Raw genomic sequence first — 72,089 nt, 5'->3', positions numbered from 1 at the left:
GTTTGGACAGTTGTCACTAAAACCATGCTAATAAAAATGCTTACAAACTGACTTTGGGCAAGGAACTGTTAATACAGTAGTGACCCTCCTGATTGTGACCCCAGAGAAATAACAAAATAACTCATTGTCACAACAAGGTCCCTATTTCCTATGGCTCCAATCATCAGGACCTTACAGATCAGCTCATCCAGGCAGGATCTGGCAATGTGAAAGCACATGTGGGCATGATAAAAGATGGATTCAGCTCTCGCTCCAGACAGGCCCAGTCCCCTGCTGCTGCTGCTGCTGCTGCTGCTGCTGCTGCTGCTGCTGCTGCTGCTGCTGCTCCTGCCTTTGCAACTGTTGCTGCTGTTATGGAGATGGCAGACTGGAACTTTCCAGCCTCTCTTCGCACATCTGATCTCCACTTTACCTCAAAAGACAAATGTAGTCCAATCCATCAGACCTGTCTGAATAGGTATCCCACTACAAGAACCAGGAAAATTAATTTACAGTATCAATAATAGCACTGTGTATCAGTCTTCTTAAATTTTAAATGGTATATGTTTGTTTCACTGTTTTGGACTGTTCAAAGTTAATGTTACCTAAAATAATTCTTCTTTCTTTTTAAGTCATAAAAATAATTTATAATAGTTAAATACCTCTTACATATACATGATATCTTTTGAAGCTAAAAGTAATATGCACTCAACCAGTTTTTAAAACATTTGGAATATTAAACATAAAAGTAGAAAAAAATCTCTTATGAAGTCCTGTATGAAAGGAAATTGTGAAAAGTTCCTGATGAGACAGAAAATGTTTCATCTCCAAGGGAGAATATGCAGCATAACTGTGGCTTTATAGGATGAATTGGGTAGTGTTCCTTCTGTTTCTATTTTGTGGAATAGTTTGAAGAGTATTGGTATTAGGTCTTCTTTGAAGGTCTGATAGAATTCTGCACAAAACCCATCTAGTCCTAGGCTTTTGTTGGTTGAGAGACTATTAATGATTGCTTCTATTTCTTTAGGGGTTATGTGACTGTTTGATGGTTTGTCTGATCCTGATTTAATTTTGGTATTTGTTATCTGTCTACAACATTGTCCATTTCATCCAGATTTTTCAGTTTCAATGAGTATAGATAGGCTTTTGTAGTAGGATCTGATGATTTTTTTGAATTTTCTCAGTTCCTGTTAGTATATGTTCTTTTTCATTTCTGATTTTGTTAATTTGGATACTGTCTCTGTACCCTCTGGTTAGTCTGGCTAAGGATTTATCTACCTTATTGATTGTTTCAAAGAACCAGCTCCTGGTTTTGTTGATTCTTTGAATAGTTTTTTTTTTTTTTGTTTCTACTTGGTTGATTTCAACCCTGAGTTTGATTATTTCCTGCCATCTACTCCTCTTGGGTGTATTTGCTTATTTTTGTTATAGAGCCTTCAGCTGTGCTGTTAAGTTGTTAGCGTATGCTCTCTTTAGTTTCTATTTGGAGGCATTCAGAGCTATGAGTTTTCCTCTCAGCACTGCTTTCATTGTGTCCCATAAGTTTGGGTATGTTGTGCCTTCATTTTCATTAAATTTTAAAAAGTCTTTCATTTCTTCCTTTCTTTCTTCCTTGACCAAGTTATCACTGAGTAGGGGATTGTTCAGCTTCCATGTGTATGTGAGTTTTCTGTTTCTTTTTCTTTTTCTTTTTTTGCTATTGAAGACCAACCAGCCTTAGTCCATGTTGGTCTGATAGGATGCATGGGATTATTTCAAGTTTCTTGTATCTGTTGAGGCTTGTTTTGTGACCAATTATATGGTCAGTTTTGGAGAAGGTACCATGATGTGCTGAGAAGAAGGTATATTCTTTTAGGATAAAATATTCTATAGATAAATCCATTTGGTCCATAACTTGTTATTTCAATGTATCTCTGTTTAGTTTGTGTTTCCATGATCTGTCCATTGATGAGAATGAGGTATTGAAGACTCCCACTATTATTGTGTAAAATGCAATGTGTTCTTTGAGCTTTAATAAAGCTTCTTTTATGAATGTGGGTGCCCTTGCATTTGGAGCATAGATGTTCAGAATTGAGAGTTTTTCTTGGTAGATTTTTTTCCTTTGATGAGTATGAAGTGTCCTTCCTTATTCTATTTGATAACTTTTGGTTGAAAGTTGATTTTATTCGATTTTAGAATGGCTAAGCCAGCTTGGTTCCTGCAACTATTTGCTTGGAAAATTGTTTTCCAGCCCTTTACTCTGAGATAGTGTCTGTCATTAAGGCTGAGGTACATTTCCTGTTTGCAGCAAAATGCTGGGGGCTGCTTACATATCCAGTCTGTTAGTCTATCTTTTTATTGGGGGAACTGAGTCCACTGATGTTAACAGATATTAAGGAATAGTGGTTGTTTTTCCTGTTATTTTTTATTTTATTTTTATGTTTGTGTGGCTATCTTCTTTTGGGTTTGTTGAAAAAAAGATTACTTTCTTGCTTTTGCTAGTGTGTAGTTTCCCTCCTTATGTTGCTGTTTTCCATCTATTATCCTTTGTAGGGCTGGATTTGTGGAAAGATATATAAATTTGTTTTTGTCATGGAATATCTTGGTTTCTCCCTCTATAGTAATTGAGAGTTTTGCAGTGTATAGTAGCCTTGGTTGGCATTTTTGTTCTCTTAGGGTCTGTATGACATCTTCCCAGGTACTTCTGCCTTTCATAGTCTCTGTTGAAAAGTCTGGTATGATTCTGATAGGTCTGCCTTTATATGTTACTTGACCTTTTTCCATTCTGCTTTTCATTTTTCTCTTTGATTAGTGCATTTGGTGTTTTGATATTATTTGATGGGAAGAATTTCTTTTCTGGCTTAATCTATTCAGAGTTCTGTAGGCTTCTTGTATGTTTATGGGTATCTCTTTCTAGGTGAGGGAAGTTTTCTTCTATAATTTTGTTGAAGATATTTACTGGCACTGTAAGTTGGGAATCTTTACCCTCTTCTATACCTATTATCCTTAGGTTTGGTCTTCTTATTGTGTCCTGGATTTCCTGGATGTTTTGGGTTAGAAGCTTTTTGCATTTTTGCATTTTCTTTGACTGCTGTGTCAATGTTTTCCATGGTACCTTCTGCTCCTGAGATTCTGTCTTTTATCTCTTGTATTCTGTTGGTGATGTTTATATCTATGAATCCTCATCTCTTTCCTAGGTTTTCTATTTCCAGGGTTGTCTCCTTTTGTGATTTCTTAATTGTTTCTATTTCTATTTTTAGATTCTGGATGGTTTTCTTCAATTCCTTCACCTGTTTGGTTGTGTTTTCCTATAATATTTTAAAGGATTTTTGTGTTTCCTCTTTAAGGGTTTCTAGCTGTTTACCTGTGTTCTCCTGTATTTCTTTAAGAGTTATTTATGTCCTTTTTAAAGTCCTCTACCATCATCATGAGATGAGCCTTTAAATCAGAATCTTGCCTTTCCTGTGTGTTGGGGTATCCAGGGCTCACTGTGGTGGGAGAACTTGGTTCTGATCATGGCAAGTAGCCTTGGTTTCTGTTGTTTATGTTCCTGTCCTTTCCTCTCTTCATCTGGTTATTTCTGGTGATATCTGGCCTTGCTGTCTCTGAATGTGGATTGTCCCTTCTGCAAGCTTGGGTGTCAGTACTCCTTTGTAACCAGTTCTCTCTAGGAGGAATTTGGGTATGGAAAGCTGTGGTATAGTGTCCTTGGTGCAGAGGGAAACTAGAAGGATCCTGTCCCTGACTATTCCTTGGTTCCTATGTTTTGATGGCTCTGGGCAGGTCCCTCTTGGGCTAGGAATTTGAGCATAAATGGGTGTCTTACCTGTGCTCACAGGAGTGTTGGCACTCCTGGGAGACCAGCTTTTTCCTGATGGTATTTGCCTATGCAGTTCTGTGGCACAGGATCTGCTCCTGGTGCAGACAGAAACTGGGGGGATCCTGTCCCAGGCTTCTCCATGGTTCCTGTGTCCTGAGGGCTCTGAGAGGATCCATTTGAGCAGAAGTGGTGGTCTTTTCTGTGCTCATAGGCTTTTCAGTACGCCTGGGTGACCTACTTTCTCCCAATGGTATTAGGGTCTGGAGTACTGTTTTACAGGAACAGCTATGGGCACAGACAGAAACCAGAACATGTTTTATTCTTTCTTTCTTTCTTTCTTTCTTTCTTTCTTTCTTTCTTTCTTTCTTTCTTTCTTTCTTTCTTTCTTTCTTTCCATTTATTCATTTATTTATTAATTTTCCATACTGATCACTTACTCCCTCCTCCAAGTCCCTCCTCACATTGTTCCTCTCCTCCCCTGCATATTTTACCATTCTTGTGAATTAAGTCTATGCAGGGCTAAGTGCACCCACCCTCCCTGATGCCTGACAAGGCTGTTTAGTTAGGGGAATGGGATCCACAGTCAGTCAACAGCTTTAGGGATAAACCCCAACTCCAGCTGTTGGAGGAGCCACATGAAGACTAAGATGCATGTCTGCTACATATGTCTTGAGGCCTAGGTCCAGGCCATGCATGCTCTTTGGTTCATGGCTCAGTATATGAGAGCCCCCAAGGGTTCATGTTAGTTGATGCTGTTGGTCTTTCTGTGGAGTTCAAATCCCCTCTGGGTCGCTCAATCCTTTCCCCACCTCTTCCATAAGACTCCCCAATCTCATGTTTTCCTGTGAGTCTCTGCATCTGTTTCAAGTCAGATACTGGGTGGAACATCTCATAGGACAGTTATTCTAGGCTCCTGTCTACAACCATGCCTGAGTATCATTAATACTGTCAAGGACTGGTGCTTGCCTATGCTCTCATGTTGGGCCAGTTATTGGCTGGTGGTTCTCTCAGTCTCTGCTCCATATTTGTCCCTGCATTTCTTAAGACAGGACAATATTTAAGTCGAAAGATTTATGGGTGAGTTGGTATCTTTATCCATCCATGGGGGTGAGGGTACTGCCTGGAAAAAGGAACTGGCCCCTTTAGGTTCAATAACCCCACTGCTAAGAGACTCAGCTAAAGCCACCCCCATAGACTTCTGGGAGTTTCCCTTCTCCCAGGTCTCTGGCACTTCCCAGAGATGCCTTCCTAGCCCCACCCTTTCCAGTTATCAGTTTCCATTTGTTCTCCTGACCCTCTGACCCTCTGACCCTCTGGCCCTCTGGCCCTCTCTCCTGGCACTCCTGACACCTGATCATGACCCTCACACCATTGCCTTCCCCATTCTTTCTATCATGAAGTTTCCTCCCTTCTTCTGCCTCCTATGATTATTTTATTCCCCCTTATAAGTGAGATTCAAGCATCCTTGCTTTGACCATCCTTCTTGTTTAGCTTCATTGGGCCTGAGGAGTGTTGTATGGTTATCCTGTACTTTATGGCTAATATCTACTTATAAGTAAGTATACAGCATACATGTCATTTGTGCCTTGTTTACATCCCTTGGGATGATATTTTCTAGTTCAATACATTTGCCTTCAAAATTCATGATACCCTTGCTTTTAATATCTGAATAGTATTCCATTGTGTAAATGAAGCATATTTTCTATATATGAGTAGCATCTAGTTAAGGTGCATCTGGGTAGTTTCCAGTTGTTTTTTTTTTTTTTGGTTATTAAAAATATAACTGCTATGACCATAGTTGAGCAAATGACCTTGGGATATAGTAAAAGAACTTTTGGGTATATGCCGAGGATTGGTATAACTGGGTCTTGAGATAGAGCTATTCCTAGTTTTTCTTAGAAATCACCGGATTGATTTCCAGAGCAGTTGTACGAGTTTGCAATCCCACCAGCAACAGAGCAGTGTTCCCCTGGTCCACAACCTTGCCAAAATGAGCTATCCCTTGAGTTTTTGATCATAGCCATTCTGATAGACATAAGTTGGGCTCAGGGTCGTTTTGACTTGCATTTTCCTGATGACTAAGAATGTTGAACATTTCTTTTTTGTTTTGTTTTGTTTTATTTTGGTTTTTTTGTTTGTTTTTTGTTTTTTTCAAGACAGGGTTTCTCTGTATAGCCCTGGCTGTCCTGGAATTCACTCTGTAGACCAGGCTGGCCTCGAACTCAGAAATCTGCCTGCCTTTGCCTCCCAAGTTCTGGGATTAATGGTGTGCACCACCACTGCCAGGTGAACATTTCTTTAAGTTCTTCACCATTCGATATTCTTCTGTTGAGAATTATGTTTAGCTCTGTACCCAATTTTTAATGGGGTTATTTGTTTTGTTGGTGTCCTGAGTTCTTTATATATTTTGGATAAAAGTCTTCTATCAGATGTAGGATTGGTAGAAATCATTTCCTAATCTGTACATTGCAATTTTTCCTATTTACAATGTCTTCTGCCTTACAGAAACTTTTGAGTTTCATGAAATCCCATTTATCAGTTGTTTTTCTTCCTGCCCGAGCCATTTATGTTGTGCTTAGGAAGTTGTCTCCTGTACCAATGAGTTCAAGGCTATTCCCAACTTTCTCTTCTATTACGTTTAGTGTATCTGGTTTATGTTGAATTCTTTAATCCACTAGGACTTGACTTTTATTCAGGGTGATAAATATTAGTCTATTGACATTCTTTTGCTTGCAGACATCCAGTTAATCCAGCACCATTTGTTGAAGATGCTTTCTTTTTTCCATTGTATGGTTTTGGTTTCTTTCTCAAAAATCAAATGAGTGAGTTTACTCCTGGGTATTTGATTCTGGTTCATTAATTAACCCTCTGTTTCTATACCAATACCATATAATTTTTATTACTATTGATGTGTAGTGAAGCTTGAGGTCAAAGATGATGATGCCTCCAGAAGTTCTTTCATTGTACAGCATTGTTTTAGCTATCCTGGGTTTTTTGGTTTTCCATATGAAGTTGAGAATTGTGCTTTCAAGGTCTGTAAAGAATTGTGTTGGAATTTTAATGGGAATTGTATTGCATCTGTAGATTACTTTTGGTAAGATGGGCATTTTTATTATGTTAGTCCTACCAATCCATGAGCATAGCATATCTTTCCATCTTCTGATATCTTCTTTAATTTCTTTCTTCAGAGACTTTAATTTTTGTCATACAGATCTTTCAGTTGCTTGGTTAGATTACACCAAGGTATTTTATTTTATATTTTATTATTTGTATATATTGTGAACCATTTGTTTCCCTGATTTCTTTCTCAGCCCATTTATTGTTTGTATAAAGGAGGACTATTGGATTATTTTAGTTTTAGAGTTAATATTGTTTCCAGACACTCAAGGTATTTATCAGCTGTAGGAGTTCTTTGGTACAGTAGAGTTTCTTGGGTCACTTATATGTACCATAATGTCGTCTGCAAATAGTGATACTTTTGACTTCTTTTTTTCAAATTTGTATCCTCTCATTTCCTTTAGTTGACTTATTGCTCTGGCTAGAATTTCAGGTATTATATTGAACAGACACACAGCATATAAGGCCTTGTTTTCTCTGGGATTTTAGTAGAATTGTTTAAGTTGTTTTTCTCCATTTGATTTAATGTTGTTTAATTACTTGCTGTATATTGCCTTTGTTATGTATGTTTAGGTATATGTCCTGTATCCCTAATCTTTCCAAGACTTTTAACATAGATGTTGGATTTTATCAAAGGGACTTTCAGAATCTAATAAGATGAAGTGTTTTTTCATTAAGTTGGTTTTTATGGTGAATTACATTGATGGATTTTTATATATTGAACCATCCCTGTATCCCTGGGATGAAGCCTACTTGGGTGAATGATTTTTTGATATGTTTGGAAGTATTTTTATTTTTTGCATCAATATTCACAAGAGAAATTGGTCTGACATTCTTTTTCTTCAATCTTTGTGTAGTTTAGGTATCAGGCTGACTGTGACCTTATTCTATATCACAATAGTCCTTCTGTTTCTATTTTCTGGAATAAAGTTTAAGAAGTATTGGTATTATCTCTTCTTCTAAAGTCTGGTAGATCTGGCCATGAGCTTTTTTGATTAGCAGCCTTTAATGACTGCTTCTATTTCCTTAGGGGTTATAGAAACATAATTTTTTGATATCATTTTTGTATCTATCTAGAAAATGATTCATTTTATTTAGATTTTCAATTTTTTTACAGTATGAGTTCTTGAAGTAAGACTTCATGAATTTCTTCAGTTCTGTTGTTATGTCTTGATTTTCATTTCTGATATTATTGATTTGGATACTGACTGTCTTTTAGCTAACTTGGCTAAGTGTTTATCTATCTCATTGACTTTCTCAAAGAACCAGCTCTTGATTTTGCTGATTCTTTGTATTGTTCTCTTTGTTTGTAATTGACTTCTGCCGAGTTTGATCATTTCCTGCCATGCACTCCTTATGGATAGGTCTGCTTCTTTTTTTCCCAAGAGCATTCTGGTGTGCTTTTAAATCATTAGTAGAATTCTCAAATTTCTTTATGAATGTACTTAGTGCTATGAATTATCCTCTTAACACTGCTTTCATTATGCCCCATAAGTTTGGTTATGTTGTTGACTTCATTTTCATTGAACAGTAGAAAGCCTTTCAGGTTTTCATATTTACTTTTTTTAACATAGTGGTCATTGAGTAGAGATTTGTTCAGTTCCCAATGAGTGTGTAGGCTTTCTATTGTTTCTGTTGCTGGAGTCTGTTAATGATCTGATAAGATGTAAAGAGTTATTTGAATTGTCTTGTTTCTGTTGCAGCTTGATTTGTGAGCAAGAACATGGTCAATTTTGTAAAAGGTTCCAAGAGGTGCTGAGAAGAAAGTATATTTTGTGTTTGGACAAAATATTCTATAGATATGTTAGGACCATTTAATTCATAACCTTTATTTGTTTCATCATTTTCTGTTTAGTTTCTGTTGCAATGATTTGTCAATTGATGATATTGGGCCATTAAAGTCTCCCACTATTAATGTGTGAGGTTTGATGTGTGATTTAAGTTTTAGTAATGCCTCTGTAATGAATATGGGTACCCTTGCATTTGGGGCATAGATGTTCAGAATTTAGACATCATCATTTTGGATTTTTTCTTTGATGTGTATGAAAGTATCCTTTTTCATCTCTTTTGATTACCTTTGGTTGAAAGTCTATTTTATTAGATATTAAAATGGTTACTCCAGCTTGTTTCTTGGGTCTGTTTGCTTGGAAAACTTTTCTCAAGCCCTATATTCTGAGTCTGTGCCTATCTTTGTTGCTGACATGTGTTTCTTGTATGCAGCAAAATGATGGGTCCTGTTTATATGTCAACTATGATAGATTATATTTTTATTTTTGTTGGTTAATTGAGCCTATTGATGTTGAGAGATATTAATGAACAATAATTGTTAGTTCCTGTTATTCTGATGTTGGTGGTGCTAGTGTGTATATCTGTGTGTCTCCCTGTGTGTGTCTCTGTGTGTGACATTCTCTTCTTTTGATTTTGTTGTGAAATTATATTTTTTTGTATTTTCTTGAGTATAATTACCCTCCTTGTGTTGGAGTTTTATTTCTAGCATATGCTGTAGGGCTGGAGTAATAGAAAGATATTGTTTAAATTTGGTTTTGTCCTGGAATATCTTTTTTTCTTCATTTGTGGTAATTGAGAGCTTTGCTAGGTATACTAGTCTGGGCTGGGGTCTGTGGTCTCTTAGGGTCTGCAAATTATCTGTTCTTCATCTTCTGGCTTTTAGAATCTCTGTTGAGACCAATTCAAAAAATCTGATAGGTCAGTCCTTTTATGGTACTTGTCCATTTTCCCTATCAGGTTTAATATTCTTTTTCTCTGTGTACATTTAGTGTACATAGTATTCTATGACAGGAGAATTTTCTTTTCTGGTCCAAGCTATTTGGTATTCTTAAGTTTCTTATACATTTATAACCATGTCTTTATTTAGGTTAGGGAAATTTTCTTCTATGATTCTGTTGAAGATATTTTTTGGGCCTTTGACTTGGGAATTTTCTCCTACTAATCCTATTATTCATAGGTTTTGTCTTTTTTATTAGATATATTCATTATTTACATTTCAAATGTTGTCCTCTTTTCTAGTTCCCCCACTGCCAAAATATCCCCTATCCCACCCCCTTCCCCCTGCTCACCAATCCACCCACTTCCTCTTCCATGTCATGGTATTCCCCTATACTGGGGCAGCTAGCCTTCTCAGAACCAAGGGCCTCTCCTCCTTTTGATGACCAACAAGGCCATCCTCTGCTGCATATGCATCTCAAGCCATGGGTCCCTCCATGTATACTATTTGGTTGTTGGTTTAGTCCCTGAGAGCTCTGGGGATACTGGGTAGTTCATATTGTTCTTCCTCCTATGGCACTGCAAACCCCTTCAGCTACTTGGGTCCTTTCTCTAGCTCCTCCACTGGGGACCCTATGCTCAGTTCAATGGCTGGCTAAGACCACTTACTTCTGTATTTGTCATGTACTGCCAGATTCTCCCAGGTGACACCTATATCAGGCTCCTGTCAGCAAGCACTTGTTGGCATCCACAATAGTGTCTGGGTTTGGTAATTGTTTATGGGATGGATCCCTAGGTGGGAAAGTCTCTGGATGGTCTTTTCCACAGTCTCTGCTCCACACTTGGTCTCTGTATCTCCTCCTGTGGGTATTTTGTTCCACCTTCTAACAAAGTGTATCCTTATTTTGTTCTTCAATTGTTTTGAGCTTCATTTGGTCTATGAATTGTATCTTGGGTATTCCAAGCTTCTGGGCTAATATCCACTTATCAGTGAGTGCATACCATGTATATTCTTTTGTGATTGGGTTACCTTGCTCAGGATATTTTCTTGTTCCAACCATTTGCCTAAGAATTTCATGAAATCATTGTTTTTAATAGCTGAGTAGTACTCCATTGTGTAAATGTACCACATTTTCTGTATCCATTCCTCTGTTGAGGGATATCTTGGTTCTTTCCAGTTTCTGACTATTATAAATAAGGTTTCTATGAACATAGTGGAGCATGTATCATTACTACATGCTGGAGAAACCTCTGGATATATGCTGAGGAATGATATAGCAGAGTCCTCCTGTAATATTATGCCCAACTTTCTGAGGAACTGCCAAACTAATTTCCAGAGTGGTTGTACCAGTTTGCAATCCCACCAGCAGTGGAGGAGTGTTACTCTTTCTCCACATCCTTGCCAACACCTGCTGTCTCCTGAGTTTTTGATCTTACACATTCTGACTGGTGTGAGGTGAAATCTCAGGGTTATTTTGATTTGCATTTACCTGATGACTAAAGATGTTGAACATTTCTTCAACAGCTGCTTCTCAGCCATTCAATATTCTTCAGTTGAAAATTCTTTGTTTAGCTCTGTACCCCATTTTTAAAAGATTTATTATTATATGTAAGTACAATGTAGCTGTTTAGACACACCAGAAGAGGGCGTCGAATCTCGTTACAGATGGTTGTGAGCCACCATGTGGTTGCTGGGATTTGAACTCAGGATCTTCTGGAAGTGAGGTGCCCAGTTTTCTGAGGAACCGCCAGACTGCTTTCCAGAATGGTTGTACCAATTTGCAACCCCACCAGCAGTGGAGGAGTGTTCCTCTTTCTCCACACCCTCTCCAACACCTGCTATCTCCTGAATTTTTAATCTTAGTCATTCTGACTGGTGTAAGATGAAATCTTAGGGTTGTTTTGATTTGCATTTCCCTAATGACTAATGAAGTTGAGCATTTTTTAAGATGCTTCTCCGCCATCCGAAGTTCTTCAGGTGAGAATTCTTTGTTTAACTCTGTACCCCATTTTTTAATAGGGTTGTTTGGTTTTCTGGAGTCTAACTTCTTGAGTTCTTTATATATATTGGATATTAGCCCTCTATCTGATGTAGGATTGGTGAAGATCTTTTCCCAATTTGTTGGTTGCCGATTTGTCCTCTTGATGGTGTCCGTTGCCTTACAGAAACTTTGTAATTTTATGAGGTCCCATTTGTCAATTCTTGCTCTTAGAGCATACGCTATTGGTGTTCTGTTCAGAAACTTTCTCCCTGTACCGATGTCCTCAAGGGTCTTCCCCAGTTTCTTTTCTATTAGCTTCAGAGTGTCTGGCTTTATGTGGAGGTCCTTGATCCATTTGGATTTGAGCTTAGTACAAAGAGACAAGGATGGATCAATTTGCATTCTTCTGCATGCTGACCTCCAGTTGAACCAGCACCATTTGTTGAAAAGGCTATCTTTTTTCCATTGGATGTTTTCAGCCTCTTTGTTGAGGATCAAGTGACCATAGGTGTGTGGGTTCATTTCTGGATCTTCAATCCTGTTCCATTGGTTCTCCTGCCTGTCACTGTACCAATACCATGCAGTTTTTAACACTATTGCTCTGTAGTATTGCTTGAGGTCAGGGATACTGATTCCCCCAGACTTTCTTTTGTTCTTGCCAACCGAATCCAAGAACACATCAAAACGATCATCTACCTGAAGAGCCACACTTGGGAACATATGCAAAAAGTGCTCTACCATGCCACAGGTTCACAATGTTCATAGCTGCCTTTTCCAGAAGCTGGAAACAACCTAGATGTTCCATGATAGAGGAATGGATACAGAAAATGTGGTTCATTTATACAATAGAATACTACTCAGCCATTAAGAATGAGGACTTCCTGAGTTTTTCAGGCAAATGGATGGAACTAGAAACTATCATCCTGAGTGAGGTAACTCAGACTCAAAAGGACATGAATGGTCTGTACTCACTAATAAGTAGATATTAGCTACAGAACTCAAAATGGTCAACAAGCTGAGTGCTCAAGTGAGGACACTTCTGTCCCACTTGGGAGGGAGAAGAAAGTAATCACAAGAGGGGAGGGAGGGAGGGAGGGAACTGGAAGGGAAATTAGACAGGGTCGGGGAGTAGGGGGAATAGGGGAACCTGATCTGGTATTGGGTGAGGGAAAAGAACTGAAGCCCTGAGGGCCAGCAGAAAGAAGGGAAACCATCAACCTCAGGAGATAGGAGATTGGGGTGGCCCTCCAGAATTCACCAGAGACCTGAGAGGTGAGAGATTCTCAGGACTCAAAGAGAGGAACCTTAGATGAAATGCTCCACATTAGGGAGCGGGAACTTAGGAGTCCACCTCCAGCAGGAAAACAGGGCATTAAAAAAAAACCGCCAGAGATCCACCTTCCTGTCCCTGCCTTCCAAGTGCTGGGATTACAGACTAAACCATCAAGCCTGACTCTAACACTTCTTTTTCTTAATCAATAAGGAACTCCAATGTATTTATGTGCATATACTAGAATTCTAAAATGAGAGTAGGGGAGGAGAGCTCTGGAAAAGTCCCATCTCAATTACTTGGAAAGAACATAGTATCTGTGGTAATGGTGGCCCTACAAACAAAAGTTGTAATTCCCTTGTGTTCACAAGACCCAGGATGCAAGCATCAGCAAGCCAACTTTGGGACTGGCAGAGAGAAAATGGCAACTACAAGTTTATAAAGTACTTTGTGACACTAACACACAGACAATTATTAAAACTGATGGTGTGACTTTCCTGTGACTCTGTTTATCACACAATCAAAGAAACTGTAACACTCAATAACTAATAAATTTTAAAGATATACATAAAAAATAAGTTTTTCAAAAAATGAAAGCCTACAGCTGTGAGCTTGATGGAAATCACTTCTATTATGTTGAGGTATGCCCTTTTTATTTCCAGTCTCTTTAGGACTTATAATGAAGGGATGTGGGATTTTGTCAAAGGCCTTTTCTATATCTATGAGATGATGCTGTGATTTTTGTCTTTTAGTCTGTTTATGTAATGGATTATGTTTATTGATTTACATACATTGAAGGATTTCTATGTCTCTTAGCTAAAGCTAACTTGACCCTTGGAGAGAATCTTTTTGAAGTGTTCTTATATTCTGTTTGCAAATACCTTATTGAAAAAATTTGCTTCTATTTTCCTAAAGGATATTGATCTGCAATTTTTGTTCTTTGTTGAGTCTTTGCATGATTTGGATATTTCATTAAAAGAATTAGGCAACATTCCTTTTGCTTCTATTTTGAGGCACAATTTGAGGAATATTGGTATTTCTTCTCTGAAAGTCTGGTAGAATTTTGAGCAAAATCAATCTGGTCCTGTGCATTTATTTGGCTGTAATATTTTTACTTATTCCTGGTTCCCTGGAGACTTAACTTTGCTAGGTTGCATCTATCAAGTAATTTATCCATGTATTTTATGCTTCCCAGTTCAATGGAATATAGTCTGTCCTTATGATTCTCTATATCTTCTTGGTGTCTGATATGATACCCACCTCTGATATCCAACTTTTAGACAAAGGGGGGACATTATTTTAATTTGGATCCCCAATTTCAGTTAATTTGGCTATAGGTTTATCAATCTTCTCAGTTTTATCAAAGAACAATTTGTTTTATTCTTTGTATATTTTGTTATTGGTTGGTTGGTTGGTTGTGGTTGTTCCTGCTGATTTCAGCTTTGAGTTTGGTATTTCTTGCCATTTATTTCTGTTGATTGTTAGGTTTCTTTTTGTTCCAGATTTTTCAGATGTGCTATTAAGTAGTTAATATGATTTTCTTCAGTTTTTCTGATGTAGACACTTAGTGCTAAAAACTTGCTTTTTAAAATCTCCTTCCAGATATTTTCATTTTTTATTGGATATTTTTTTATTTACATTTCAAATGTTAGACCCCTTCCTGATTTCACTTCTGCCATCCCCCTTTTCCTATCTCCCATTCCCCTGCTTCTATGAGGGTGTTCACCCAGCCACCCACATACTCTCATCTTGCTACACTGGCATTCACCTACACTGGACATCGAGCCTTCATAGGACCAAGGACCTCTCCTCCCATTAATGCCAGACAAGGCCTTCCTCTGCTACATATGTGGCTTTAGTTGGTGGTTTAAACCATGGGGGAGGGGTGTCTGGATGGTTGATATTTTTGTTCTTCCTATGAGCTTGCAAATCACCTCAGCTCCTTCAGTCCTTTCCCTAACTCCTCGGTTGCTCATTTTCCTAAGTCCCTGTGCTCATTCCAATGGTTGGCTGCAAACATCTTCATCTGTATTTGTCAGGTTCTGGCACAGTCTTTCAGGAGACAGCTATATCAGACTTCTGTCAGCAAGCACTTCTTGGCATCCACAATAGTGTCTGGGTTTAGTGTTTGTGTATGGGATGAATACCCAGGTTGGGCAGTCTCTGGATGGCCTTTCCTTCAGTCTCTGCTATACACTTTGTCCCCTTATTTCTTTCTGTATTTTGTGTCCCATTCTAGGAAAGACTGAAGTATTCACACTCCGGTCTTAATTCTTCTTGAGCTTCCTATGGTCTGTCAGTTGTATCATGGGTATCCCAAGCCTAATATCCACTTATCAGTGAATACGTACCATATGTGTTCTTTTGTGATTAGATTACCTCACTCTACTTCCATCAATTTGCCTAAAAATTTCATGAAGTCACTGTTTTTAATAGATGAGTAGTACTCTATAGTATAAATGTATCACACTTTCTGTATCCATTCATCTGTTGAGGGACATTATGGATTCTCTCCAGCTTCTGGCTATTATAAATAAGGCTGCTATGAACATAGTGGAGCATGTGTCCCTATTACATGTTGGAGCATCTTCTGGGTATATGCCCAGTGGTGGTATAGCTGGATCCTCATGTAGTACTATGTCCAATTTTCTGGGGAACCGCCAGACTGATTTCCAGAGTGGTTGTACCAGCTTTCAATCCCACCAACAATGAAGGAGTGTTCCTATTTCTCCACATTCTTGCCAGCATCTGTTGTCACCTGAGTTTTTGATTTTAGTCATTCAGACTGGTATGAGTTGGAATCTCAGGGTTCTTTTTATTTGTATTTCCCTGATGACTAATGATGTCGAACATTTCTTTAGGTGCTTCATGTTTCCTCAGCTGAGAATTTTCTGTTTAGCTCTGTACTTCATTTTTTAATAGGGTTATTTGATTCTCTGGCGTCTAACTTCTTGAGTCCTGTGTATACAGTGGATATTAGCCCTCTATTGGGTGTAGGATTGGTAAAGATATTTTTTGAATGTGTTGATTGCTGTTTTGTCCTATTGATAGTGTTCTTTGCCTTACAGAAGCTTTGCAGTGTTATGAGATTCTATATGTATATTGTTGATCTTAGAAGATAAGTTATTGGTAATCTGTTCAGGAAATGTTCCCTTGTACCCATGTGTTCTAGTCTCTTCCCCGCTTTCTCTTCTATTAGATTCAGTGTATCTGGTTTTAAGTGAAGGTCCTTGATCCACTTGGACTTGATCTTTGGACAAGGAGATAAGAATGGACTAATTTGCATTCTTCTACATGCTGCCTGCCTCTTTAACCAGAACCATTTGTTGAAATGTCTTTTTCCCATTGGATGGTTTTGGATTCTTTGTCAAAGATCAAGTAACCATAGGTATGTGGGTTCATTTCTGTGTCTTCCATTCTATTCCATTGACCTTCCTGCCTGTTACTGTACCAATAGCATGCAGTTTCTATCACTATTGCTCTGTAATACAGCTTGAAGTCAAGGATGGTGATTCCCTCAGAAGTTCTTTTATTGTTGAGAACAATTTTCACTATCTTGGGCTTTTTGTTATTTCAAATGAATTTGCAAATTGCTCTTTCTAACTATAAGAAATTGAGTTGGAATGTTGATGGTGGATTGCATTGAATCTGTAGGTTGCTTTTGGCAAGATGGCCATTTTTACTATATTAATCCTGCCAATCTGTAAGCAGCATGGGAGATCTTTCCATCTTCTGAGATCTTCTTTGATTTCTTTCTTCAGAGACTCAAAGTTCTTGTCATACAGATCTTTCACTTGCTTTGTTAGAATTACACCAAGGTATGTAATATTGTTTATGACTTTTGTGAAAGATATTGTTTCCCTAATTTCTTTTAGGGAAATTATCCTGCTTATCCTTTAAGTATAGGAAGGCTAGTGATTTGTTTGAGTTAATTTTATAACCAGTCACTTTGCTGATGTTGTTTATCAGCTGAAGGAGATGGCTCATTGATTAAGACCACTTGGCTGATCTTCCAGAAGTCCTGAGTTCAATTCCCAGGAACCACATGATGGAGCACAACCATTGGTAATGAGACTGGATGCACTCTTCTTCATGCATGTGTATATGCAGATAGAGCACTCATATACATAAATAAAAACTTGCTTTTTAATCCCAGTACATTATGTCCAATAACTTTGGGTATGTTCAGTTTTACTTAATTCTCTTAATTCTCAAAAGTTTTTAATTTCCTTCTAAATACCTGTTTTGGCCTAGTCATTCAATTTTGAATTGTTCCATTTTCATGAGTTTGTAAGTGTTCATTGTATCCAGCTTCAATCTACGGTGATCAGATAGGATGCATAGTGTTATTTCAATTTCCTTGCATCTCATAGGATTTGTTTTTTATTCAAGTATATGGTTTGTTTTGGAGAAAGTTTGATGAGCTGCTGTGTTTGGGTAAAATATTCTGTAACTTTTCATGAGGGTCATTTGATTTGTGACATTATTTAATTTTAGCATCTTTCTGTTTAAATTTTTTTATGAATGACTTTTCTATTGGTGAAAATAGGGAACTGAAGCTCCCTGCTGTTACTCTGTGAGGGTCAATATGTGACTTTAGCTGTAGTAGTGTTTCTTTTATGAACTTAGCTACTCTTTGTGTGTATTAATGCTTAGAATTACAGTATCCTCTTGGCAAATTTTTCTTTTGGCAAATATGTAGTATCCTTTTCTATATCTAGGGATTATTTGTAAAGTCGATTAGCCGTAAATTCAAATGCAACTTCTGTGGTTCATTTGCTTGAAATATTTTCTTCCATTCTTAAACCTAGAGGTGATGCCTATATTAACTGGTAAAATATATTTCTCTTATATATATTATAGGCAACAGAAAGTTTGATCCTATTTTCCATTTTAATCTCTTACTCTGTGTCTTTTTATTGAGGAATTGAGGTCATTAATATTGAGAGTTATTAATAGTGCTTATTGATTACTGTTTGAGAATCCTGCTATTATGGTAGCAGTCCCTCATGATTGGATGGGTGATTCCTTTTCTCAACTGGGCTTCTTGGCCTCTGAAGAGTGTCTTTGTCTGGAAAGTACCTCTGAACACAGATGGCTGGCTTTGTCTGAAAACTGACCTTGTACAGAGCTTTTAAAAAGGCTGCTTATCTCAGCACACAAGACCAGCTCTGGCTTCTAGCCCATATAATAATTAGGTATTGTATTATGTCCAATCAGCCCTTCTTGCTCACTTGATGCTATTACCAATTAGTGTTTTCTACCCACACCCAAGAAGAGCCCTACCTCTGGAACAATAAAGCAGACTTGTCTCACTGTGGCAATCTCCAAATATCCTTCTGCCATACTCACAGACATCCTGCTAAACAACTATGCTCCCTTTGTCCTCATGGACTTGTAGCCGCCAGTCTCTGGGGAGGAAAGAGAGCACATATTACTGTTGTTTTGTTGTTATAGCATGGGCCTTTCCATTACCTTTTGATTTTCTAGTCAGGTATTATTTATTTCTTGCATTTTCTTGGGTGTAGTTAATCTCTTTGGATTGAAGTTTTTCTTCTACTATCTTTTGCAGAGCAGAAATGACAGATAGCATTTAAATTTGGTTTTATCATAAAATAATTTTCTTTCTCCATATATTTTTGATTGATAGTTTTACTGAGTAGAGTAGTTTGGGCTGGCATCTATGGTCTCTCATTGTTTGTACATCTGTCAAGGCCCTTCTGGTTTTTAGAGTCTCCATTGATAGTTCAGTGTTATTCTAACAGGCCTACCTTAATATATTACTTGTTTTTTTCCCTTACCGATTTTAATATTATGTCTTTGTTCTGTGTGCTTTGTGTTTTGACTATCACCTATTGTGTGATTTTTTTCAAAGAAACAGCTCCTGGTTTTGTTGATTCTTTGTATGGTTCTTGTCCCTCAGTGGAGGAATGGATACAAAAAATGTGGTATGTTTACACAATGGAGTTCTATTCAGCCACTATAAACAACAAATTTATGAAATTCTTAGACAAGTGGATGGAGCTGGAGAACATCATACTAAGTGAGGTAACCCAGTCTCAAAAGATCAATCATGGTATGCACTCACTGATAAGTGGATATTAGCCTAGAAAATTTGAATACCCAAGACATAATCCACATATTAAATGATGCCCAAGAAGAACGGAGGAGTGGTTCCTGGTTCTGGAAAGACTCAGTGCAGCAGTATAGGTGAATACCAGAACAGGGAAGTGGGAAGGGGTAGATGGGGGACTTATGGGACTTTCGGGGAGTGGGGAGCCAGAAAAGGGGAAATCATTTGAAATGTAAATAAAGAATATATAAAAAAAACAATGAATTCATGAAAATTTTAGGCAAATGGTTGGAACTGGAAATCCTAAGTGAGGTAACCCAATCACAAAAGAATACACATGAAATGCAATCACTGATAAGTGGATATTAATTAGTCCAGAAGCCCTGAATACCCAAGACACAATTAGAATAACAAATGACTTTCATAAAGAAGTAAGGAGAATTTGTATCCCCTTGACCTCCTTATGTTGTCTAATTGCTCTAGCTAGAACTTCAAGTACTATATTGAAAAGATATGGAGAGAGAGGACAGCCTTGTCTAGTCCCTGATTTTAGTGGGATTGCTTCAAGTTTCTCTCCGTTTAGTTTGATGTTAGCGACTGGTTTGCTGTATATTGCTTTAACGATGTTTAGGTATGGGCCTTAAATTCCTGTCCTTTCCAAGACTTTTAGCATGAAAGGATGCTGAAATTTGTCAAATGCTTTTTCTGCATCTAATGAGATGATCATATGGTTTTTTTTTTTTAGTTTGTTTATGTAGTGGATAGCATTGATGGATTTTCTTATATTGAACCATCCCTGCATCTCTAGGATGAAGCCTACTTGATCATGGTGGATGACCGTTTTGATGTGTTCTTGGATTCAGTTGGCAAGAATTTTATTAAGTATTTTTGCATCAATATTCATAAGAGAAATGGGCCTGAAGTTCTCTTTCTTTGTTGGATCTTTGTGTGGTTTTGGTATCAGCGTAATTGTGGCTTCATAGAATGAGTTGGGTAGAGTTCCTTCTATTTCTATTTTGTGGAATAGTTTGAAGAGTATTGGTGTTAGGTCTTCTATGAAGGTTTGATAGAATTCTGCACTGAAGCCATCTGGTCCTGTGCTTTTTTTGGTTGGGAGACTTTCTATGACCCTTTTTATTTCTTCAGGTGTTATGGGACTGTTTAGTTGATCTATTTGATCCTGATTTAGTTTTGGTGTTGGATATCTGTCTAGGAAATGGTCCATTTTCTCCAGATTCTCCAGTTGTGTTGATTATAGGCTTTTGTAGTAGGATCTAATGATTTTTTGAATGTCCTCGGTTTCTGTTGTTATATCTCCCTTTTCATTTCTAAGTTTGTTAATCTGGATACTGTCTCTGTGCCCTTTGGTTAGTCTGGCTAAGGGCTTATCTATCTTGTTGACTTTCTCAAAGAACCAGCTCCTGGTTTTGTTGATTCTTTGTATGGTTCTCTTTGTTTCTACTTGATTGATTTCGGCCCTGAGTTTGATGATTTCCTGCCTTCTACTCCTCCTGGGTGAAATAGCTTCTTTTTGTTCTAGGGCTTTCAGGTGTGTCATTAAGCTGTTAGTGTATGCTCTCTCCATTTTCTTTTTGGAGGCACTCAGGGCTATGAGTTTTCCTCTTAGCACTCCTTTCATTGTGTCCCATAGATTTGGGTATGTTGTGTCTTCATTTTCATTAAGTTCTAAAAAGTCTTTAATTTCTTTATTTCTTCCTTGACCAAGGTATCATTGAGTAGAATATTGTTCAGTTTCCACGTGTATGTGGGTTTTCTGTTGTTTTTGTTGCTATTGAAGACCACTTTCACTCCATAGTGATCTGATAGGAGGCATGGGATTAGTTCGATCTTTTTATATTTGTTGAGGTCTGTCTTGTGACCAATTATATGGTTGATTTTAGAGAAGGTACCATGAGGGGGATACAAATTGGAAAGGAAGAAGTCAAATTATCACTATTTGCAAATGACATGATAGTCTACTTAAGTGACCTGAAAACCTCCACCAGAGAACTCCTATAGCTGATAAACAACTTCAGCAAAGTGGCTGGTTATAAAATCAACTCAAGCAAATCAGTTGCCTTCCTATACTCAAAGGATAAGCAGGCTGAGAAAGAAGTTAGGGAAATGACACCCTTCAAAATAGCCACAAACAATATAAAGTATCTTGCTGTGACTCTAACCAAACAAGTGAAAGATCTATACGATAAGAACTTCAGGTCTCTGAAGAAGGAAATCGAAGAAGACCTCAGAAAATGGAAAATTCTTCCATGTTCGTGGATTGGCAGGATTAATATAGTTAAAATGGCCATCTTGCCAAAAGCAATCTACAGATTCAACACAATCCCCATCAAAATCCCAACTCAGTTCTTCACAGAGTTAGAAAAAGCAATTCTCAAATTCATCTGGAATAACAAAAAACCCAGGATAGCTAAAACTATTCTCAACAACAAAAGAAATTCTGGGGGAATCAGTATCCCTGACTTCAAGCAATACTGCAGAGCAATAGTGTTAAAAACTGCATGGTATTGGCACAGTGACAGACAAATGGACCAATGGAATAGAATTGAAGATCCAGAAATGAACCCACACACCTATGGTCACTTGATCTTCGACAAAGGAGCCGAAAACATCCAGTGGAAAAAAGATAGCCTTTTCAACAAATGGTGCTTGTTCAATTGGAGGTCAGCATGCAGAAGAATGCGAATTGATCCATTCTTATCTCCATGTACTAAACTTCACTCCAAGTGGATCAAGGACCTCCATGTAAAACCAGACACACTGAAACCAATAGAAAAGAAACTAGGGAACACCCTAGAGGACATGGGCATGGGGGAAAAGTTCCTGAACAGATCACCAATAGCTTATGCTCTAAGATCAAGAATTGACAAATGGGACCTCATAAAATTACAAAGTTTCTGTAAGGCAAAGGACATTGTTAAAAGGACAAAATGGCAACCATCAAATTGGGAAAGGATATTCACCAACCCTACATCTGATAGAGGGCTAATATCCAATATATACAAAGAACTCAAGAAGTTAGACCTCAGAGAACCAAATAACCCTGTTAAAAATGGGGTACAGCTCTAAACAAAGAATTTTCACCTGAAGAAATTCCAATGGCCGAGAGGCACCTTAAGAAGTGCTCAACATCATTAGTCATTAGGGAAATGCAAATCAAAACAACCCTGAGATTTCACTTTACACCAGTCAGAATGGCTAAGGTCAAAAACTCAGGAGACAGCAGGTGTTGGTGAGGATGTGGAGAAAGAGGAACACTCCTCCACTGCTGGTGGGGCTGTAAGATGGTACAACCACTTTGGAAATCAGTCTGAAGGTTCCTCAGAAAACTGGACATGACACTTCCGGAGGCATATACCTCTCCTGGGCATATACCCAAAGGATTCCCTGGCATGCAATAAAGACACATGCTCCATTATGTTCATAGCAACCTTATTTATAATAGCCAGAAGCTGGAAAGAATTCAGATGCCCCTCAAAAGAGGAATGGATACAGAAAATGTGGTATATTTACACAATGGAATACTACTCAGCAATTAGAAACAATGAATTCTCAAAATTTTTAGGCAAATGGTTTGATATGGAAAATATCATCCTAAGTGAGGTAACCCAGTCACAAAAGAATACACATGGAATGCAATCTCTGATAAGTGGATATTAATTAGCCCAGAAGCTCTGAATACCCAAGGCACAAATCGCATAACAAATAACTCCCATGAAGAAGTTTGGAGAAGGTCCTGATCCTGGAAAGGATTGATCTAGCATTGGAGGGGAATATAAGGACAGAGAAAAAAAATGAGGGAGGTGATTGGAGAATGGATGGAGAGAAGAAGGCTTATGGGACATATTGGGAGGGGGGATCCAGGAAAGGGGAAATCATTTGGAATGTAAACAAAGAATATAGAAAATAAAATTATTTAAAAAAAAAAGAAAAGGCAAATTAAAAAAAATAAAAAGAAGTAAGCAGAAGGCCCTGATCCAGGAAAGGCTTGATTCAGTATTGTAGGGAAGTTCCAGGACAGAGAAAAAGGAGGGAGGTGATTAGAGAATGGGTGGAGAGAAGAAGGCTTATGGGACATATGGGGAGAGGAGAACCGGGAAAGGGGAAATCATTTGAAATAAACAAAGAATATATAAAATAAAAAAAAAGAAAAGAAAAAAGAAAAGCTGCATATGAATTTGAGAATTACTCTTTGCATGTCTTTGAAGAATTGTTTTGGGATTTTGATGGGGATTGCATTGAATCTGTAGATTGCCTTTGGTAGGACGGGCATTTTTACTATGTTAATTCTGCCAATCCACGAACATGGTAGAGCTCTCCACTTTCTGAGATCTTTTTCGATTCCTTTCTTGACAGACTTGAAGTTATTGTCATACAGCTCTTTCACTTGTTTGGTTAGAGTTACCCCAAGATATTTTATATTATTTGTGGCTATTGTGAGGGGTGTTGTTTCACTAATTTCTTTCTCAGCCTGTTTATCATTTGTATAAAGGAAAGCTACTGATTTATTTAAGTTAATTTTGTATCCAGTCACTTTGCTGAAGTTATTTACCAGCTGGAGAAATTCTGTAGTAGAATTTTTGGGGTCGCTTATGAATAATATCACATCATCTTCAAATAGTGATACTGTTACTTCTTCTTTGTCAACTTTTACCCCCTTGTTCTCTTTTTGTTGTCTTATTGTTCTATCTAGAACATCAAGTTCTATAGTAAAGAAAAGCAAAATACCCAGAATAGTGAAAAAATCTTAACAATAAAAGAACTTCTCAGGGAATCACCATCTCTGAACTCAGGCTATACTACAGAGCAATAATAATAAAAACTGCATGGTATTGGTACAGGAGACAGACATATTGATTGATGAACTAGAATTGAAGGCACAGAAATAAAACCACACACTTATGGACAATGGATCTTTAACAAAGAAGCTAAAAATATACAATGGAAAAAAGAAAGCATCTTCAATAAATGGTACAGGTTTAATTGGCAGTCTGTATGCAGAATAATGAAAATAGATCCCTATTTGTCACATTGCACAAAGCTCATATCCAAGTGGATCAAGAACCTCCACATAAAACCCAATACACTGAATCTAATAGAAGAGAAAGTGGAAATGAGCCTTGAACTCATTGGCACAGGGGGAAATTTTCTAAACAGAACTCCAATGCCTCTGTCTCTAAGATCAAGAATTAATAAATGGAACCTCATGAAACTGAAAAGCTTCTATAAGGAAAAGGACACAGTCAATAAGACAAACCTTCAGCCTATAGAATGGGGGAAAATATCTTCATTAACCTCACATCTGATATAGGGCTAATATCCTAAATATATAAAGAACTCAAGAAGCTAACCTCCAAAACACCAAACAACCCAATCAAAAATTGGGTATAGAACTAAACAAAGAATTCAAAACAGAGGAATCTGTAATTGTGGAGAAGCAAAGAAATGTTAAAAGATATTATTTATCAAGACAACCCTGAGATTCTACCTTACACTAATCAGAATGGCTAAGATCACTCAGAAAACTTAGGTGACAGCGCATGTTGTCAAGAACATAGAGAAAGAGGAACACTTCTCTATTGCTGGTGGGATTGCAAACTGGTACAACTGCTCTGGAAATCAATCTGGAGGTTCTTCAGAAATTGAAAATAGATCCACCTGAAGATACTGATATTCCACTATTAGGCATATAAGCAAAAGATGCCCACCAAGTCACAGGGGTACATGTGATATTATGTTCATATCAGCCTTGTTTGTGAAAGCCAGAAGCTGGAAACAACAAAGATGTCCAACAACAGATGAATTGTTACAGAAAATGTGGTTCATTTTCACAATGGAATACTGTTTATCTATTATTAACAAGCACATCATGAGTTTTTCAGGTAATTGAATAGAACTAGACAATATCATCCTGAGTGAGGTAACTCAGACCCAAAAGGACATATATGGTATGCACTCACTAATAAGTGGATATTAGCAAAAAAAAAAAGTGCAGAATACTGAGGATACAATCCACAGAACTCAAGAAGGTTCACAAGCCAAACGGCCCAAGTGAGGATACCACAATCCTACTTGGGAGAGAGAAGGCAATCATGGGAGGCAGAGAAGAGGGAGGGATGGAGAGATCTAGGTGGGAGAGGCGGCAAGGAGGGGAAAAGATGAATATGACCAGGTATTGGGGGAACAAGACTGAAGCCCCGAGGCCCAGCAGAAAGAATGGAAACAGGCAAGCTTGGGATTAGGAGGCAGGGGGACTCTCTAGAATGTTAGAGGCTCTCAGGGCGGTTAGAGACTCTCAGGACTCTAAGGAATGGACCTTAAATGAAATGCCCTACAGTGGGGGAGAGGGAATTTATAGAGTCTGCCTCCTATAGAAAGATGGGACATCAAGTGGAGGGATAGTGTTCCTATCACACAGCCAAAAACTCTGACCTAGAATTGTTCCTGTCTGGGAGAAATGTAGGGACAAAACTGGAGAAGATACTGAGGGAAAGGAGGTCCAGTGATAGGGCCAAATTGGGATTCATCACAAGGGGAGAGTCCAGTCCTGACACTATTACTGATGCTATGGTGTGCTTACAGAGAGGAGCCTAGCATGGTTGCTCTATGAAAGCAGCTGAATGAGTCAGATGCAAATACTTACACCCACCCAATGGAGAGAAGCTGGTGACCCATGTCATTGAATTGGGGAAAAGATAGAAGGTGGGGAGGAGGGCAACCCCATAAGAATACCAGCAGTCTCAACTTACCTGGATGCCCAAGAGCTCTCAGACGTTGAGCCACCAACCAGGCAGCATACACAAGCTGATATGAGGCTTCTGACACATATACAGCTGAGGACTGACTGATCTGGCCTCAGTGAGAGAAGAGGCATCTAACCCCATCAAGACTTGATGCCCTAGGGAGTAGGGAGGTCTGGTCAGGTGAGGAGAGGGGGTGGACACATCCTCTTGGGAGCAGGGAAGGTATGGGATGAGAAACAGTCAGAGGGTGGACTGGGAGAGTAATAACAACTGTACTGTAAAAAGATTAAGGTATAATAATAAAAAATAAATGTGATTATTCCTCATCAAAAAATGGGGTATGTATCTAAACAGAATTCTCAACAGAGGAATATCAAATGTCTAAGAAACAAAGATATTTCCAATATCCTTAGTCGTCAGGGAAATGCAAATCAAAACAACTCAGATTTCATTTTATTCCTGTCAGAATGACTAAGCTCAATAATGCAAGAGACAGCTCATGAAGATGAGGCTGCTGGGTAAGTACCTTTCTTCATTACAGGTGTGAGTTCAAACATGTATAGCCGATGTGGAAATCAATATCACAGTTCCTCTGAAAATTTACAAACAATTTTTCTCAAGATCCAGCTACACAACTCCTGTGCATATAAACAAAGGAACCTATCCTACCACAAGGACATCGGTGGAACTATTTTCCTTGTGACTTTATTCAGAATAGCCAGCAACTGTAAACAACCTAGATATTCCTTTTTTTCCTATTTTACTGCTTTTATTTATTTTTATTCGTCATTTTATTCATTTATATTTCAAATAATAACCACCTTCCTGGCTACGCCTACACAATGCCCCCATCCTATTCCCGCTTCCCCTTTGCTTTTATGAGGGAGCCCTTCCACCCACTTGCTCACTCTGCCTCAGCTCCAGCATTCCCCTGCTCTGTGGCATCAAGCTTATTCCCCTCCCACTGATGTCAGATAAAACTATTCTCTGCTACATATGTATCTGGAGTCCTGGCTCCTCCATGTATAGTCTTTGGGTGGCGGTTTAATTCCTGGGGGCTCTGGGTGGTCGAGTTAGTTGATATTGTTCTCCCTATGAGTTGCAATCCTCTTCAGCTTCTTCAGTCCTTCCCCTAACTCTTCCATTGGGGTTCCCATGATCAGTCTGATGATTGGCTGTGAGGATTTGCATCTGTATTGGTCAGGTGCTGGTAGAACCTTTCAGGGAACAGCCATATCAGTCTTCTGTCAGCAAGCACTTCTTGGCATCAGCAATAGTGTGGGGGGTTTGGTGTCTACAGATGGGATGGATACCTAGGTGGGGTGGTCTCTGGATGGATTTACTACAGTCTCTGTTCCATTTTCCCCTGTCTTTCCTTTGGGCAGGAATATTTCTGGGTTAAAAATTTTGAGACATGTAGATGGCCCCCTCCCTCAACTGCAAGTCTTGCCTATCTACTGGAAGTAGTCTCTACAGATTATATTTCCCCTTTGTTGCATATTTCAGCAAAATATTTGGTCCTGGGAGGCTTTTGCTTCCCAGGAGTCTGGAACTTTCTAGTGGCTACCCCTAGCTCCCCATCCCCCACTGCTACATGTTTCTATTCAATTTTCTGAGACTCTATACTTCTCTTCTGTCCCTTCCAATACCTGTTCATTCCCCACTTATTTCCTCCCCATTTTCTCTCCCTTCAAGGTCCCTCCCTCCCTCTACCTTCTGTGATTAATTTGTTTCATGTTTTATGTAGGATTGAAGGATCCACACTTTGGTGTTCCTTCTTCAGCTGCATATCATTTGTGGCTTGCATCATGGATATTATGAGTTTTTTGACTAATATCCACTTATCAGTAAGTATATACCATATGTATTCTTTTGTGTCTGAGTTACCACACTCAGGACGATATTTTCTAGTTCTATTTGCCTGTGAATTTCAGGAATGTGTGCCTCTGGCTGGGAAGGGGTTCCTGTGTCCCTTAGGACCTGGGAGGGTTTCCAGTTATGCTGGGTATTAGGGTGGGTGTTGGGGTCTAACCTGTGATCCTAGATATGTCAGAGCTCTTGGGAGTCAAGCTGCCTCTCAACCTAGATATTCCTTAATCAAAGGATAGATAAATAAATCATGGTACATTTGCATATTGGCATATTACTTAGCAGTAAAAACATGACTTTATGACATTTGCAGGCAATAGGATGCATCTAGAAAGAAATATAATCCTGATATCATGGAGGCTTCCCACCTACATTTTGATCTCTTTGATGCAGAAAGGTACTCTGCAGACTACAGAATTAGGTGCTCGAACACAAAATCTTTAACCTACAATCTGTCTCACTGGAAGATAGGGTAGGGCAATACTAGCACAGAATTTGTGGGCATACCCAGTCAATATCTAGTTTAACTTGAGGCCCGTACCATATGAGGAAGCCCATGCATTATGCTGCCTAGATGGCCCGGTCCCAGAGACTGAATAATCCCAAAGACCTAGTGTAGAACCAAACACAACTGCATAAAAACAAACAAAGAAACAAAAACAAAAATAAAAACAAAATAAAACATCATCATCAACAAAACACAGTGAAATTATTCCTAATGATATTCTGGTATGCTCATAGATACATGCCTTATCCAGGTTGAGGATAGAGAGAACCATTGCTAGACATTATGGGGAAAGAGAGAGGCAGAGAGACAGAGAGACAGAGACAGAGTAAATTGGACGGCTCTGTTAGGTCTTTCACCATGGAGCTCAGGGAAAGATCATATGATTCAGAGGGAATGGAACCTAACTGGAAAACATGGCCTACTGACTCAATGAAGCATGGCTCATATTGTCTCACAAAGATTGAAGTTGACCCAGAAGATTTTATGTGTGTGTGTGTGTGTGTGTGTGTGTGTGTGTGTGTGTGTGTGTGTACATACACATAAATGAATACAGTTTTCTTTGAAAAAAAGTGATATCTTTTGGTCATGTATTTTCTCCTCTATATTCTCCAAGATCTTAGCTTCTCGACTCTTTGTTATTTTTATCTGTCTTTATAAAGCAACAAATCAAAACAAAACCAAAAAATGCACAAGAAAAAGCTACAAAAACAGAAACCAAAATATACAAGCAATAACCAATAAAACACAAAAGGGCTACAAAATACCATTGAGTTAATTTTGATTAGCCAACCACTCTTGGACACAGAGCCAACCCTAGAGTGTGGCTGGTATGCAAGAAGGTATCAATTTATCAATTTTAGATAGTGTCTTGGTTATAATGGGACCACATGTTCACTCCCCTCTCAGTGCTGGTGCCCCATTTGACATGGACCTGTGCAGGCACTGCGTATGGTGCCAAATTGTGGCTTATATGCATATGTGTATAGGTTTTGTTGTGTCTAAAGGATACTGTTTCTTTTGTGTCGTCCATCCCTTTTACCTCTTACATTTTTTTCCATCTCCTCTTCCACATAGCTCCCTGAGCCTTAAAGGTAGAGTTTGGAGAAGAGATCTCATTTAGAACTTCATGTTTTATATATATATATATACATATATATATATGTATATATATATATGTATATATATATATATACATATATATATATATATATATATACACACACATTTTCCAGTTGTGGATCTCTATATTAGACACCATCTACTGTAAGAGGAAGCTTTTCTGATGGTTGATGAGTGAAGCACTGATCTTTGGATATAGCAGAATGTCATTGTGTCATATTATTGCTATGTGCCTTTAGTAGAATAATAATATTTTATTTTTCCCTTGTTTCCCTGGTAGCCCACCATGATAATCACTCAGACATAATTTATAGCCAATTGAAAGTCTTTATTCCTGCTAGCTGAGATGACACACATATGTTTGAGAACTGAGTTTAGTGCTGAGTGTTGAAAATTCAGAGTTTTTGAAGGCAGAAACCGTATCCTGATATCTCACTTGACAGCTTGGGGTTTGTGGGCTTCATAAAAGCAAGCAATTTGATAGAAGCTAAGATAAGCTATAAAGTTAAGCTGTAGGAGGTTTCATACAAACTGGCAGTTTAACATAAATTAAGAGCAGTGAATTGTAGGTTTCATAAAAATAGGCTAAGCCATTCTGACCTTGTGTTCCTAGAATAGACTTGGATAATTTTCCAAGGGATTCTCCATCAAGGAGATCACATTCTATTTAAACCTGGAATGGTATCAGAAAGAACACAAGATGAAGGATCCTTTGCACTGATTTACCATGTCACATTTAGTACTTGTTCTATGAGCAAGTTTCAAATCACTGACTTATTCAGTACTAGGAGTGCATAGTTAGTCTTAAGGAGCAGTAGCTTGACTGAGTTTATTCTATTTGATGTAATTGACCATGCAGTTGAGATGCATGGTATTAGGCTGTTAGCCTAATAAGGATAATAATTAATGGTTTGGGTAATGATGACAGTAAGATGGTCAGCCATGGGGACCATATAAACAGACTGACAGCAATTATCTGATGCAAACTTCCACACAGTCACCCAGCAGGGGCCCTACATCTTACAAGGGTTGTTGTTGTTATTGTTGTTGTTGTTAATAAAGCTAGACACAGCCATACCCAAAGAGAAATTCAAAATACATTCACTCTGAGTACACAACCTTCTTTTATCCCTGATTTTAGTGGAAATGATTAAAATTTCTCTCCATTTAATTTATAACATCTCTTAGTTTCATGATTTCTCTGGTTTTTTTGTTTATATTACACATCTATTGATGAAAGTGGAGTGTTGAAGTCTCCTACTATTAATATGTGGCACTGGGTGTGTGATTTAAGCTTTAGTAATGTTTCTTTTAAGAACACAGGTTCCCTTTTATTTTGGGCATAGTTATTCAGAATTGAGATACACTCTTGGTGGATTTTCCCAGTGATGAGTATTCAGTGTCCTTTCCTGACTCCTTTGTTTACTTTTGGTTGAACGTCTATTTTATTAGATATTGGGGTAGCTACTCCAGTTTGTTTCTTGGATCTATTTGATTGGAAAAACGTTTTCCAGCCCTTTAATCTGAGGCATTGTCCATCTTTGATACTGAGGTACGTCTCTTGGATACAGCTGAAAGATGGATACTGTTTTTGCATCCATTCTGTTAATCTGTGTTATTTTTATTGTGGAATTGAGTTTATTGCTGTTGAAAGATTTAAAAAACAATTATTGTTATTTAATATAAATTTGATATTGAGGGTGATAGTGTGTGTGTGTATGTGTGTGTGTGTGTGTGTGTGTGTGTGTTTCACTTCTTTGTTTTTTTTTTTAACAGTTCCACGTGCAGGTTTTGATGGCAGAAAGAGAATGGGGGAAGACAGAAAGACAGAGACAGGCAGACAGAGAGAGAGAGAGAGAGACAGAGAGAAAGAGAGGTGTTCCTCATATATACATGAATGGTAACCACATGGTCACAGGTAAAGGTGAGCCCAATGGATTCTGGGAATATGGTGGTTGTTGTCTTGGAAACAGGTCTCAGTACCAACATTCCTCTCTTCTTCTTATTATAAAGAGAAGAAAAAGAGGAGGGGAAGCCAATGGTGAAAAGGAAATGAGGGTGCCTTGTCTCTTAAACTACTTCCTGCTGCATAGGGCTGTCATCAATTTTGGAGTGTAGCTGACTTTTACCATCAGGAACCACTTGATACCAGTGGTTAGCATCAGGTACCTCTGCGGACAGCGACTCTTCTGTGGACAGTGGCTGGTAATCCATTCTTTGTTTTTTTCTAGTGTGAAATTATTCTCTCTTTTCTTGTACATAGTTGACCTCCTTGAGTTGGCATTTTCCTTCTATTATCTTTCATAGGCCTAACGTTATGGATAGATATTACTTACATTTGGTTTTGTCACAGAATATCTTTCCCCCCATCTATGTGTATTGTAAGTTTTGCTGAATATAACAGTCTGGGCTGGCATTTGTGGTCTCTTAGGGACTACAAGTCATGTTCCTGGGACCATCTGGCTTTTAGTATCTTAGGTGAGAAGTTGCGTATAATTACAATAGGCCTGCCATTACATGTTACTTGCCCTTTTTTCCTTGCAGCTTTTAATATTATTTCTTTGTTCTGTACATTTAGTGTTTGAATGATTATGTAGATGTAGGATTTTCTTTTTTGATTCAATCTGTTTGTCATTCTGTACATTTTTTTATATGTATATCAGCATCTCTTTCTTTAGGTTAAAGAAATCTATGATTTTGTTGAAAATATTTTCTTGGCCTTTGAGCTGGGTATCTTCTTCTTCTATTCCTATTATTCTTACAACTGCTCTTTTCATAACATCCCAAATATCCTGGATATTTTGGGTCACAATCTTTTTAGATTTACTGTTTTCTTTGATTGATGTATTAATTTCTTCTACACTTCCTTTAATGACTGATATTCTCTCTTCCAACTCTTGTATTCTATTGGTGATGTTTTCAGGATTCCTCAGTTTTTATTTTTGTTTGTTTGGGGTTTTTTTTATTCTATTTCCATCATCAAGTCTTGGACAGATTTATTCATTTGTTTCACCAATTTTTTTTGTATTTCCCTCTATTTCCTAAAGGTATTTATTCATTTCCTCTATAAAGGTCTCTATCATCTTCATAAAATTAGATTTAGGTAAAATTAGATTCTGCTTCAGCTTGCTAGAGTAGAGTAGTTGGGCTCTAGTGGGCCATATTGCTCTGGCTATTGTTGATTTTGTTCTTACATTGGCCTTTAGCCATTTTGGATTTGTCATTATTATAGCTTTAGATGCTGATTTCTGAGTTTACTTTTTTTTGGATGAGTGATTTTTTTTTTTTTTTTTTTTTTGTAATTTTCCCCCATGGTTTCTGTTTTCTCTGTGTCTTCTGGACTGAGTAGGCTGGGTTTCTGATGACTAGTGATTCATCCGGTATAGTAGGTTGACTCCCCTAGAGGTTTGCTTCCTTCCTTGTTTGTTTGTTTGTTTGTTTTTGTGGCTTGTATAGCCTCTTGGGTTTTTGTTTTCTTTTCTTTTTTTTTTTTAGTTTTTTGGATTTGGTTTTTTCGAGATAGGGTTTCTCTGTATAGCCCTGGCTGTCCTGGAACTCACTCTGTAGACCAGGCTGGCCTCGAACTCAGAAATCCACCTGCCTCTGCCTCCCAGAGTGCTGGGATTACAGGTGTGCGCCACCATTGCCCGGCAGCCTCTTGTTTTTTAGGTACTAATCTTGCCTCTGGAATCCTTCCTACTAGCATGGTCTTAGGACAGGAGTGTCAGAATTGCTTCCAGGAAATCAGATAGAATTATGGGCTAGAAAAAGGAATACAGAGAACAGGGTGAAATTTGCTTTTGCTGGGTGTGTCCTAAGGGGACCTGGCAGGCAAGAGGATGGGAGGGGGTCTTACATATTTGTCCTCAATGTTGGCAGGCCTCTGGGAATGCAAGAAGAGCTATGGGCTAGAAGCTGGAGTTTACTTGGTGTTTTTCATTTTCCATTATTCATATGCTCCTCAAGGTTCTTGTACATATTCTTAATGACTATTTTGTAGTCTTTATCCCAAGGGATGCAGGGATATTTCAATATATGCAAATCAATCAACATAATTCACTATATTAAAAAACTCTAAGAAAAATATCATCACATTAGATGCTGAAAAAGTCTTCGACAGTTATGGGAGAATGACATGAATTTTTATGAGTTGCTTATGGTTTAGAAATGTGAGTAAAATAAACTTTATCATCTAAATGTCAGGTTTCTATGTTTTTATATGACCTATCTATTTTGTATCATTGAGGTAAAATCACAGAGATTGATCAATATTGTTACAGTGATTAATGATTGTTTTGTCTTTCTCTGGACAATTCTTTATTATTATTTCTCTCTCTCTCTCTCTCTCTCTCTCTCTCTCTCTCTCTGTGTGTGTGTGTGTGTGTGTGTTTGTGTGTGTGTGTATGTGTGTGTGTGTGTGTGTGTGTGTGTGTGTGTGTGTTGAGTGCAGATATGAATGATCCACTGTACATATGTGAAGGTGGAGGTTAGAGAACAACATCTGATGTCAGTCTTTGCCTTTGGCTTGTTTAAGAATCTCTCTTTTGTTGATTTTCTATATAAATTCAAAGCTATCTGCCTGTATGTTTTCATACATATGCCTCCCATATTGGGAATTTGATGTCTTATACTGACATTTGTGCAGCATGTGAGCTATCTTCTCAGCCCTAAATATTTTTTGATGTTGAAATAATAATCATAAACATGTTAGACACTTTATAATTCCATTATGTATGTCCAAAAACATATACAGGCTCAGAAAAGACATTAATATAGCACATTAAATTAATCTCTAGTGTAGAGACACATTTCTGCAATGCAGGCTACAAATTTCTCCTTTGATCAAAACAAGTTAAACAAAGAAACAGTTACAGATAGTAATTAAATCTCTAGTGTAGAGACACATTGCAACAATAAAAACACACAATTAAAAAATCCTGCAGAATAAAAAGTATCTAGTTCTCACAATTTCTGCCAAGTATCTAGTTCTCACAATTTCTGCAATGCAGGCTACAAATTTCTCCTTTGATCAAAACAAGTTAAACAAAGAAACAGTTACAGATAGTAATTAAAAAATAAAATAGGCTGAGGAGCTTTGCAGAACTCTAAGAGAGTCCTAGTTTGCTGTGGAGGTTTGTTGGGTCCAAAGAATACACAGCTTGGAAACTCACTTCACCAATCTCCTTACAGTCCTATCCACTGGAGCATATCTAGCAGAGATTCCTGTGGTCCCCTGATCTTCACTCACTGGCACTTGGCCTGCCTTCCAGTACCAAGTAGACTTGCAAGTCCACAAGAGCATCCTGCTTCCCTGTGAAGCCTGTGGGGTTAGAGGGACAAAATACCCAGCTTGGTAATTTGTCCCATCAATGCCCTAACAGTCTCGTTCACTGGAGAGCTCCCAGCAGAGTCTGGTTTGCCTGGAACACAGCCAACAAAGAGGCCTGTGTAGGTTTGTAAAGAATTATCAGCTTGGAACATTCCCCCCATTAATCCCTTGCCAGTGATGTCTGTCTGAGTCTTAGGTAGCATAGTTGAGACCCATGAATTTCATTGTCTGGCCCATAACTCCATCTGCCTCTCCAAGAAGTTCTGCCTTCATCAGGATTATCCAGGCAACAGAAGAAGAAAAAACAGATGTCTAAAGGGCAGCATAAGAACAAACTCTACAAGGGCCAAGGCAATATGACTCAACCAAAGCCCAGATATCCTGATACAGGATATCTGGATATCCTGGAAAGTCCTGGATATCCTAAGAAAACTGAAGCCTGAGAATATGACCTTAAATCCAATCTTTTAAAGATGATAGAGGCCTTTAAAGAGTAAATAAATATATCCTTTAAAGGAATAAAAAATGCATTCTAACAGCTAGAGGCATTCTAAAACAAAGGAAATAAATATAAAGAAATACTAGGCCTTCTAGTTTGTACCCGTGCCTGTGAGCAGAGCCTGTGCTCTGGATCCCCACCTACTCAGCTGACACCCAGAGACAGATTGACACCCAGGAGTTGTGACACATCCAGGACCACAGGTGAAGCCTCAACCCCCACCCAAAAATCTGGCATACCCGGGACATGGAACAGAAGAAATACTACCCACTCAGAGGTACATGTTTAGGTTTGCAATTGTACCCATGAGTAAAGCCTGTGTTCCTGCCTCACCCAACCAACTCACACCAAGAAATAGTTTGCTGCCAAGGAGTTCTGACAAACCCAGGCTCACAGGCTCACAGGAGGGACAGACTTTAGTCAGAGAGAGCAAGGCCAGTTAGCACCAGAGATAACTAGATGGCGAGAGGCAAGAACGAGAAAATAAGCAATAAAAACAAATGCTACCTGGCAACATCAAATCCCAGTTCTCCCACCACACCAAACCCTGAATACACCAACATACCCAAAAAGCAAGATTCATATCTAAAATGCCATCTCACAAAGATGATAGAGGACTTTAAGAAGGACATAAATAACTCCCATAAAGAAATAAAGGAGAACACAGGTAAACAAGGAAACACATAAATACCTTAAGAAATACAGGAAAACAAAATCAAGCCAGCAAAGGTATTGAACCAAACTGTCCAGAATCTAAAAATAGAAGTAGAAACATTAAAAAAAAAAACCACACAATGACAAACATGGAGATGGAAAACTTATAAAAGAGAGCATGAGACACAGGTGTAAGCATCGCCAACAGGATACAAGAGATAGAAGAGAGAATCTCAGGCATAGAAGATACCATAGAAGACATTGACACAATAGTAAAAGAAAATGCAAAAAGCAAAATGCTACTATATCAAAACACTCAAGAAATTCAGGACACAATGAAAAGACCAAACCTAAGAATAATAGGTATAGAAAAGAGTGATGATTCCCAACTCAAATGGCCAGTAAATATCTTCAACAGAATTATAAAAGAAAACTTTCCTATCCTAAAGAGATGCCCATAAAATACAAGAAGACTACAGAACACCAAACAGATTGAACCAAAAAAGAAACTCTTCCTGTTACATAATAATCAAAACACCAAATGCACAGAACAAAGAAAGAATATTAAAAGTGGTAAGAGTAAAAGGTCAAGTAACATATAAAGGCAGACCTATTAGAATTACACTAACAGATACTCTAAAAGCCAGATGGTCTTTGGGAGATGTCATACAGACACCAAGAGAGCAAAAATGCTAGCCCAGGCTACTACACCCAGAAAACTCTCAATTACCATAGACAGATAAACCAAGATATTCCAAGACAAAACCAAATTTAAACATTTATCTTTCCAATAATCCAGTCATACAGAGGTTAATTTAAGGAAAACTCCAACAAAAGGAAGGAAACTCTACCCAACAAAAAAAAGAAAAAACAAGAAATTAATCTTTTCACAACAAACCCCAAAAGGAAAGAGCCATACAAACATAATTCCATATCTAAAAGCAAAATAACAGGAAGCAACAATTATTGGTCCTTAATATCTCTCATAAACAATGGACTCAATCCCCAATAAAAAGACAAGGACTAACAGACAGGATATATTAACAGGACATAGCATTTTGCTGAATACAGGAAACACACCTCAGTGACAAAGTCAGAAAGTACCTCAAAGAAAAAGATTGGGGGAAAAATTCAAAGCAAATAGTCCCAAGGAATAAACTGGAGTAGCAATTTATATCCAATAAAATAGACTTTCAACCAAAAGTCATCAAATTCAATTTTGAATATGTACATTAATGCCCCAAACACAAGGGTACCCACATTTGTAAAAGATACATTACATGTGGGGTGGTAGACTTCAACACCCCACTCTCATCAAAGGACAGATCATGAAACTTAAACTAAACAGAGACATGGTGAAACTAACAGAAGTTATGAACCAAATGGATTTAACAGATATCTCCAGAACATTTTACCTTAAAACAAAAGAATATACCTTCTTCTCAGAACTTCATGGTGCCTTATTCTAAACTGGCCATATAATTTGACACAAAACAAGCTTGAACAAATACAAGAATATTGAATTAATCACATGTATTCTATCATACCACCACAGACTGTGGGTGGTTTTCAATAACAACAAAAACAAGATAAATCCTACATATACATGGAAGCTAAACAACTATCTACCCAATGATGACTGGGGCAGGGAAGAAATAAAGAATGAAATAAAAGACTTTTTAAATAAAAATGAAGGCACAACATACTCAAACTTAAGGGATACAATTAAAGCAGTGCTTAGAGGAAAACTCATAGCCCTGAGTGCTTCCATAAAGAAATAAGAGAGGTCATACACTAGCAGCTTAACACCACATCTGAAATCTCTAGAATAAAAAGAAGCAAATACACCCAAGAGGAGTAGAGGGTAGGAAATAATGAAACTCAGTGCTGAAATCAACCAAGTAGAAAGAAAAAGAACTATACAAAAAATTAAAAAAAACAAACTAGGAACTCTTTTTTAAGCAAATCAACAAGACAGATAAACCTTTAGCTAAACTAACTAGAGAGCACAGAGACAATATTCAAATTTACAAAATCAGAAAGGAAAAGTGAAATACAGCAATAGAAACCGAGGGAATTAAAAAAAAAATCATCAGATCCTGCTATAAAAGCCTAAACTCAACAAAACTGGGAAACCTAGAAGAAATGGATGATTGTTCTAAGAGAGACCAGGTACAAAAGTTAAATAAGGATCAGATAAACCATCTAAGTAGTCCCATAACCTCTAAGAAAATAGAAGCAAGCAATCATTAAAAGTCTCCCAACCAAAAAAAAAAAAAATCCAGATTCAGATGGCTTTAGTCCAGAATTATACCAGACCTTCAAAGAAGACCTAATAACAATACTTCTCAAGCTATTTGACAAAATACAAACAGAAGGAACACCACCCAATTCATTCTATGAGGTCACAGTTACACTGATAGCTAAATTACATAAAGACCTAACAATGAAAAGAACTTCAGAGCAATTTCCCTTTTAAAAATTGATGCAAAAATACTCAATAAATTTCTCACAAACTGAAGCCAAGAACACATCAAAAAGATCATTCACAAGAACACATCAAAAAGATTAATTTTGTAATCAAGTAGACATCAACCCAGGGATGCAGGGATGGTTCAATATATAGAGATTCATCAATGTAATCCACTATATAAACAAACTCAAAGAAAAAAACACACAATCATCTCATTAGATGCTTAAAAACCCTTTGAGAAAAAAAAACGATTAATGTTAAAAGTATTGGATAGATCAGGAATTCACAGTCCATACCTAAACACAAAGAAAGCAATATACAACAAATAAATAGCCAACATCAAACTAAATGGGGAGAAACTTGAATTCCACTAAAATCAGGACAATACAAGGATGCCTACTCTTCTTCTAACCAATATAGTACCTGAAGGTCTAGACAGAGCAATTAGACAACAAAAGGAGATCAAAGGGATACAAATTTGGAAGGAGACAGTCAAGCTATCACTATTTTTAGATGATATAATAGTATACATAAGTGACCCCAGAAATTCCACTAGAGAATCCCCACAGCTGACAGATAACTTCAGCAAGGTAGCTAGATATAAAATTAACTCTAACAAATTGGTAGCTTTCCTCTACTAAAAACATAAAGAGCTGTGAAGGAAATTAGGGAAATTACACCATTCACAATAGTCACAAATAATATAAAATATCTTGGAGTAACTCTAACCAAAAAAAGTGAAATATCTGCATGATAAGAACTTAATGTATCTGAAGAATGAAACCAAAGAAGACCTCTAAAGATGAAAAGATCTCCCATGCTCATGTGTCGACAGGATTAGCATAACAAAAATGGCTATCTCACCAAAAGCAATCTACAGATTCAATGCAATCCCCATCAAAATTCCCACTAAATTCTTCACAGAGATAGAGCAATTCTCAAATTTATCTAAAATAACAACAAATCCAGGATAGCAAAAGCTATTCTCAACAATAAAAGAACTTCTGGGGTAATCACCCTCCATGAACTCTAGCTTATTACAGAGCAATAGTGAAAAAAAAAAAGTATGGATTTTGTACAGAGACAGGCAAGTTGATCAATAGAATAGAATTGAAGACCCAGAAATAAACTTACACACCTATGGTCACTTGATATTTGACAAAGAAGCCAAAACGATTCAATGGGGAAAAAGACAGTATTTTCAACAAATGGTGCTGGTTCAAGTGGTGGTCAGCATGTAGAAAAATGCAAATTGATTTATTATCTCCTTGTGCAAATATGAAGTCCAAATGGATCAAAGACCTCCACATAAAACCAGATATGCTAAATCTAATAGAAGAGAAAGTAGGGAAGAGCCTAGAACACATAGGCACTAGAGAAAATTTCCTGAACATAATACCAGTGGCTTATGCTCTAAGATCAAGAATCGACAAATTGGTACCTCAAAAAATTGCAAAGCTTCTGTAAGGCAAACGACACTGCCAATAAGACAAAAGGGCAACCAATAGATTGGGAAAAGATAGTTACTAATCTTACATCTGATAGATGGCTAATATCCAATATAGACAAAGAACTCAAGAAGTTAGACTCCAGAGAACCTATAACCCTATTAAAGATGTTGTTAAGGATGTGGAGAAAGAGGAACACTAGTGGGAATGCAAGTTGGTAAAACTACTGTGGAAATCAATCTTAAGGTTTCTCAGAAAATTGGAAATAATTCTACCTGAAGACCCAGCTGTACCACTTCAGGCATATATCCCAAAGATGTTCTACCTTATCACAAGAACACATGCTCCATGATGTTTATAGCAGCCTTTATAATAGTCAGAAGCTTGTAAGAACCCTCAACAGAGGAATGGATACAGAAAATATGGTAATTTATACCTTTGACTACCACTCAGCTATTAAAAACAATGATGTCATGAAATTTGCAGGTAAATGGATGGAAAATATCATCCTGGGTGAGGTAACTCAGACAAAAGAACATACATACACTAATAATAAGTGGATATTAGTCCAAAAGCTCAGAATACTCATGATACAACCCACAAACCGTATGGAGATTAAGAAGAAGGAAAACCAATGTCTGAATGCTTCAATCCTAAATAGAAGGGAATCAAAATAATTACAGAAGGTAGATGGATGGAGGGGCCTGGGAGGGATGGAGAGAAGAGTAGGAGGAAGAAAGGGGAGCAGGATCATGTTTTGTAAGGGACAAGAGAGCAGTACAGTGAGTCAGGAAAGCAAATAAAAATGTGTAGCATTGGAGGATGGGAAAATGGGAGTAGACACTAGAAAGTCCCAGACTCAAGGGAAGCAAGAGGTTCCCAAGACACCATCAGGTTGATTTTAGCTGAAATATGCAAGGGGAGATAGAACCTGTAGAAACCACCTTCAGTAGATAGGAATGGCCTCAGGTTGACGGATGGTGCAACCCACTCACCTCAAAATTTTTGACCCAGAAATGTTCCTGTCTAAAGGAAAGACAAGAAAAAATGGAACAGAGACTGAAGAAAAGGCTGTCCAAAGACTGCCCTACCTAAGGATGCATCCCATCTGCAGACACCAAACCCAGACACTATTGCTGATGTCAACAAGTGTTTGTTATGGCTGTTCCCTGAGAGGTTCTACTTGTACCTGACCAATATAGATGCAGAGCCTGACAGCCAACCATCAGACTGAGCCCCAGGACCCCAATGGAAGAGCTAGGGACCCCAACTGAAAGAGCTGAAGGGGATTGAAACCACATAGGAAGAACAATATCAACTAACTGGACCACCCAGAGTTTCCAGAAACTAAACCACCCACCAAAGAGTATACATAGAGTGATCCATGGCTCTAGATACATATGTAGTAAAAGATGGTTTTATCTGACATCAATGGGAGGGGGAGGCCCTTGGATCTGTGGAGGCTTGATGCCTCAGTGTACGGGATGCTAGGGTGCTGAGACACGAGTGGGTGAGTGGGTGGAGGAGCATCCTTATAGAGGCAAAGGAGAGGGAGGAGAGGGGGGAATTAATGGTGCATTTGTGGATGAGTAACTGGGAAGGGGGATATCATTTGAAATGTAAACTAATAAAATAATTAATTGTAAAAGGAAAATAAAATAAAAACAAAACAAAAAACAAGAAAGGAATACAGGAAAACACAATCAAGCTGGTGAAGGATATGAATAAAACTGCCCAAGACCTGGAAATGAAAATAAAAGCAATCAAGAAAATTCAAACTGAGACAATCCTGGAGATGGAAACCCTAGGAAAGAGAAGAGGAATAACAGGCATAAGTGTCCCCACTAGAATACAATTAATGGAAGAAACAGTCTCAGACATAGAAGATATAAAAGAAGAAATGACTAAATCAGTCAAAATGCAAAATATAAAATGTTCATGACACAAAATGTCAAGAAATTTTGGAACACAATGAAATAACCAAACCTAAATATAATAGGAGTAAATTAAGAAGATTCCAAGCTTAAAGACCCAGAAACATCTTCAATAAAACCATAGAAGAAAATTTCCCAAACCTAAGGAGGGAAATGCTTATAAAGAAGCTTACAAAATTAGATTAGACCAGAAAAGAAAATCTTCCCATCATATAATACTCAAAACAGTAAATGTACAGAACAAAGAAAGAATATTAAAAGCTGTAAGGGCAAAAGACCAACCAACATATAAAGGAGACCTACCAGAATTATACCAGATTTCTCAAAAGAGAGTCAAAAATGAGAAGAGACTGGGTAGATATCTTGCAGACCCTAAGAGACCACATGTGTCAGCTCAGACTATTATACCCAGCAAAACATGCATTCACATTAGATGGAAAAACTAAGACATTCCATGGCAAAAGCAAATTAAGCAACATCTTTCTGCTAACCCAGGCTAACAAAGGAAGGAAAACTCAAAGCCAGTGAGGCTAACTACACGCAAATAAATATTAGAAATAATTTCATACAATTAAAACCAATAGAAGAGCAAGCTGCCCTAAGCAGCCTGCTAGCCCAGGAGGAACTCTGTTCTACTACTACCTCTCCCCTCACCTCCACCAGACCTGAGATTCCTGAGAAATACATGTTAGCGTCCCTTCCCCCACCCATCCTCCCTGATGTCTGAGCCCTCTGGGCCAAGCCAAGATGCCCTGAGTAGCCTGCTATATCATTCAGAAATTCATTCTCCCACCACATATCCTCTACCTCCATCAGACTACTTAACCATATACTTCCCTTCACCCACCCATGTTCCCTGATTTCTGGGCCCTCAAGGCCAAGCTAAGATGACTTTGGCAGCCTGCTATCCCAGAAGGATCTCTACTCCTGCCACCTCTCCTCCCCCTCATCAGACTCCTGAACCATACAAATAAGCTTCTCTACCCCAGCCATCTTCCCTGCTCTGAGACTTCTGGTCTAAGCCAAACTGTCCTGAGCAGCCTGCTATCCTAAGGAGAACTCCACTCTCCTGCCACCTCTAGGCCTATCTTCATTGGACTTGAGGCTCCTAAACCATACAGACCTGAAAGTCAGGAATATTAAAACCCACAGCTACCCATCAGAGGCCTACAACACCTGGACTATTAAGGTTCATCCTTCTCCCCATACTGACTACAAAAATATCCAGAGACCAAAAACATCCAGTTGGCTAAAGGACCTTTAAAGAACACAATCAACAAAAGAGAAGGTAATATGACACCTCCAAATCTCTGGATATCTTAACAACCAAGACACAAGAAAATTAACTTAAATTCAATCTTTAAAAGATGATAAAAGCATTTAAAGAGGAAAAATAGTTCCCTTAAAGAAATACAGGAAAATACAAATAAATAGAGGTCTTTAAATGGGAAACAAATAAATCCTTTTATCTATTTTTTCAAATAAATCCTTTAAAGACAAACAGGAAAATACAATTAAACAGGTAAAGGAAATAAAACTGTCAATACATGAAAGTGGAAATAAAAGCAATAAAAGAAAGCACAACCTGAGGAAATCCTGGAGATGAAAAAACTATGGAAGAAAACATGAACAATGTAAGCTAACATTACCAAGAGGAGATGGAAGAGAATCTTGGGCATATAAGATATGATAAAAGAAATTTATACACCAGTCAAAGAAAATGTTGAATCTAAAATTTCCTGATAGAAAACATCCAGGAAATCTGGTATACTAAGTAAAAAACCTAACCTAAAAATAATAGGAATAAAAGAATGCAAAGAGTCCAAATCCACGGCCCAGAGAAATAACCTCAACAAAATCATATAAGAAAACTTTTCCAACCTAAAAAATGTCTATAAACATATGAGAAGCTTATAAAATACCAATTACACTGGAACAGAAAAGAAAATCATCCCTCCACATAATAATCAAACACAAAATCTAGAGAATAAAGAAATAATATTAAAAGAGGCAAAGGGGACTAAACCACCAACCAAAGAATACACATTGAAGGACAAATGGCTCCAGCTGCATGTGTAGCAGAGGATGGCCTTGTTGGACATCAAAGGGAGGAGAGGCCCTTGGTCCTGAAAAGTCTCAAAACTCCAGTATAGGGGAATGTCAGGACAGGGAAGTGGGAGTGGGCGGGTTTGTGATCAGGGAGAATGGGGAATGGGATAGGGTATTTTTGGAGGGGAAACTAGGAAAGGAGATAACATTTGAAATGTAAATAAATAAATAAAATATTTAATAAAAAAGAGGCAATGGAAAGAGGTAACATACAAAAGCAGACCTGGCAGAATTACACCTTCTCAGCAGAAACTATTGGAGCTAGAATAACCTAGTCAAATATCTTGCAACCTCTAAAAAAACCCACAAGTGCCAACCCAGACTACTATAACCAGCAAAACTCTCAGTCACCATAGATGGAGAAAAAGATATCAAGACAAGTCCAAACTCAAAGAATATCTCTCCACAAATTTAGCCCTACAAAAAAGACTATCTGGGAAAACTCCAACCCAAGAAGCATATATACATCAAAGAAAATACAGGAAATTTCAGACTAGCAGATACAAGGAAAGCACATGCGCACACACACACATGCACACATACATGCACGTGCACACACACACACACACTAACACCAGCAATATCAAATTAACAAGGAATAACAATCACTTGTCATTAATATCTCTCAACATCAATGGACTTAATTCCTCAATCAGAAGACACAGGCTAAAAAAAAATGGATGCAAAAACAAGATCTATCATTCTACTGTGTACAAGAAATACAACTCATCAGTAAAGATAGACATTGTCATCAGACTAAAGAGTTGGAAAAACGTTTTCCAAGCAAACAGACCCAAGAAGGAAGCAAAAGTAGCCATTCTACTATCTTCCAACCAAAATTAATGGAAAGAGAAAAGAAAGGATACTTCATTCTCATCAAAGTAAAAATCTACTAATTCTGAACATCTATGCCCCAAACACAAGGCACTCACATTTGTAAAAGAAATGTTGTTAAAATTTAAATTACAGAGCTGGAGAGATTGCTCAGTGGTTAAGAGGAGTAACTGCTCTCCCAGAGGTCCTAAGTTCAATTTCCAACAACCACATGGTGGCTCACAACCATCTGTAATGGTATCTGATGCTCCCTTCTGGTGTGTCTGAAGACAGCAACAGTGTACTAATATAAATAATAAATAAAACTTTTAAAAAATTTAAGTCACACATTGATGCCCCCACATTAATAGTGGGAGACTTGAACATCCCACTCTCGCCAGTTCACATGAAATCCAGACAAACATTCAGCAAAGAAATAACAAAAGTATCAGCCACTATGAATGAAATGGGTCTTGATTTGTATTTCCCTAATGACTAATGATTTTGAACATTTCTTAAGGTGCTTCTCAGTCATTTTCTTCATGTGAAAATTTTTTGTTTAGCTCCATACCCCCACTTTTTAATAGGGTTAGTTTGTTCTCTGGGGTCTACCTTCTTGAGTTCTTTGTATATATTAAATATTAGCCCTCTGTCTGATTTAGGGTTGGTGAATATCCTTTCCCAATCTGTTGGCTGCAGTTTTTTCCTTTTGACAGTGTCCTTTGCCTTACAGAAACTTTGTAATTTTATGAGGTCCCATTTGTCAATTCTTGGTCTTAGAGCATAACCTATTGGTGTTCTATTCAGGAACTTTACTCCTGTGCCCATGTCCTCAAAAGTCTTCCCCCATTTCTTTTCTATTAGTTTCAGTGTGTCAGATTTTATGTGGAGGTCCTTGATCCACTTGGAGTTGAGCTTAGTACACGGAGATAAAAATGGATCAATTCACATTCTTCTGCATGCTGACCTCCAATTGAACCAGCACCATTTGTTGAAAAGGCTATCTCTTTCCCACTTCATGTTTTCCGCTCCTTGTTGAAGATCAAGTGACCATAGGTGTGTCTGTTCATTTCTGGGTCTTCAATCCTATTTCATTGATCCACTTACCTGACATTGTACCAATACCATGCAGTTTTTATCACTATTGCTCTGTAGTAATGTTTGAGGTCTGGGATACTGATTCCCCCAGAAGTTCTTTTACTGTTGAGAATAGTTTTAGCTATCCTGGGTTTTTTTGTTATTCCCGATGAATTTGAGAATTGCTCTTTCTAACTCTATGAAGAACTGAGTTGGGATTTTGATGGGGATTGCATTGAATCTGTAGATTGCTTTTGGCAAGATGGCCATTTTAACTATATTAATCCTGCCAATCCATGAGAATGGAAGATTTTTCCATTTTCTGAGGTCTTTTGGATTTCCTTCTTCAGAGATCTGGAGATTTCACCTCACACCAGTCAGAATGGCTAAGGCTAAAAACACAGAAGACAGCAGGTGTTGACGAGGATGTGGAGAAAGAAGAACACTCCTCCACTGCTGATGGGATTGCAAGATGGTACAACCACTTTGGAAATCAGTCTGGAGGTTCCTCAGAAATCTGGGCATGACACTTCTGGAAGACCCTGCTATACCACTCCTGGGCATATACCCAGAGGATTCCCCAGCATGCAATTAGGACACTTGCTCCACTATGTTCATAGCAGCCCTGTTTGTAATAGCCAGAAGCTGGAAAGAACCCACGTTTCCCTCAACAGAGGAATGGATACAAAAATATGGTATATTTACACAATGGAGTACTATTCAGCCATCAGAAACAATGAATTCATGAAATTCTTAAACAAATGGATGGAGCTGGAGAACATCATACTAAGTGAGGCAATCCAATCTCAAAAGATCAATCATGGTATGCACTTACTGATAAGTGGATATTAGCCTAGAAACGTGGAATACCCAAGAGATAATCCACATATTAAATAATGTCCAAGAGAAATGGCGGAGTGGCTCCTGGTTCTGGAAAGAGTCGGTGCAGCAGTATAGGGGAATACCAGAATAGGGAAGTGGGACGGAGTGGATGGGTGAATAGGGGCAGGAAAGAGGGTTTATGGGACTTTTGGGGAATGGGGAGCCAGAAAAGGGGAAATCATTTGAAATGTAAATAAAAATATATTGAATAAATAAAAAATGAATGAAATGGGTCTAAGAAACATCTGTAGAAAATTTTACCCAAACACAAAAGAATATACCTTCCTCTCAGCAGCTCATGGATCCTTCTCCCAAACCAACAATATAGTCAGCCACAAAGCAAGCCTCAACAAATACAAGAAAATTGAAATAATCCCTTATATCTTCTCAGACCATCATGGACTTCAACAACAACAGAAACAACAGGAAACCTACTCAATGATATCTGGTCAGGGAAGAAATTAAAGACTTTCTAGAATTCAATGATAATGAAGGCATAACATATTCAAATTTATGGGATACAATAAAAGCAGTGCTAAAAGGAAAGTTCACAGCACTGACTCCATAAAGAAATCAGAAAGTTCTCACATCAGCAATTTAAAAGTTCACATGAAATCTGTAGAAAAAGAAGCAATCATATCAAAGAGGAATAGAAGTAATGGGCTATCCAAAAATAGTACTGAAATGAAACAGTTAGAAACAAAAGAAACCTCTGGGTATATGTCCAAGAGTCTTAGCATAAACCCAGAGCAGGGTATAGCTATTCTGACCTTAGTAAAATCTAAGGACGTATGCTCCACTATGTTCATAGCAGCCATATTTATAATAGCCAGAAGCTGGAAAGAACCCAGATGTACCTCAATGGAGGAATGGATACAGAAAATGTGGTATATATACACAATGTAGTACTATTCAGCCATTAAAAACAATGAATTCATGAAATTCTTAGACAAATGGATGGAACTGGAGAATATCTTCCTGAGTGAGGTAACACAATCACAAAAGAATACTTGTGGTATGCACTCACTGATAAGTGGATATTAGCCTAGAATCTTGGAATACCCAAGACACAATTCACATATCAAATGATGCCCAAGAAGTCGGAAAAACAAAGTACGGATCCTTGGGCCCTTTGTAGAAAGGGAAATAATACCCACATAAGAAGATACAAAGACAAAAGTTTGAGCAGAGTCTGAAGGAAAGATCATCCAGAGACTACCCCACCCAGGGATGCATCCTATATACAGTTATAAAACCCAGACACTATTGTGGATGGACACAAGTGCTGGCTGACTGGAGACAGATGTAGCCTATCAGCTGGGAGATTCTCTTAGTGAATGACAAATACAGAGGGGGACACTTTCAGCCAGCCATTGAAGTGAGCACAGGTCCCCAAGGGGGGAGCTAGTGAAAGGACCCAAGGAGCTGAAGGGGTTTGCAGCACCACAGGAGGAACAACAGTATGAATCACCCAGTACTCCTAGAGTTCCCAGGGAAAAAACATAAACCAAAGAGTACACATGGAGTTACCCATGGCTCCAGACATATCAGCAGCAGAGGACGGTCTTGTTAGACACCAAAGGGAGGAGAGGCCTTTGGTCCTGGAAAGCCTTGATGCCTTAGTGTAGAAGAATACCAGGAAGGTTGATTGGGGAAGGGGAGATGACTTATGGGACTTTTGGGGGAGGTGGGAACCAGGAAAGGGGACAACATTTGAAATGTAAATAAAAATATACCTAATATATATATATATATATATATATATATATATATATATAATAAGAAAAGAAACAAAAGAAACAATACAAAGAATCAGTGAAACCAACAAGATAGACACACCCTTAGCCAAAGTAACCAAAAGACTGAGAGAGTATTCAAATTGATAAAATAAGAAATGAAAAGGGAGACAAACAGCAGACACTGAGGAGGTTCAAAGAGTCATTATGTATTACTTCAAAAGCCTGTGTTCCACAAAACCAGAAAATAAAAATAAAATGGAAATCAATTTGGAGATTTCTCAGGTAATTGGGAATATTTCTACCTCAAAACCCATTTATTCCATTCCTGGGCATACTCAAAAGATGTTCCACAATACCACAAGCAGCATATTTGCTCATCTTGTACATAGCAGCCTTATTCACAATAACCAGAAACTGGAAATCCATATATTCCTCAACTGAAAATTGGATTTGTATAATTGTGATTCATATTGACACAATGGAATACTACTCAGCTATTGAAAACAAAGATATCATAAAATCTGCAGGCAAATGAATGAAACTAAGAAATATCACCCCAACTGAGGTAACCAGACCTAAACAAACATGCATGGTATGTACTTACTTTATAAGTAAATATTAGTCATAAATTACAGGTTAACCACACTCTAATCAGCAGATCCAAAGAAGCCAGATAACTAGAAAGGCCCAAAGAAGGATGGGTGATTCTTCCTCAGGAGGAGAAATAAAATAGATATTAGACATTTATGAAGAGATGGATCTGAGTGAAAGAGGGACATGGGGAGCAAGACAAGGGGTGTATCAGATGTATGGAAAGCAGGGAGAGAAAATGTAATTTGGCAGTGAGTTGGGGGCTACTGCTAGGACATGGTAGAGACCAGGGGTGAAGGTAGGCTCCTGGGGGCCTTCAGAGGTGACACTAGCTGAGATTCCTAGCAGTGGGGGATATGGATCCTTAAATGGCCAAGTCCTGTAACCAGGAATGATTTCCAGTGGAGAAATAAGGACAGCAACCCACTCACAAAAGCTTTGACCTAAAATGTGTCCTGACTACGAGATGTGCAGGGTCAAAGATAGGAGAGAGGTAGAGGGATGGGTAACCCATGACCTCCCCAAATTGAGACCTATCCCACAGCCAGAACCAATCCCTAACAATATTAGTGATACTCTGTTACACTTGCAGACAAGAGACTAGCATGATTGTCCTCTAAGAAGCTCCACCCAGCAGTCAATGGAATGTGATGCACAGACTCACAGCCAAATATTAGATGGAACTCAGAGTCTTATGGAAGTATTGGGGGAAAGACTGAGAAACCCAAAGAGGACAGGGACTCTACAGGAAGATCAACAGTCAACTAACCTGGACCCTTGTGGGTATCCAGAGACACTGAACTAATAAGAACAAGCGTAAGCTGGACCTAGGCTCTCTGCCCTAGAGTAACAAATGTGTAGATTTGTCTTCATTTGGTTCCCCCAAACAACTGGAGTAGGGCCTGTCACTGAATCTTTTGCCTGCCTGCCTGCCAGCCTGTGGACCCTATTTCCCTAACTGAGCCACCTTGTTTGGCTTCAAGGGAAAAGGATGCACTGATTACCAGAGTGACTTGATGTGCCTGGTAAGGGTGGGTATAGAGTGCAGGGGGATGGAGGCTGAGAAGGGAGTAATGGGGGAAGGGTCTGCACGAGGGGGGGGCGGTACTAGGAGAAGAGGGAGTGCAGATAATAGGATGTACAGTGAACAAATGAATTCATTAATCTAAAAAAGAAAATAAAACAAGTAGATAATGTACCCAAGTAAGACTAATTACTATCTACTCCATAAATAAATTTTAAAAACTGTTACACATGCATAAATAGAAATATAAGGGAAAGACATTAAGATACTATGTGGAAAAGATGAAAGTCAGAAATTTTATAAGACAATATTCTTGAGCAATAAAGTGCAATAACAAAAAGTGCATGATAAATGTTCAAAAGCAAATATAAACAGAAGAATCATAAAGCTTGATAGTATGACAAAACTTTTTACTATGTATAAATTTACTTTATTAGTATAAGAGCTATTTGAGTATTTTATATCATTTTTAAAACAACGTATTATTATTTTACTTATTTACTTTACATCCCACTCACTGTCACCCTCTCTATTATCTCTCCCCAACCCTCTCCCCTTGTCCTCTGAGAGGCCCTCCTGGGTATCCCCCCACCCTGGCACTTCTAGTCTCCATGAGGCTAGGCACATCCTCTCCCACAGAGTCCAGACAAGACAACTCTATATGCTTGGCACAGGGAATGGCACTATTAGAAGGTGTGGCCCTGAGCAGTAGGTGTGTCACTGTGAGTGTGGGCTTTAAGACTCTCATCCTAGTTTCCTGGAAGCTAGTATCTGCTAGCAGCCTTAAGATAAAGATATACAACTCTCAGCTCCTCCTGTACTATGCCTGCCTGGATACTACCATGCTCCCACCATGATGATAATGGACTGAACCTCTGAACCTGTAAGCCAGCACCAATTAAATGTTGTTCATATAAAAGATACCTTGGCCATGGTATCTGTTCACAGCAGTAAAACACTAACTAAGACAGCAGACCAGCTAGGAGAACAAATCTGAGGTACATGTAACTGCTTTTGGGATAGCCCAAGTTCCAGTTGTTTGGGACCCACATGAAGAACAAACTGTACATCCACTATATAAGTCCGTCCCTTATATGTTTTGGTTGATGGTTCAGACCCTGGGAGCCTCAAGGATACAGGGTAGTTGACTCTGTTGGTTTTCCTGTGGAGTTCTCATCTCCTTAGTGGCCACAATACTTCCTCCTGTTCTTCCATAAATGCAGTCTCCAAGCTCCATCCATTGTTTGGCTGTGGTTGTCTTCATCTGTCTGAGTCAGCTGCTGAGTGGAGTCTCTCAGGGGACAGCATGTTCCTGTATGCCAAGAGCATCGTTAAAAGCATCATTAATTGGCGCTTGACCATGGAATAGGTCTCAAGCTAGGCCTGTTAGTGATTGGCTGTTCTCTCAGTCTCTGCTCCAACCCCCATGCCTGCAAATTTGTGGTTGTAAGTTTTGTAGGTGGGATGGTGTCCCTATTGCTCCATTGGGTTTCCTGCCTGCTATAGGAGGTGGCCTCTGCAGGTTCCATATCTTCAATTCTGTGAGTCACAGATAAGGATTCCTCATTGATTTGTGAGTATCTCCCCTATGACAGTTCTCTGTCTCCTCCTGGAGGTGGCTCCTACCTCACCATCCTGGTCAGTTGCAGGTTTCCATTCATTCTTTTGGCCACTGGGCCATTGCCCCTGCCCAATCCCTAACCCACACACACTTCCCTCCCGATTCTCTCCCATCCAGTTCCCTCCCTCCATCTGCCTTCCATGGCCATTCCATTCCTCCTTCCAAGTGAATCACAAGCATCCTCACTTGTGCCTTCCTTCCTGTCCAGACTTCTTGGGTCTGTGGAGACTAGCATCAGCATCCTGTATTTTATGGCTAATATCTAATTATAAGTGAATGCACATGATGCGTATCCTTTGGAGACTGGGTAAACTCACTCAGGATGACATTCTCAAGTTCAATCCAATTGCCTACAAAATTCATGATGTCTTGGTTTTTAATACTGGAATAGTATTCTATTATTACTATATTACTATATAGATGTATTATATTTTTTTATCCAGTCTTTAGTTGAGGGACATTTATATTGTTTTTAGTTTCTAACTATTAGGAATAAAGCTGCTATGAACTAGTTGAACAAGTGTCTTTGTTGGCTGGTGGAACATTTTTATTTTGGGATATATGCCCAGGAGTGGTATAGCTGGATCTTGAAGTACAACTATTTCTGGTTTTCTGAGAAACCAAGAAATTAATTTCCAGAGTAGTTGTAGAGGCTTGCACTCAATACGGGAGTGTTCTCCTTGCCCCAATCGCCAGCATGTGCTATCACTTGAGGTTTTTATACTAGTCATCCTGACTGGTGTAAGATGGAATTCCAGAGTCATTTTAATTTGTATTTCTCTGACCTTGAACATTTCTATAAGTGCTTCTCAGTGACTCAAGATTCTTCATTGAGAATACTCTGTTTAGCTCTGTGCCCCATTTTTGAGTTGGGTTAACTTCTTGTGTTCATCATATATCTTTTATATTAGCACACTGCCGAATTGGTGAAGATCCTTTTCCAATCTGTAGGCTGCTGTTTTTTTTCCTACTGACAGTGTCTTTTACATTACAGAAGCTTTTAGGTTTCATGAGGTCCCATTTTTCTACTTATATCTTAGAGCCTGAGCCATTAGTATTCTGTTCAGGAACTTGTCTCCTATACAAATGCATTCAAGGGTATTTCTCACTTTCTCTTCTATGAGATTTAATGTATCTGGTTTTATATTGAGATCATTGATTCACTTGGACTTGAGTTTGGTATAGGGTGATAAATATGGATCTCTTTTTTATAAAGAAAGAGAACGAAAGAGGGAATAGAAAGATGGTTCATTGGTTAAGTGCATACTCTTCTTACAGAGAACCCAAATTTCATTTCTAGTCTCCATGTCAGAAAACTCACATCTGTAATTCTAGTCTCATGGAACTCCAATGCTCCTTCTGGTCCTTGTAGGCCCCTCAACTACTAGGCACATATCTGCATACACACATACTTGTGTAAAATTAAAACTAAAATATTAATAAAAAATAAAATAAGGTCTGGTCATTGTGGAGGGGGGTGAGCTTGCTGCTAATTCCTATGATCTGAATTTGATCCCCATAACCCACATCATAGAAGGAGACCTCTGTTAACTTTGAGTTCCTCTTACTTTCACATGTATGCTACAAATAGGTACATGTATATTCACCCACTCCCATTTACAAAATCAATCAATCAATATAAAAGCATTTAAAGTTCAGCTAAGATAAAACTATTCTTTCCTGGTAAGACAATTTTTTTTTCAGAAAGAGAGTTGAACAGAGGCTAAAGCTCTTATAGTACAGTATTATGTGTACCTACATACATACTATACTAATCTTGGAAGGACAATAACACAGATGAAGAAAGAAATAGTTGAAGAGCTAACAGCTAGTAACATGTTAATTCGCCAAATTCTGGCCATGATTGAAAAAGTCCAGGGACCCAGAACTTGTTCAATGAATGAGGCTGGATGTCAGATTTTGTCATCACTAAATATTAGAAGCCTGACAAAATAAACTGTAAGGCTAGTGAAGGAATGGTCTTACTAGCAGGGTGTAACAAAACAAGCAAAGAACAAAACTTCTCTTCTTTCATGTCTTTTTATAGGCTTCCAGTAAAAGATGGGTTTTCTCACCTTAAAATATCTGGATTAAAGTTGTGTCTTCCTACCTCATAGATCCATATGAGAAGTAGATCTTCCTACTTCAATCTAAGCAAAATTCCCTGATAGATGCACCCTCAATTTGGAGTTTTAAGTTAATTCCAGATGTAATCCAAGTTGACAACCAAGAATAGCTATCACAAGTCCATCCCTTGTCAACTTGACACAAAATCATATCTTATGTTGTGATTGATTTCCAAATGAAAACAATAACCAGGTCATAACAATGTCTAAACATAATATAACATTCCCATGTACAACTGGAAACTCATACATTTGATGAGGTCATAATTATACCTAACATGATATAACTATACCTTGTACAACTGAAAATGCATTATAAATTTAGGATAGGTGGTAATGCCCTCTGAAGGACATTCTTTTAGTATTTAAATCTTAAATGTGATAACTATTACTAGTGATATTCTCTTAATTAATGTTACACCACATGATAAAGAAATTGATTAGTGAAAACAGAGATATATGTACAAATGCATTCTTAACAAGATAGAATATAAATATTCAGGTCAGTTCAAGTCCTCATTTCTGTAACTATTCTCATGGCCTTAACTGGTATTTGCAACTACCTTTCTCTATTTCTGTATTTCCTCCACCCTTAGCAATCACATCAATCAGGTTTCATCTTTTTTTCCTGGATGGAGTGACCCATGTCTTCATTCCTAATGGGTCTGTCTCTTTTGTTGTCCTATTTGGACTAGGCTGTTGTAATTTAATCACAGGACATAGTAGCAGCAAGAGAGACCCTAAAGGATCTTGAGCACTCCAGATGTGAACTTTCCTACCTCCACTGTGGAGAAGCAATACAATTTACCCCATGATAATCTGAATCAGTAATCTCTTCTAACACCATTATTTATTTCTTAGATTTTTGGTTTAAGGGGATAAAAAGCCCAAACTGACCAGGGGAAGTCTGAGCTTCCAGGTCAATGGAATGTTTGTTGTGGCTCTTACTACGCATGCTCCCTCACTCTGGAATTAATATTTTTACTCCAGCAGAACTTATATTTCCTAGAACAGGAAACAAAACTTTTTCATGTGTAATTGTAGAAGTGATAGTAAGTCAAGCTATTCCCTCTCCCACCCCTTAATTCCTGTATCCATGGATTCTGGCTATGGGAGAAATTGTACCATATATTGGACACAATTAAAAGAATGTACTAACTTCTGGAGACCCCCTGCCCCAGCCCTCCAGGCTGCTACCACCTAATTTAATGTTATAATTGTATTGCCAATAGGCCATTCCATCAAGACAGCAGCTTCAGGGTGGCGTGGTCATAGTAAGACCAGTAGATTCCATGATTATGGGCCCACTGTCAGAATTCTCTGGCTGTGAAGTCATTTCTCTGCTAGAAGCAATACTATGTGGAATACCATGATGGTAGTTAATGGCATTATATAAGTCCATGGAATGAGATTTTGGCAGAATTATTACACATGTAAAAGACAATCCATAACCAGAATGAGTATATATTCCAGTATGGACAAAGCATTAATTATCCTTTCCATGGAGAAAGTGATACAATATAGTCAACCTGCCATTTGGCTGCTGGCTGGTCACTTAGGAGAAGAGTGCCATATCTGGGGCTCAGTGCTAGTCTCTTTTGTTGACTGATCTGGCACTTAGCAGAAAATGTTGCCAGATTAGCCTTGTTTAGTGGAAGTCTGTATTATTTTAGCCCACCCCTACCACCACAGTCATTTTGTACATTTGCCCAATTAGGCAATCACAGGAATAGCTTGGTAGAGTCTGATTGTCCTTGGAACAAAGCATCCTATTTACTTGATTATTGAACCCCTCCTTTTGATGAGAATTTTTATATGGGACACAAGAATCTTCACATCCTTTGCCCATTTGAAAAGATCTATTCACATCTTCCCTGAATATCTTTCTCACCAATTCTTTAATCATGCTTATTCCAAACCCATAATCTTCTAGCCAATCCATTGGTGATAGCCTCATGAATCGGTGAATAATCACACACCTGGATATTTCTCATTCCAAACAAAATAGATAAGCATGTGTATTACCCAAAGGAATTCCCGCTGTGAAGATTTCCTTTTATTTGTGTCTTTCAGTATTGTCCCAGAAAGGGATTATAATGTTGCTACTGTCCACTTTTTGGCATGCAGAACCACTAGTAAGCCAGGATCTAGCCTTCTCTTCCTCAATCTGTTGATCATAGGACACACCCCATGAATCTATAGGTGCATGCGTGGTAGTGAACAGCATTTTAACCTGAGTAGAAACCACATGCCTGTGGGCAATTTCCTTTTGTAACTTGCTTATGCCTTCAGGACCTGCTGATGTACAAATGCATATATACCATTTCCATTCGATAACAGATTGCTGCTGTGGATGCCCCACTTTATGGTTTTCTAGGTCAAAAAACACACATATCACAATGGGGGGCTCAGGTAATATGGTAACTTGGTAGCCTACTATCAAATGTTCAGTTTCCACTAATGCCCAATAGCAGGCTAAGAGATGATTTTTAAAAGGAAAATGATTGTCTGCAGATGTCTCTTCTGTGATTCTCCTATAGGAGCTTCACAAAGGCTCCAAACAGCTTCCCTATGACTCCTCAAGTACCATTGGGTCTGCTAGCTAGATCATATTGTCCAAATGGTAAAGCAACCCTCATAGCAGTCTTGACCTGTTGATGAATCTTCTCTTATCACAGATCCCAAGCAAACCTAACAGTTCTTCATCTCACTAGATAAATAGGCCCAGTGAGGAATGTGTTGTCTTCAGAATCTAAATATGTCCACTAAATGTTTACTTCTTTCTTGGTTGGTTGAGGGGTCAGGTACAATAACTTATCCATCACATTGGAAGTAATACCTTTGCATTCCCTATACCAGTGGATTCCTATGAATTTCACTGAAATAGAAGGCCCTTGAAATTTAGTTGTATGTAACTCCAATTTTCTGATGCATATGTGTTACCAATGAGTTAAAAGTATTTGTTAGCCCCTGTTCACTCAGTCCAATCAGTACAAGGTCATCAATACTTCTACCAATGTGATATTTTATGGAAGAGACAGACTATGAAGATCCATTCTAACTAAGGTATGACACAGAGCTGTAGAGTTAATATATCCTTGAAGTAAAACTGTAAATGTACACGGATGGCTTTTCCAATTGAAAGTAAATTACTTCTCTTATTGTCTTTATGGGCAGGTATCAAGAAAAAGGCATTTGTTAGACCAATAGCTGTGGACCATGTACACGGAGATGTGATAATCTGATCAAGTAAAGACATTGTATTACATACCTAAGTTGCAAATGGAGTCACTATGGTTCACTTTTTGAAGGACAATGGTCATTTTCCATTATCCTTCTGTTTTAGGTACAGGTCAGATAGAAAAGTTAACAAGAGATGTGGTATCAACCACCACTACTGCATCTTTCAAATCCTTGATGATGGCACTAATTTCTCTATTTTGTCTAGGGGTGTGATTCTGTTTGGTGTTCAATATATTCCTTGGAAGACATTAGTCTAAATGCTTCCATTTAGCCTTTTCCAAACATAATACACCTCACTCCACAGATTAGGAAACAAATGTTGAGAATTATGCCAGCTTCTAGTCATATCTATCACAATTATGCCCTTCAAAATGAAAAAAATAACCACAGGATGAGTTTGGAGAACCCCTGAACCTCCTGTAAACTGGACGTAAGCTAAAATTCCATTATTCACCTGCTGTCCATTAGCCTCTACTTTAAATGGATGGCCACAATTTTACTTGGGATCTCTTGAAAATCACATTAATACAAAACTACAATCAATGTAAATTAAGTAAGTAAGTAAATTAATTAATTAATTAATTAATTAATTAATTAAAAATACGAGTCTAGAAAGATGGGAGATTTTGATGGGGGATATGAGGGGACTGTGGAAATGGAGTATTCATTCATATGAAACTCTTAAAACTAACGATTTTAAAAACATTCCTCTACAAATACAAAATGGCAGAAAATTTAAGCTACTAAGTTTTACTAATTTATCATTATTTTCTTGTTTAAATGTTTAAATTTACCCACTTTGTATTAAAGCTCAGATATTCTATTGTCTTTTTGATCCATTCTACTGCTCAATTTCTTGTATTTTTCATTTGACTTGTTCTTTTAATTTCCATTGTTCCAATATGATTCTTCTTCATGATTTCTATAAATTACTCTTTTATATCTATTCCATATTTGGTGAGATATTTTGTGTTCTTTTTAATGCATGGATTTTTCCTCTTTGCGTTATTTGAAAATATGTTTTATCATCCTATTTTAGGACTTTTTCTGGATTTCATCTACTTAAATTTCCATGGAGGTCATTATTAAATGATTAATTATTTTTTGTTATCTCATAAAATACATCCAGACTAGTTTCTTCTTCACAACCTCCCACCTACTTCCACTCACATCCAGATCCATTCATCCTCTATTTTCCTTCAGAAAAGATCAGGTCTCCCAGGAATATTAACCAAACATGGCATAACAAATTCCAATAAGACTAGGCACAAAAGCTCATATCAAGTCTGGACATATTACAGCAATAGGAAGAAAGAAGTTCTAAGAGCAAACAGAGATAGTCCCTCTCCCATTCTTAAGAATTGCACAAGAACACCAAGCAACACAACCATAACATATACACAGAGGACCTGGGGAAAGGGTCTGTCATTGTTGGTTCAGAGTCTCTGAGACCTTATCAACCCCACTTAGTTGATTCTGTGGGACATGTTCTCCTGGTGTACTTGACCCCTCTAGCTCCTACAATTCTTCCTTCCCTTCTTCCAAGGGGTTCTCTGAGCTCAGTTGAATGTTTGGTGGTGGGTCTCTGCATCTGCTCCCATCAACTGCTGAATGAGTTCTCCCTGACAAAGATTGGACTAGGCACCAATCTATGAGTACAGCAGTTTATTACTGAGAATCATTTCATTTTTTCCTGTTATGTTTGGTTCTATCCTAAATTCATGGGCTATCCAGCCTTCAGTTCCTGGTCATTCAGAGAGTGTTGGGAATAGATTCTCTCTCCTCACACAGGTCTCAAATAAAACAGATCATTGGTAAGCTACTCTTACCAGTTTTCTGTCACCATTACCCCAGCACATTTTGCAGGCAGTACAAATTGTAGGTTGAAGGTGGCAGTGACCAAGCCTCTGTTTGGAAAGGCACAGAAATGTATTGAATATTGTTCTCTTCATAGCAAGACCTGAGGAGTTATGTCACCACATGGTAAGGACCAATAGAGATATTCCTGTACAATCTCCTTGTCTTTCCTGAGGGGATTCTTGGTTCACTTTCGCCTGTATTTCCATACTTGGCTTTGATAAAGGCAGTTTTACTTTGAATTTGTCTGTGACAGTTCTCTAGAATAAAAAAAAAAGCTCAGGTCATTATTCATTTTTGTTTGTCTCTGAGGATCCTGAAAGTAAAAGAGATCATTGCTTTTCTGTTTGTTATTAATAGAGATAAAGTTCAGACAACACAAGGGTCTGGTCCAGGTACATCAACTATTGTCTGGATGTTTTCTCTCAATGGAAACATAGTTCTGATAACAATTTGTCCACCAACCTGTTCCAAACAACTGCTCAATAATTATCAAAAGGTTAGTAAGGTCTTGCTAGATCTTTGATTCCAAGACTTAATAGGAACATTCAGAGGTAAGGGAAGAATAGATGAAGAACTGACTCAGGTTATTAATTTGCTGAGAGCCCTGGGTGTTAGAGTTCTTAGATCTCCTGATTAGGATATGGGGAAATGCTAGGTTCCAATAATTAAATCAGAAATTTCTGATATGTCTATTACTTCTCTATACTGTAACCGTGATTGCTACCAGCCACAGTCACTTGGTTATGAACCAATGTTCTGGGTTAGATATTAACTGCTTGCTGAATCTATTTCCTCTTTATTGATACAGTTCATTATTAGCAGGAAACTCTGGGGATTGATGAGGAGAAGGAAGGGAAAAAGAACAGTGTGCACATTATTGTTAAACATAGGGAATTCTTTAAAGAGAGTGTGAAAAAATGGGAAATATTACAACTGTGAAAAATTAATGTAAAACATTTCAGCTGTGAAAAAATAGATGTACAAATAAAGGTATCTTGATTCTCTTTCTTCAGAAGTATGTGAACTCAACTTCTTGGTCTACGTCTTTTGTCAATTCCACGCATCCTATGTCAATTTCTGAACCCAGCCATCGCCTGGACTTTGGCAGGAAAGTTTTGTGGCTGGGATGGTGTTCCAGTCCCACCACTGGAAGACTTTCCTGGTTACAGAAGATGGCTGGTTCAGACTCTGTATTCCCCATTACTAAGAGTTCTCACTAGGATCATCTTAGTGGATTCCAAGTCATTACCACCGTGCTAGTTTTCCACATCAATCCTGAAATGCCCAAGTTGTCTTCCTCCATGCTCCATTCCTCCATCTTTCTCTCTGCCTGATCCCTCCTGTTTCCGTCTTCACAAACAACTAGCCCACATATAAAATTTATATTTTCCTTGTTCATTCTTTCATCCTTGAGCCCCCTCACCTTGTTACTTACCCTATGTGTTGTAGCATGATTATCTTTACTTAACAGATAATATCCACTTATATATAAATACATACCATGTTTGTCTTTATGAACCTGGGTTATACTCAGTATGTTTTTTTCTTGTTCCATCCATTTGCCTGAAAATTTCATGACATTGTTGTTTTTGAAAACTGAGTAATAATCCATTGTGTATGTACCACACATTCTTTATACTTTCTTTGGTGGAGGGACATCTAGGTTCTCTCTAGTTTTGTACTATTATGAATAAAGTTGCTATAAATATAGTTGTACAACTGTCCTTGTGGTAGAATGGAGAGTCCTTTGGGTATATGCCCAGGAATGGTATAGCTGAGTCTTCCCAATTTTCTGAGGAGCTACCATATTAATTTCCATAGTGTGTATACAAGTGTTCACTCCCATCAGCAATAAAGGCGTATTTCCCTTGCTCCACATCCTTACCAGCATGAGATGTCACTTACATTTTTTTTAACTTAGCCATTCAGAGAGATATAAAGATGGAATATCAAAATAATTTTGATTTGCATTTCTATGATGGGTAAGAATTTTGAGCATTTTTAAAGTGTTTCTACCATTTGGAATTCTCTACTGAGAATTCTCTATTTAGATCTTTCCCCCAATTTTTAATTAGATTATTTAGTTTGTTGATGTCTTTATGTATTTTGGATATCAGCCTGTTGTTGGATGTAGGGTTGGTGAATAACTTTTCCCATTGCATTGGCTGCTGGTTTGTTCTTTTGATAGTGTTTTTCACCTTACAGAAGATTTTCACTTTCATGTGGTCCCATTTATTAATTGTTGATCTCATTGCCTGAGCTGTTTGTGTTAAGTTCTAGAAGTTGGCTCCTGTACCAATGTATTCAAGGTTATTTCTCACTTTCTGTTCTCTACACAGCCTTTATTATAATTAGATTTGTACTTTTAATTGCTAATCTTTCCAAGAGGTATATTTTGAAGAACTGTTGGATTTTTGTCAAAGGTTTTTCAGTGTATGAGATTGTAGGCATATATATATATAATTTAACTTTTTTACATTCATTATCCCCTTCTTGGTCCTATTCCTCCTCCCTCATCTCCAAGAGGGAATCCCCACTCTTTCACCTGCACCCCACCAGACCTCATGACTCCCAAGTCCTTGAGGACTCGGTGCCTCTTCTCCCACTGAAGCCAGACCAGGCAGTCCTGGTCATGTATATGTGTCAGGGGCCTTTCATCGGCTAATGTACAGCTTCCTGCTTAGCAGTAAGGTATCTAGGAGATCCTGGGGGTCCAGGTCAATTGAGACTATGGGTCTTCCTATGGGGTCACCCTCCTCTTCAGCTTCCTAGAGACCCTCCCCAGTTCAACCACAAGGGCTCCAGCCTCCATCCATTGGTTGGATGAAAGTATCTACATCTGACTCTTTAGCTGTCCATTGTGTTTCTCAGAGGGCAGCCATGCCTGACTCTTGTCTGTAAGCATACCACAGCATCAGCAACAGTATCAGGCCTTGAGCCTCCCCTTGAGCTGCATCCCAATTTGAGCTGGCCACTGAACCCCCTTTCCCTCAATCTCTTCTCCATTTTTGTCCTAGCAATTTTTATAGACGGGGACAATTCTGGGTCAGAGTTTTTGACTGTGGAATGGCAACCACATCCTTCCTTCCACGTGATGCCCTGTCTTTCCACTGGAGAGAGACTCTACAAGTTCCCTATCCCCACTCTTGGGCATTTCATCTAAGGTCCATTAAGTCTCTGGATCTCTGGTATGAAGCCTAGTTGATCATAGCAGATAGTTTTTGATGTGCACTTAGATTCAGTTTGTGAGTATTTTATCAATTAGTTTTGTATCAGTATTCATAAGTTAGATTGGTCTAAAATTCTCTTTCTTGCTTAAGCCTTTGTGTGATTTAGGTATCAGGGTGACTGTTACCTCATAAAATAAATTTGGCCGTGTTCTTTGTGTTTCTATTTTGTGAAATTATTATGGAGTGTTAGATCTTGTTTGAAAGTATAGTTAAATTCTGTACTAAATCTAGTTACATTCTGGCCCTGGGCTGTTTTTAGTTGGGAGCTTTTTAATGACTTATATTTCTTTAGGGATTAGAACAATTTTAAAATTGTTTATCTGATCTTGATTTGCCTTTGGTAAATTGTATCTGCCAAGAAAATCATCCATTTTGTTTGGATTTTCCAATTTTATAAGCGTACATGTTTTAAGACCTAATGATTTTTTGGATTTCCTTGTTGTCTGTTGCCCACCTCCCCTTTTCTAATTTTGGTAATTTTGATATTTCTTCTATGTCTTTTTATTTCATTTCTGTTTTATTAGATATTTGCTTTATTTACATTTCAAATGGTAACACCTTTCCAAGTTATCCCCCAAAAGTCCCTATCCCATCCCCCTCCCCTTGCTCACTGCTCCCCTAATTTCTTGACTTGCATTCCTCTATTCTGTGGAATTGAGCTTCACAAGACCAATGGCCATCTCATTGATGTCTGAAATGGTCATCTTCTTCTGCATATATAGCTGGAGCAATGGGATTCTACATGTTTGGTTGGTAGTTTAGTCCCTGGGAGTTCTGGGGGTACTGGTTGGTACATATTATTGTTCCTCCTGCAGAGCTGCAAAACAATTCTGCTCCTTGGGTCCTCTCCCTAGCTGCCCCATAGGAGACCCTATTCTCATTCTATTAGTTGGCTGTGAGCCATGGGTGTTTTGATCAACTTTCCAATAAGGATGAAAGTATTCACACTTTGGTCTTCCTTCATGTTGAGCTTCATGTGGTCTGTGAGTTGTATCTTGGGTATTCTGAGCTTTGGGCTAATATCCACTTATCAGTGATTGCATACCATGTGTGTTCTTTTGTGTTTGGGTTACCTCACTCAGGATGATAATTTCTAGCTCTATCCATTTGCCTAAGAATTTCATGAATTCATTGTTTTTAATAGCTGAGTGGTACTCCATTGTGTATCACATTTTCTGTATCCATTTCTCTGTTGAGGGATATCTGGATTCTTTTCAGCTTCTGGTTGTTATAAATAAGGCTGCTATGAACATAGTGAAACATGAGTCCTTATTACATGTTGGAACATCTTCTGGGTATATGCCCAGGAGTGGTATAGCTGAGTCCTCAGGTAGTGCTATGTCCAATTTTTCTGAGGAACCTCCAAGCTGATTTCCAGGTGGTTTAACCAGCTTGATATCCCTCCAGGAATGGAGGAGTGTTTCTCTTTCTCCACATCCTCTCCAGCATTTGCTGTTCCCTGAATTATGATCTTGGCCATTCTGACTGGTGTGACGTGGAATCTCAGGGTTGTTTTGATTTGCATTTCAATGATGATTAAGGATAGTAAACATTTCTTTAGGTGTTTCTCAGTCATACAGTATTCCTCAGTTGAGAATTCTTTGTTTAGCTCTGTACCCCATTTTTAATAAGTTCATTTGGAGTCTAACTTCTTGAGCTCTATATATTGAATATTAGCCCTCTATCAGATGTAGGATTGGTAAAGTTCTTTTCCCAATCTGTTGGTTGCCGTTTTGTCCTCTTGACAGTGTCCTTTGCCTTACAGAAGCTTTGCAATTTTATGAGGTCCCATTTGTCAATTCTTTATCTTAGAGCATAAGCTATTGCTGTTCTATTCAGGAAATCTTCCCCTGTGCCCACGTGCTCCAGGTTCTTCTTCAATTTCTCTTCTACTAGATTCAGGGTATCTGGTTTTATGGGGAGGACCTTGATTTACTTGGACTTGAGCTTTGTACAGGGAGATTAAAAAAAATGGATCAATTTGCATCCTACTGCATGTTGACTGCCAGTTGACCCAGCACCATTTTTTGAAAATTCTGTCTTTTTTCCACTGAATGTGTTTAGCTCCTTTGTCAAATATCAAGTGACCATAGGTGTGAAGCTTCATTTCAGGGTCTTCAATTCTATTCCATTTATTTACCTGCCTGTCCCTGTACCAATACCTTGCAGTTTTTATCACTATTGCTCTGTAGTAGAACTTGAGTTCAGGGATGGTGATTCCACCAGAAGTCCCTTTATTGTTGAGAAGAGTTTTTGTTATCTTGGGTTTTTTGTTATTTCAGATAAATTTGGACATTACTCTTTCGAACTCTATGAAGAATTGGAGTTGGAGTTTTGATGGAGATTGCACTGAATCTATAGATTGCTTTAGGCAAGATGGCCATTTTTACTATATTAGCCCTGCCAATCCATGAGCATGGGAGATGCTTCCATCTTCTAAGATCTTCAATTTCTTTCTTCAGAGACTTGAAGTTCTTGTCATACAGATCTTTCACTTGCTTGATTAGAGTCACATCAAGGTATTTTATATTATTTGTGGCTATTGTGAAGGGTGTCATTTCCCTTGATTCTTTTTCAGTCTCTTTATCCTTTGAGTATAGGAAGGCTACTGATTTGTTTGAGTTAATTTTATATTCAGTCACTTTGCTGAAGTTGTTTATGAGGTTTAGAATTTCTCTGGTGTAATTTTTGAGGTCACTTAAGTATACTATCATATCATCTGGAAATACTGATACTTTTACTTCTTCCTTTCCAATTTGAATCCCTTTGACCTCCTTTTGTTGTCTAATTACTCTCGTTAAGACTTTGAGAACTATATTGAACAGGTAGGGAGAGAGTGGACAGCCTAGTCTAGTTCCTGATTTTAGTGGGAATGCTTCAAGTTTCTCTCCATTTAGTTTGATGTTGGCTACTAGTTTGTTATATATTGTTTTTACTATGTTTAGGTATGGGCCTTGAATTCTTGATATATCCAAGACTTTTATTATGAAGAGATGTTGGATTTTGTCAAATGCTTTCTCAACATCTAATGAAATGATCATGTGGTTTTTTTCTTTGAGTTTGTTTATATAGTGGATTACATTGATAGATTTCCATATATTGAACCATCCTTGCATCCCTGTGATGAAGCCTACTTGATCATGGTAGATAATTGTTATGATATGTTCTTGTATTCAGTTGGCAAGAATTTTATTGAGTATTTTTGCATAAATATTCACAAGGGAAATTTGTTTAAACTTCTCTTTCTTTGTTGTGTCTTTGTATGGTTTAGGTATCAGCATAACTGTGGTTTCATAAGATGAATTGAGTAATATTCCATCTGTTTCTATTTTGTGTAATATTTTGAAGAGTATTGGGTTTCTTGAAGGTCTGATAGAACTCCCATTGAAGCCACCTGAGCTTTTTTTTTTTTTTTTTTTTTTTTTTTTTTTTTTTTTTGGTTAGGTAATTATTAATGGCTGCTTCTATTTCTTCAGGGGTTATGGATTCTGTAGATCATTTATCTGATTCTGATTTAAGTCTGGGAACTGGAAATTGTCCATTTCCTCTAGATTTTTCACTTTTGTTGAGTATCGGCTTCTGTAGTAGGATCTGATGATATTTTGGATTTCCTCATTATCAATTGTTATGCTTCCCTTTTCATTTCTGATTTTGTTAATTTGGGTACTGTCCCTGTGCCCTCTGGTTAGGTTGGTTAAAAGTTTATCTAATTTATCTTTTTGGTTTTTTCAAAGAACCAGATTCTGGTTTGGTTGATTCTTTGTATAGTTCTTTTTGTTTCTACTTGGTTGATTTCAGCCCTGAGTTTGATTATTTCCTGCCTTCTACTCCTTTTGTGTGTATTTGCTTCTTTTTTGTTATAGAGCCTTCAGCTGTGCTGTTAAGTTGTTAGTGTGTGTTCTTTTCAGTTTCTATTTGGAGATACTCAGAGCTGAGTTTTCCTCTTAGCACTGCTTTCATTGTGTTCCATAAGTTTAGGTATGTTGTGCCTTCATTTTCATTAAATTCTGAAAAGTCTTTCATCTTTTTCTTTATTTCCTCCTTGACTAAGTTATCACTGAGTAGAATGTTGTTCAGTTTCCATGTGTATATGGGCTTTCTGTTGTTTTTGTTGTTGTTGAAGACTAGTCTTAGTCTGCGATAATCTGATAGGGTGCATAGAATTATTTCCATCTTCTTCTATCTGATGATTATTTCAATCTTATTCTATCTGATTTGTGTCCGAGTATATTGTCAGTTTTGGAGAAGGTACCATGAGGTGCTGAGAAGAAGATATATTCTTTTGTTTTAGGATAAAATGTTCTATAGATATCTGTCAAATCCGTTTGGTTCTTAACTTCAGCTAGTTTCATTGTTTCTCTGTTTAGACTATGTTTCCCGGATCTGTTCATTGATGAGAGTTGGGTGTTGAAGTCTCCCACTATTATGGTGTGAGGTGAAATGTGTTCTTTGTGCTTTAGTAAAGTTTCTTTTATGAATGTGGGTACCCTTGTATTTGGAGCATATGTGTTCAGAATTGAGAGTTCATCTTGGTATATTTTTCCTTTGATGAGTATGAAGTGTCCTTCCTTATATTTTTGATTACTTTAGGTTGAAAGTCAATTTTATTTCATATTAGGATGGCTACACCAACTTTTTTCTTAGGACAATTTGCTTGGAAAATTGTTTTCCAGCTTTTTACTCTAAGATAGTATCTGTCTTTGTGCCCAAGGTGAATTTCCTGTATGCATCAAAATCTTGGCTTCTGTGTCCAGTCTATGTCTTTTTATTAGAGAATTGAGTCCATTGGTATTAAGAAATATTAAGGTGAAATGGTTGTTGCTTCCTGTTACTTTTGTCATTAGAGATGGATTTATGTTTGTGTGTCTCTTTTTTTGTTTTGTTAAAAGATGGTTAATTTCTTGTTTTTTTCCCTAGTGTGTAGTTTCCCTTCTTTTGGTGGTGTTTTCAATTCATTATCCTTTGGAAGGCTGGATTTTTGGAAAAATATTGTGTAAATTTGTTTTTGTCATGGAATACCTTGGTTTATCCATCTATGGTAATTGAGAGATTTGCTGGATATAGTAGCCTCAGTTGGCATTTGTGTTCCCTTAGGGTCTGTATGACATCTGTCCATGATCTTCTGGCTTTCATAGTCTCTGGCAAGAAGTCTGGTGTAATTCTGATAGGTCTTCCTTTATATGTTGCTAGACCTTTTCCCCTTACTGCTTTTAATAGTCTTTACTTGTTTAGTACATTTGGTGCTTTAATTATTATGTGACTGGTAGAATTTCTTTTCTGGTCCAAACTATTTGGAGTTCTGTAGGCTTCTTGTATGTTCAGGAGCATCTTTTTCTTTAGGTTAGGGAATTTTTCTTCTATGATTCTGTTGAAGCTATTTACTGGTCCTTTAATTTGGAAATCTTCACTCTCTTCTATACCTATAATCCTTAGGTTTGGTCTTCTAATTTTGTCCTGGATTTCCTGAATGTTCTGGTTTAGGTACTTTTTGCATTTTTCATTTTCTTTGACTGTTGTATCAACGTTTTCTCTGGTATCTTCTGCATCTGTGAGTCTCTCTTCTATCTCTTGTATTCTGTTATTAATACTTGTATTTATGACTCCTGACTTCTTTCCTAGGTTTTCTATATCCAGAGTTGCTTCCCTTTGTGATTTCTTTATTGATTATACTTCCATTTTTAGATCCTGGGTGGTTTTGTTCAATTCCTTCAGCTGTTTTGTTGTACTTTCCTGTAGTTCTTTAAGGGTTTCTCCCTGCTTACTTGTGTTCTCTTGTATTTCTTTAAGTGAGTTATTTATATCCATCTTGAAGCCTTCTATCAGCTTCGTGAGCTGTGATTTTAAATCCAAATCTTGCTTTACTGGTTTGTTGGTGTGTCTCGAGCTTCCTTTTGTGGGAGATTTGGGTTCAGATGGTGCCACATATCCTTGATTTCTGGTGATAACATTCCAATGTTTGCCTTTTGCCATCTAGTTATCTCTGATGTAAATCCTCACTCTCATCTATACCTATAATCTTTAGGTTTGGTCTTCTCATTGTGTCCTGGAGTTCCTGGATGTTTTGAGTTACCAGCTTTATGTATTTTGCATTTTCTTTGACTGTTGAGTCAATGTTTTCTATGGTATCTTCAGCACCTGAGGTTCTTTCTTCTATCTCTTGTATTCTGTTGCTGATGCTTGCAACTCCTGAATTCTTTCCAAGGTTTTATATCTCCAGAGATATCTCACTCTTGTGTCTGTCAGGTCTTGGAGCCTCTCCTTGAGATGATTTCCAACTTAGGCTAGTCATTGCACATCCTTTCTGTCAGTCTCTTCTCCATTTTTGTCCCTACAGTTCTTTTAGAATGTAACCATCCTTGATTAGAGTATTTGACTGTGGGATGGTAACTTCATCCTACTTGATGTTCTGTCTTTCTACTGGAGATGGACTTTACAAATTCCCTCTCCCCACTGTCAGTCATTTAACCAAAGGTCCCTTGAGTCCTAGAGTCTCTGAACTCCCGGGTCTCTGGCACATTCCAAATGGTCCCCCCCCCCCACACACACACCTCCTACTTCCCGAGGTTGCTTATTTCCATGCATGCTGCTGGCCTTCAGGGCTTCACTTTTGTTATCCCCAATACTTGATCATGTTCCCTTTTTCCCTCCTAGTCCACTCTCCCACCCATGTCCCTCCCTCACTCTGCCCCATGATTGCTTTCTTCTCCTCCCAAGTGGGACTAAGATATCCTCACTTGGGCCCTAGAGTTTCATTAACTTTCTTGAGTTCTGTGGATTATAACCTGTGCATTCTGTACTTTTTTGGTTAATATCAACTTATTAGTGAGTACATCCCAGGCATGTTTTTTTTTTTTTTGGTCTGATTTACATCAGGATATTTTCTAGTTCCAACCATTTGCCTGCAAAACTCAGGATGTCCTCATTCTTAATAGCTGAATAGTATTCCATTGTCTAAAGGAACCACTTTATTTTAAAATCTATTCTTCCATTGTGAGACATCTATGTTGTTTCCAACTTATAGTTATCACAGATAAGGCCACTATGAGCATAGTGGAACATGTGCCCCTGTGGCATGGTGGGACATCTTTTGGATACATGTCCAGGAGTAGTATAGGTGGATCTTGAGGTAGATCTATTTCCAATCTTCTGAGGAACCTCCAGATTGATTTCTGAAATGCTTCTACCAGTTTGCAATCCCATCAGTAATAGAATATTCCTCTTTACATCATGTGCTTTCACCTCAGGTTTTGATCCTTATCATTCTGATTGGTGTAAGGTGGAATCTTAGGGTCATTTTGATTTGCATTTCCGTGATGACTAAGAACTTTGAACATTTCTTTAAGTGTTTCTCAGCCATTCCAGCATTCTCAGCCAATAATTCTTCCTGTTATAAATTCTTTATTTAGTTCTATACCCCATTCTTTGATTGACTGTTTGGTTTTTTAGAGGTTAGCTCCTTTAATTCTTTATATATTTCAGATATTTTATAATATGTGGGATTAGTGAAGATTATTTTTCCCAAGCTGTAGATCATTGATTTGTCCTATTGACTATGTCCTTTGCCTTACAGAATCTTTTTAGTTTCATGAGGTCCTGTTTACCAATTCTTGATCTTAGAGCCTGAGGCACTGGAGTTCTGTTTAGGAAATCCTTCCTCCCATGCCAATGACTTTGTGGGTTCTTTCCCACTTTCACTTCTAATAAATTCAGTGCATTTGTTTTTTTTAACTTTTTTTATTTATTGAAAAGGGAAGTAAAAACACTTTATGATAAATTAAAAATTTACATGGAAAATGTTTCAGATAAGCACATTAAAATTGACAATTTTCAAGGAAAAATAAGGAGTAAAGTGGTAGACATGTAAAACATTGCTAAATTAATTAAAATATGGGATAGAAACATTTTATGATAGAATTGAAGATTTACATGGAAAATATTTCTGATAAAATTGTAGAAAAATGTAGAAAAACATCTTAATTGAAGATTATCATGGAAAATTTTATATAGATATAATGGTAGGCATAAAAGTATTCCTAAGTTGATTAAAAGTGGAATCATAAACATTTTCTGATAAACTTGAAGATTTACATGAAAAATATTTCTGATAAAATTGTAGAAATTTATAGAAAAACATGTTAAAATGAAAGATTATCATGGAAATTATATAGGTAAAATAACAGGCATAAAGATAATTCTAAGTTGATTGAAGGTGAAGTTATAAACATTTTTAGATAAAATTGAAGATTTACATGGAAAATATTTCTGGTAAAATTCAAGAAATAAAAAGACAAACATGTTATAATTGACTATTTCATGGAAATTTTCACATAAAAATGGTTGATGTAAAAGTTCTTTCTAAATTAATTGAAGGTGGAATTAGAAGCATTTGTCATAATATTAAAGATTTACATTAGAAATATTTCTGATAAAATAGAGGAAGTATATAGAAAGGCATATTAAAATTGAAGATTATCGTGAAAATAATGCAGATAAAATGGTAGACATAAAGGAATTTACTACATTAATTAAAGGGGGAATTGCAACCTTTTTCTGATAAAATTGAAGATTTACATAAGAAATATTTCATTAGTCTATGTCTTTTTATTGGAGAGTTGAGACCATTGTTATTAAGAGATATTAGGGAATAGTAATTGTTGCTTATTATTTTTGATGTTATTTTTATGTTTGTGTGGGTATCTTCTTTTGGGTTTGTTGGAAGATTACTTTCTTGCTTTTTCTAGGGTATAGTTTCCCTCCTTATGTCGGCATTTTCCATTAATTATCCTTTGTAGGGCTGGATTTGTGGACAGATATTGTGCAAATTTGGTTTTTTCATGGAATATCTTGATTTCTCCATCTATGATGATTGAGAGTTTTGCTGGGTATAGTAGCCTGGGCTGGCATTTGTGTTCTCTTAGGGTCTGTATGAAGTCTTCCCAGGATCATCTAGCTTTCATCAACTCTGGTGAGAAGACTGGTGTGATTCTGACAGGTCTGCCTTTATAAGTTACTTGTCCTTTTTCTCTTACTGTTTTTAATATTCGTTCTTTGTTTAGTGAATTTGGTGTTTTGATTATTATGTGCCAGGAGGATTTTCTGTTCTGGTCCAGTCTGTTTGGATTTCTGAAGGCTTCTTCTATGTTGATAGGCATCTTTTTCTCTAGGTTAGGGAAATTTTCTTCTACAATTTTGTTGAAGATATTTACTGGGCCTTTAAGATGTAAATCTTTTGTTGAAGCTCAAGTGACCATAGGTGTGTGGATTCATTTCTGGGTCTTCAATTCTAATTCATTGGTCCACTTGCCTGTCCCTGTGACAATACCATGCTGTTTTTAACACTATTGCTCTGTAGTATTGCTTGAGGTCTGGGATACTAATTCCCCCAGAAGTTCTTTTACTGTTGAGAATAGTTTTAGCTCTCCTGGGTTTTTTGTTATTCCAGATAAATTTGAGAATTGCCTTTTCTAACTCTGTGAAGAACTGAGTTGGGATTTTGATGGGGACTGCGTTGAATCTGTAGATCGCTTTTGGCAAGATGGTCATTTTAACTATATTAATCCTGCCAATCCACGAGCATGGCAGATTTTTCCATTTTCTGAGGTCTTCTTCGATTTCCTTCTTCAGAGACCTGAAGTTCTTATCGTATAGATCTTTCACTTGTTTGGTTAGAGTCACACCAAGATACTTTATATTGTTTGTGGCTATTGTGAAGGGTTTCATTTCCCTAACTTCTTTCTCAGCCTGCTTATCCTTTGAGTATAGGAAGGCAACTGATTTGCTTGAGTTGATTTTATAACCTGCCACTTTGCTGAAGTTGTTTATCAGCTGTAGGAGTTCTTTTTGGGTCACTTAAGTGTACTATCATGCGATCTGCAAATAGTGATAATTTTTTTAAATATTTTTATTTTCTATATTCTTTGTTTACATTCCAAATGATTTCCTCTTTCCCAGATCCCCCCATCCCCATATGTCCCATAAACCTTCTTCTCTCTACCCATTCTTCAATCACCTCCCTCCTTTTTCTCTGTCCTTATATTCCCCTCCAATGCTAGATCAATCCTTTCCAGGATCAGGACCCTCTCCATACTTCTTCATGGGAGTCATTTGTTATGTGATTTGTGCCTTGGGTATTCAGAGCTTCTGGGCTAATTAATATCCACTTATCAGAGATTGCATTCCATGTGTATTCTTTTGTGATTGGGTTACCTCGCTTAGGATGATATTTTCCAGATCAAA

The sequence above is a fragment of the Apodemus sylvaticus genome, chromosome 4, assembly GCF_947179515.1.
Source record: "Apodemus sylvaticus chromosome 4, mApoSyl1.1, whole genome shotgun sequence".
NCBI classification, from domain to species: Eukaryota; Metazoa; Chordata; class Mammalia; order Rodentia; family Muridae; genus Apodemus; species Apodemus sylvaticus.
This window is presented reverse-complemented; position numbering follows the sequence as displayed.